At 56.1% G+C, this 56,237-nt stretch overlaps 2 protein-coding genes and 1 long non-coding RNA gene across 11 annotated transcripts in view; 2 read left to right on the plus strand and 1 right to left on the minus strand.

Moving 5' to 3' along the window:
• The window catches only part of LOC147572222 (SLAM family member 9-like), an 8,881-nt gene extending 7,733 nt beyond the window's left edge, over nt 1-1,148 (plus strand). For all 5 annotated transcript variants that reach the window (XM_086694544.1, XM_086694545.1, XM_086694547.1 and 2 more), the window contains one exon: nt 1-1,148. This exon is cut by the window's left edge and continues 635 nt beyond it. The gene's annotated coding sequence lies outside the window, so the exon portion shown is untranslated.
• A 32,372-nt stretch (nt 1,149-33,520) lies between these two features.
• On the plus strand, nt 33,521-36,018 carry LOC147572223 (uncharacterized). Its single transcript, XR_015245752.1, has 2 exons — nt 33,521-34,252; nt 34,396-36,018. It is a non-coding gene; the product is annotated as an uncharacterized LOC147572223 (long non-coding RNA).
• Nucleotides 36,019-44,535: 8,517 nt separating this feature from the next.
• LOC147572224 (SLAM family member 9-like) lies at nt 44,536-55,620 on the minus strand. 5 transcript variants are annotated; one of them, XR_015246324.1, is made up of 6 exons: nt 55,361-55,620; nt 50,316-50,708; nt 49,654-49,950; nt 48,212-48,350; nt 47,927-48,012; nt 44,536-47,670 (listed from the first exon to the last, which is right to left on the minus strand). XR_015246324.1 is itself a non-coding variant. In XM_086694441.1 (5 exons), exons 1-5 carry the CDS (start codon nt 55,431-55,433, stop codon nt 47,589-47,591), a joined length of 912 nt encoding a protein of 303 aa, XP_086550567.1. In that variant the 5' UTR covers nt 55,434-55,620; the 3' UTR covers nt 44,536-47,588. The 5 variants fall into 5 exon arrangements, 4 of the variants coding, with proteins under 4 accessions (XP_086550567.1, XP_086550566.1, XP_086550565.1 ...); XM_086694441.1 differs by lacking the exon at nt 47,927-48,012 and having other exon boundaries at nt 49,654-49,883; nt 50,321-50,708; XM_086694440.1 differs by lacking the exon at nt 48,212-48,350 and having other exon boundaries at nt 55,361-55,619.
• Between the last annotated feature and the right edge of the window lie 617 nt (nt 55,621-56,237).

Here is a 56,237-nt window from a genome sequence, read left to right on the forward strand (position 1 = left end):
ACTTTGCAGACGAGGAGCAGGAGGCCAGAAAGGCTGAGTCTTAAGGCCGCACAGCGGGGAGCCCAAGCCGCACCGTAGCCAGGGCCTGTGTCCAGGCGACGTCTGGTTCCCGATATCTGGGAAACCTCCTCCCTTCTGTGCGGACGTGCTGGCACCTGGCAGGGCTCCTGTTTCTCAGGAGAAAAGCAGAAGTTTCTAGCTCCTACTAGTTAGCTGTCAACTGACTAGTTATTAAAACCTGCCTCTGTCCCACAAGGCCACAAGGGCACTGTACACACCCCAATCCTGATGGGGCTCCCTGGCACCGGGGACAACCCCCTCTCAATCCCCTTGTGCGCAACCACATGCCCCGCCTGCCCCCGCACACCTGCTCAGGGCCTCCGTGACCGCCCCCGGCCTGGAGCACAAACTGTTACGTGTCTGTTCCATCCTGCTGGTACAATGGCCCGTCAGTCCCCTCCCCGTTGGCCTCTATCCTGCCCTCTTGGCAAACTAGCTTACTAGTCTGGGGAATTTTCTGTAGATTCCTGGGATTTTCTACATAGACAAACATAAGTAATGTCTGTGATCAAGACAGCTTTTCTTTTCCCCTTTCCAATCTATATCTCACTTTATGTCTTTCTCTTGCCTTAGTGCATCTGATGAGACTTTCCCTAGATGCTGCAGAGGAGCGGTGAGCACAAGCACCGTTGGCTCGTTCCCAACATTAAGGGAAAGCATCCAGTTTTCCGCCTTCAACAGTGATGTTCGCTGTCGGCTTTTCTGTCAGTAGGTTTTATTACATGACTCAGTTTCATTTTCTCTACCTTCGTTCTTCTTATTTCCTCTCTTCCACTTGCTTTGCATTTGTTTCGCTCTTATTTGTATAGATTTGTAAGAGAAATGCTTAAATTATAAATTTGGAGCATTTCTCCTTTGGTAAACTATGCTTTGAATCATGTTCATTTCCTTATAAGCACCTTGTTCGCGTCTTTTCCCACGTTTTGATGTCTTGTATGTTCATTTCCGCTCGCTTCAAATGTTGAGACATTTCCCTTCAGGCACCCTCTTTGACCTTTGGCTATGGAGACTTGTTTCGTTTCCTCCGTACGTGTTTGGAAATTTCCCGTCATCTTTCTGTTATTAAATTCTACCCGAGGTCTGTCCCAGTCCGAGAAAACACATTATTTCAGGACGCGAAAAATCGCTGACGTTTGTGTTCTGGCCCAGGATGGGACACTGCCTTGGGAGCTGAGAGGGCTCTGCAGGCCGCTGGTGGGGCCGAGTGTTCCTCAGACATCAGCCGGGTCAGGCTGGTTCGTGGTCGTGTTCAGCGTCGCGTGTCCTTGCTGACTGTCCGCCTCTCGCCGCGCTGCCGGGACGGGAGTGCTGGGCCCTCTGGCTGCGATGGTGGACGCACCTGTTCCTCCTTTCAGTTCTGCCATTTTGCCACATGTATTTGGTGCCATGGCACCACGTGCCCTCTTCAGGTGGGCACACGTCGGGGGTTCTCGTCACGTCTTGCTGAACCGACCTTCCGTCATTGTCCACTATTCTCCTTTGCCCCTGGTAACTTCCCGGGCTCTGAAGTCTTCTTTCTCTGATTTTATTTAGCCTTTCTGCGTTTCTTTGGATTCGTGTTTGTGCGATCTGGTGGTTCATTTTATACGTCACCCGGCTGGGCCACAGTGCCGAGAATTGTGGTCAAGTATCATTCTCGATGTTTCCGTGAGGACATGTGGGATGAGATAAACTGAAAAGGATAAACTCTGAGTAGAGCAGGCTGCCCTCCACAACGTGGGTGAGCCGCATCTCATCGGGTGAAGGCCTGGAAGCTGCCAAGTCTGACCTCCCCTGAGGAGGAAAGATTTCTGCAGCAGACGGTCAGGGGACGAGACCTCCAGCACTGGCTCTTCCCTGTGTGTCCAGGCTGATGACATTTGGCCTGAACCTCAACAGCAGATCTTCCCTTGTCTCAGCCTGGTTCCCCTCCCTGCAGACTCCAGGCCCGCTAGCCTCTCTAAGAATGTGAGCCAAACCTGTACAATGAATCTCTCTAGACTTGCAAGCATCCCTTTAACTCTGCTTCCCTGGAGAACCCGGAGGGACGCCACGGCATGTCTGTTCCTATCCTTTGACTGTGAACCCAGCTCTGTCGAGCCAGACGGGAAGTGTGGTCGCAGAGGGAGCTGACCCCCAGCCGTGTGTGCAGCTGCCCGTCCGCCTCTGGCCGAGGCACCCCCTGGCCACGCCCTGTCTGTCCTGCTCCTACCCCGTCCCGGCGCCCACACTGAAGGCCCCACACAAATCTCTCTCCCCGCTGCGCACTCGGGCCTTTGGTTCTCCCGGCGGCTGATTTTCCTGAGGTCGTCTCCCTCGCCCTCTTTTCTCCCTGCTTTTCTCCACTCCGACTGACCGTCCCAGCGAGAGTCACGGTTCCCTTGTCCCAGGCGTCCACCCAGCCTGAGGGGACTCCCGGGGGACCTTCTGTCCCGGCGGGACCTCGGCCGCTGCGTGAAAACCGTGCCCCGGAACTGGAGGAAGAGGGCGGAGGGGTGAGGGGAGGGAGCCTCGAGGTCACGAGGGGACGGTCCCCCCCGCCTGCTCCTGCTCAGCTGTGGGACAAGGAGAACGGAGGTGATGGTGTTGCTCCTGCTTGCGGGAGAGGATGTTCCTGTGCTGAGTGTTTTAGAAAACGCTGCTGAAAACGGTCAAAGGGGCGGCAGCGAGAGGGGGAGGCAGATGAACAGGAACGAACGTGGAGCCGGGAGCTGGGGTCCGGCTCTACCCGCCTGCCTGAAGCCACAGGCCGCCGAGGAAGGCTGGAGGACACTAGAGGTGCAGAGGCCCTGAGAAGGCGTTGGACACGTGGCCTCCGGGGGGTGCGGCTCCGACCGTCCAGTTACAGGGCTGCAGGGCGGGAAGTGAGTGGCTCCATGATCCAGGAGGCGAAATCCGGGTGGATGAGCCCTGGGATGCTCAGTTGACCTCATTCCCTCCTCCCGCGTCCCCATCCAGGGTGGAGGGGACAGGGCCCCGGTCCTGGCCGGGGCCGCCCAGTGCCAGGGTCCTGGCGCCTCGACTCCCTCTGCCCTCTCCCCCCTTCCCACCTTCCACATGGGCTTTAATGGGATAGACCGGATGGTGGGTCCCAGTCAACTCTCCCCCGGGAGCGTCTCTAGGAGCCTAAAGTTCCTACCTCCCTTACTTCTTCTGCAAACAGCGACCAGATCGAGCTTGGGTGCGGATCTGTCTCCTGGGTGTGCCCCCCTTCCACACCGGTCCCTGCGCGGCTGGCAAATGCTGCTTGTGCGTGGGGACGTCCTTAGCTTCCGCGTTGTTTGTCCCCCCCCCCCCCCCCCCCCGCACCATAGGCGATCGGAAGGCAGAAGCCTCACCTCGCCCTCTGCCACATCCCCCGTCCTTCCTACCGAGGTGCGTCGCAGAAGCAGTTGAATACCTGCGGCTGGAAGGTGGCGAACATTTGCCCTGAGAGAATCTGTCCCTCGTCTGGGCTTGTCCGGGAGCCCCCCAGCCCCGACGTCAGCTCCCTCAAAGTTGAGTGTCGTTGTCCCTGCGGACAAGCTACTCAGAGCTGCCCGCTCGGCTCTGCAAAGGGCACCCGCCGGGGTCTCCTAGGAGCAGACCTGCTCGGGGTGCATCCGGCCGTGGGAACGCGGCTTCTGCTGCTGGGACCAAGTCTCAGTCCATCTGCCGTCATGCGGACCCACCACGGGCATCCGGCCTGTGACACGAGCAAGTGAGAAGGACGTAGCGGGTACCCTGGAGCCCTGGGCCGCAGCAAAGCACCAGGACGTGGACCGTAAGTCTCCTGAAAATCAAGGTTCCTCACATTCTGTTACAGGTTCTAGGGGTCCAGTCACTTAGGGAACATCGGCACATCCCTGAAAGTTATTTAAATGTCTCGCGATTTTCATTCTTCTGTATTATTTTCTCTGTTTACCGAATTTTATAGAATCAACATGGATTATTCTCTTCTGAGCAAACCCATGGGGCATCTGGGGGGCTCAGTGGTTAAGCATCTGATTGTTGGTTTTGGATGAAATCATGTTCTTACCATTAGTGGGATTGTGCCCCTCATTGGGCTCTGCAGTCGTCTCTCTGTTTCTTTGTTCCCCTCCCCTCACTCATGAGTGTACTTTCTCTCTTTCAAAAGAAATTAATAAAGCTAAAAAAAAAAAAAAAAAAGAAAACAAGGAAGCAACCCTTATTTTTCAACTCTGTATGTCTGTAGCTCTTCAGGCAAGGAGAAACCAGCAAGGAGGTCTGGGATTCAGAGGCAGAAGGGACCTTGGGGGACTGGGCGCCAGGCCTTGGGTCAGGGCGGTGGTGGGGAGGAGAGGAGGGAGTGATGGGGTTGCTGGGACAGCAGGGGCAGAGCAGGAGAGGAGCAGATGTGACCCAGGGCCCAACAGTGGGGACTCCATGTGTTAGCTGGTTTCCCGCCCAGACCCCGATGTTCCAGATCTGCCTCCTCCTGGGTGGCTGGGGGTGGGGGGGACAGAACAGAGGGGTGGCTCCCGGGTGGGTGTAGCCAGGGGCCAGGAGGCAGGTGTGAGGGAGGCAGGTGGGGGGTGGGGGCTTCCTGGCGTCAACATGCTGATTTTTCCAGAGTCTTGAAGGGTTGAGGGAGAGGGATGGGGGGCTTGGCCCTTTCTGGGATGCCCTCAAATTCCCCAGGGCAGGGAAACCACCACCAAATGTCTAACTGGAAAGGCAGTTATTTGCCCTGCTTTAATGATCTCAGTGGCTGAGATCATCAGGCACTCAGAGTCTCCTTTTCCAGTGTCCTGTGTTTTCTGTGGATCTTTCTCTACAATCTGAGGGTCCCCTTTGCACCCCTCCCCATCCCTTAGCCTGGTTGCCTCTGCAGCAACCAGGCTGAGGACGGCATGTGTGAGCGAGGGGCCAGGACGGCCCCCCGTTAGCCCAGCATTAGGGACAGCCAAGCTGTGGCTCTGTCTTCAGGGGTGGGGTGGGCAGGGTAAGGGGGGGCCTTCCCTTCTTATCGTCCGGTGACCTGTACGTGTGGTTACAAACTGTTTCCAGGCTCTTGCGGGGGAAGGGGCTGGGCTGCAGATATGGCCTTCCTGAGACCCAGACTTGGTAGCCTGGCCCCCGCCCTTGGCCCCAAAGTCCCCCGGGGTGGAGAGAGGGGCTGAGCTCTGCAGTCAGACCCCCTGGGTCCCCAAGTCTGGTTCTGCCACCTTTGGCCCTAAGATTTGGGACACATTGTCCCAGATCCCGGAACACCGGCTGTCCCTTCCTGAGCTTTGTTTTGCCTCACCCGTCGAATGGAGAGAATGACACCTAAGCCAGATGTTACTTGGGACATCAAATGACCCAGTGCAGCTTCCGAGCAGGGCCTGACACGGGGACCCAGCTCCCTCGTGTGTGTGGAGTGACATGTCGTTTCCTTATTGACAGTTTTTCTCATGATCCAGCAGTTTACGAATAGAGAAGGGGTTCCCGTGGGGCCTGAGGGGTTGAGGTGACCCAGGGACGGCGCCCGTTCCTACGCACCCCCCGCCTCTGTCCTCCGTGCACGCAAAGGGCAGGGCTGCGTGGAGCGAGCAGAAACGGGTCAGGTGCACGAGCAGGAAGGACGGTCGTCCTCACAGGTGCAGACACATGCAAATAAGATTCTGCTCGCCCTGTTTGCCTAGCAAAGGAGCACAGTCGGGTCTGTTTTGTTGACAGTCCTGAGTGCGGGGACAGGCGTGGGCAGGTAGGCTCGCTGCCCGAGGCAGCTGGGGACTCAGAGCTTCCTGGCTGTTCCTGGGACGCCTCAAAGACGCTGAACCCTTCCCAGCGCTTGCACTCTTCCTAGTCTGCCTGTGGGGTTTGGGCTCCAGGAAGAGGACTTTGTGCAGAAGGAGTTTGAGCAGAGACATTCATTTTGTGGTACTCACAGCAGCCACGGCCCCGGAGCCAAACTAGGGGGTCAGTTACCGACGGGCCCGCGCTGGGTGTGCAGGGCTGCTGGGTGATGGGGCGCCAGGACCTGGTCTGAGGGAGAGACAGGAATAACACAGGCCGACCGCACCCGGGCTGTAACATCCGTGGTGTGGTCCAGCCTCACCCACTATGTGCCCCCGTGGCCTGCAGGGACAGCGAGGCGGGAAGGCCAAGGCCATGCTAGATCCCGCCCAGCACGGGGTACTGAGACTGGGTCCAGATCCTGCATAGACAGCAGCCCCACTAAGCAGACACCCTGACAGCCTGCTCCTTGCCCTGCCCTCATGGCACCTGCCCGCTGAGCTGGCCGTCTCCCAGCATGCACTTGGGAGTATACCTTCAACTGGGTAGATTTCAGCAATATTTGAGGAAACCCACAGAAACACGCTAATTTTTCTTGGATATTGATGATTGAAGCCTGATTCATATTCCTTCACCCACTGAAAATAGTTGATACCAAACATTCAGATAAACCAAATAAATGCCTAAAAAAAATAAATGCCTAAGTAAAAAGCAAATAAATGCCTAAAAAAAAAAAACCATAAGTTTTCTAAATACCTGTCTGTTTCCTAATACTTTGTAAAAGACATTCCATTTAATTTTATATTTAAATTATCTGTTAATTAATCACCTATTTTAAAGAAGGTACTTAAGGGGCGCCTGGGTGGCTCAGTCGGTTGAGCGGCCGACTTCGGCTCAGGTCGTGATCTCATGGTTTGTGAGTTCAAGCCCATGTCAGGCTCTGTGCTGACAGCTCGGAGCCTGGAGCCTGCCTTGGATCTTGTGTCTCCCTCTCTCTCTGCCCCTCCCCTGCTCCTGCTCTCTCTCTCTCTCAAGAATAAACATGAAAAAAAATTGATGATAAAAAGAAGCTACTTAAAAGTATCATCTTCCTCAGACACATGATCAGTGGGTGTTGGGAGGGGCTACAGATTTGTATTTTTAATAATCCCATGATCAGGGGTTGGCAGAATATAGCCATTGGTCAGATCTAGCACATGTCTGTTTTTATAAATAAAGTTTTATTGGAACACAGCCACATCGCTTCATTTACGTGCTGTATTTGGCTGCTTTCTCCCTATAGTGGCCAAGATGTGCAGTTGGGACAGAGACCATATGGTGAATGACTCCTAACAGATTTCCTATGGGTTTGCCTGCCCTTTCCCGGATGACGCTGTAGACGCTATAAATCCAGGTAACTGTGCAGGTTACTATGGGGATTAAAGAGGCTAATGGAAAGCCCTTGGAGCTGTGCCTGCAAACATATACCTGGTCGATAAATAAATGCTATTTTTTTCTTTTCATCGGCTCAGGGAGTAAATTACACTAAGTTTCCTAATTATACTATCCTTGTGTTCCTATAATAAATTCATGATCGTGATCGATGGTGTGATTTTATTTGCTAATATTTAATTTAGGAATTTTAAGTTCTCTGTGTATAACCGACTTTAATCCATGGATTAACGTGTGTTTGTCTTGTTTTGGTTTTTGGATTCTCCTTGTCTCATATCAGCATTAGAGCTGAGCTATACTTCTGTGATCTGGAACCTCTCTGCCTGTTTCTAAGCTGGAACGCTGTATATAGCACGGGCTTTTTATTTTCTTTGGCCATTTGCTAGAGCGCATCCCCGAAACCTCGTGCCCTTCACGCCTTTTATGAGGACGGATCTTGGCAACCTGTCTAATCTCTTCTAAGTCGGTGGGTATAACCAGGTTTCCTCCTTCGTCTTAACGGAAGTTTGACCAGTTCACTTGCCTAGAAAGGCATTATGTCACTTACATTTAAAAATTTTTAATGTGTAGTCACACATCGTGTTTCCTCATAAATTTTAATGTTTCTTGTCTGTATTTATGCCTTGATCTTCATTCCTAATGACAATTAGGTATAACTTCAACTTTGTGGCCAGACATCAGTATTCTGCTTTGGGTTGGTCTTTTAGGAAAATCAACTTTTGATTTTGCTCATTAAATCTCCTTCGCTATTGTCATCTGTGCTAGGACTCGGTCTGCCGGCAGCTAGCATACAACTTGGCCTTCGAAGGCTTAAGTAGGTGCGGGTTATTTTCTCCTGTAACAGGAAGTCAGGCGATGGCGGTTGCTGGTGTCCGGCCAGCTGCTCAGCACGTCCCCGGGCACCCAGGCTCGCCCATCTTTCTGCTTCCCCATCCTTGGCACTGGGGCTTTGTCCTCCGGCTAGTTGACTCATGGTCCCAGACAGCTGTTGCTGCAGACACAGCGCCACGGGGAGTGTGGCAAACCAGAAGGATGAAGGCCACGGTCTCTTTTGTCCTGAGTTCTGTCCTTCCAGGAATAAAGACCTTCCTCCCATCCAGCCGATCGCCCTGCTTTCATGGTCAGCACCAAGGCAGCTGTTAGAAGGTCCGGGAAGCTCTCTGGGTTGTGCAGCTGGTGAGCGAGGACAGTGAGGGCCCTGCGGCTGTGTGTGGAGGGAGACACTACCCCCCCGCCCCCCCGCCCCAGCCGGCCAGTGGCCGTCAGTGTCCGTGGTGCCCTTTGCTCTGCTCTTCCTGCCGTGTCACCAGAGCGAAAGAATCCACTGCGGTGAGAGTACGCTTGCTGATTCACGCTTGGATCTCCCAGGGTGTTGTGGTTTGGATTTTTTGTTTAGCCTGAGAACATTCCCACATTTCCAGGCCCTGTTGTTGGGCGCACAGGAATTTAAAGAATCTCCAGTCAGCTTGCTTAATGCTTTCCATCTTACAGATCGTTTGGTCTGCAGTGACCCCGTCACACCTGTGATGATTTTGCTGATGTTTCCCTTCTGTACGGTTTTCCATTTCTTTCTTTTCAATCCTCCTGTGTCATTAGGCAATACAAGGAGCCTCACGTGGCTGCATGTTCGGAATCGGCGTCTTGGGTTTTTACGAGGGGGTGTCATGCACCCCGACTTCTTCCATGAATGGACCTACTCCCGACAGTTAACGTTCTTTATTGACCACCCTCTGGATTTTTTTCTTGCCTTTTGTTGGATTGAGAGAGTTTCCTTTGGTCCAAAGGTCTCTAGTATTTGGAATTTGTACCACCTTGTATTTGTTTTTTTTTTCTGAATGGACACGAAACGTACGTTTTTACTTCAACATTTAAGGTTAACCGGTATTTCTTTTTCTGAACAGAACTTTAACGTGTTTCCCGCCGTATTCTCGACTCCTGTGGTGTTCCTTGTACACGTGAGGATAGATATAATTATTCTCTTACGTATCATCGTCATGTGTAGATGTCATTATAGAATTACCATATACATCAGGATTACTGAAATAACCAGACAAAACTGAGCTCGGAAGGGCTTCGGCCACGCGCGCCTGGGCTGGGAGTCAGAGCCCCTTGGCCCTGGTGGTAGGATCCTTCTCCAGGCCTGTAGGTGGGGACCTCCCACAGCTGCCTCACTTGGTGATGGTGTTGATGACCTTGTGTGTCCTCCCGTGCTGAATCGCAGCTTCTCCTTGGTCCCCTCCTACCCCAGAGCCCATCCCCCAAACCCAGATTGTCATCCACTCATTATCCAGCCGGGCAGGCTGGTGCAATGTCAGCCTGGAGTGAGGGACTCCAATGGCCACAGAGAACGGGACAGATGGGACAGTGATCTGGTTGAACCAGGGTCTCCTCGGGGGAGCTGAGCAGAGAGGGCTCTGGGGCCAGCCTGCAGTTCCAGGAATCTAAGCCTGAGCCTGCTTCTGAGCCAGCTGAGGGGCCACGACCTCACCTGTAGTGTCAGCAACCCCGTCAACGAGGAGGATGCACCTGACCCTGCCTAGCATCTGTCCGTGGAGGGGTGAGGGGGTCTGGGGTCCGCCGGGAAGGGCCGGCAGAGAGGGGAGGTGCGTGCCTGCGGGGGACTCAGGGAATGTTCGGGACAGAGGAGCAGTGTTAAGGTGCTCTCTGGGGAGCAATCCAGAGGCACGTGCGTGTCCACACCCTCTCTCCTGTCTGCACACCTGCCGGTCCAGAACGTGGACGGTACCTGGAGACCGCCGTGACCTCCAGGAACTGCCCGTGGGGCTGGCACGTGGGCACCCCCTTCCCAGCATCGGGGAGCCTGGGAGGCTGACCTATCAGCAGAATCCAGGCAAGGGAGGGGAGAACTTGAAGAGGAAAGACTGAGGACCCTGGGGGCACCCCGCCCCAGCCCTGGAAATGCCAGTCCCCGGAACCAGGATGGTGTGGATACTCACAGCCCGTTCACTCTGATAAATGCCCATTTGTTTTGCCCCGTGTGCTAGACATGACCTTCCTGAGGATGGTTACCACATCTGAAGTCATAAACCACCGTTCAACCCTCCTCTGAGCCGCGTGAGCACCTGTGGTCACTGCAGGCAGTTACCCTGTTTTCCCTTCAGCTTCAGGTGTCCCCTTGGCTCTGTAGAAAGGGACTATGTCTGCAGTGCAGGGTAGGTAAGGGGGGAGGCTTACAAAAGAGCCCAGGTCCTGATCTCATGAAATACCAAATCCCCTACTTCACCTATACCCCCCCCCGAGCTAGTACAAGGGTGTAAAGAAGGAGGTTACTAATCAGTGTGTCTGTCCTGCCCCAGAGGTGTCCTCCCAAGCTCTGCCTGCTCCCTGGGGCTCTCCTCCGAGCCGTCTCCTGCTTGCCATTTCCCGGCTCAGCCACCCAGCCTTCGGCCCCTACACACGCACCGACAGGACCGCTCAGGACAGTGGGGGGCATCACCACAGCCTGGCTGTGAGACTCTGGGCAGAGTGACTTAATTTCCGGGGCCTTCTCTGCGTGTAATTACGTCCACTTCATCGGGTCGTCGCTAAGGTGTCCGCAGAGCACGGGGCACTCAGGAGAGGAGAGGAGCTTTATGTTTCCCCTTAAACATAAAGCTGCACGCCCGCTGCTGAAATTCAGGCAAATACAAAGTGCCCGGTTCAAGTACGAAGGAGAGACAGATCTGAGCGGTCGACGCGGGACCCGGGGAGGCGTCCCAGAGACGGGGACACTTGAGTTGGGCCTTGGAGCATGAGCAGGTTTGTTGTGCCAGGGCGGGAACGAGGCCCCGCACAGCGAGCCCAGCGCCCTGAAGCCAGCCGGCCCCGCGGCCTTCCCCCCTCTCCCTCCCAGCCGGCGTCTCCCCGAAGTCTGACGGCAGGAAAGAGGGGTGGGTGGGCGAGACGAGTGGCAGGAGCCTGTTGGGGCTGCGGCAAGGATGTGTACTTGGGATACCTTCTCCACCCGACCCCAGCCTGGGACCCCGGTTCTCCTTGAGCAGAGGGCTTCGGGGGGACGTCCTTCCCACGGTTCTGATGGTGAGCCCGGCAGGGGGTGTGCATCTGGGTGAGGAAGTGAGGCAGGTGCAGTCGGGGAAAGGTAGGCGCTAGGGAGAGCCCGAGGGGAGCTTTGGGGAGGGCAGTGGGTGGGGGGGACCCCGGGAGGGACATACCGACCTCTCCTGTGGGTCGTGGGGTAGGAGGCGGGATCCAGCGGTGCTGACGGTCAGGGCTGTGTGCCCAGAAAGGAAGGGTGCTGGATGGGGGGATCAGAGCCCATGGAATGTGGCTGCCCTGTCCTGGGGCTGAGGGCCCCCCCCCACCCGATCCCACACGCCCTCACTGCCCCCGTGCTGTGTGCAGGTGGGTCCACTCTGTGCCACAATGCTGTTCCCCAGGCCCTTTCCGCAGACCACCCTGCTCTTCGACTGGTGGCACCAACAGCCAGCACCCTCCCCGTGGAGATCAGCCTCCTGAGACACCCTAAGGTGGGTCCGGGGAAATCAAACCAGGTCAACCGATTTGTGGTCAGAGACCATGAGCGACGGCAAAGCCAGGGTACCCTACTCCTGGTCAGGCTCTGGTCCCATCCTTGCTTTGAACGGTGCGGTTGTCGTGTCTGGACCTGAGGGCAAAGGCTGGAAACCACCCGGCTCGTATGCACACAATCCCGTCAGGGCCTTGGCCCCACCAAGGAGGAGGGACGTGGAGGCTGGAGAGGGAGGGGGACGTCTCCACGAGGTGTGTGACTGACCCGAGGGCACACGACTTGGCAGGGGAAGGGGTGGGAGAGAGCCTAGGTCTCCCTGGAAGCGCTCGCCGCCCACAGGCCCCAACTCAAGCCGTCGGGGGAGGCAGGAGTGTGACTGGGTGTTCGGTAGGACCTGTCACCCACAGAAGAACCTGTGCCCTCACTTGATGTGGTGGCCGATGGCCTGATGACCCAGGAAGGCCTGGAGATGGGAGTGAGTGGCCCAGGGAGGGCAGGGCACCTTTCCGGGAGCATGGGTCTCTACCCGAGTCACATCAGAGACCCCCTGGGGGCTCGCTGGTGCCCCTCCCAGAACTTGTCTCAGTGGGTCTAGGGCAGACCTGAGGCCTCGCATTTCTAACATGTTCCCCAGTGACGGCCCCATCCTTCGAGAACCATGAACTAAAATCGAGCAGCGAGGAAGTAGCCCCACTGTCCAGACTCCCAGGGGCAGCCAGTGGCCGCGACCTCTGACTGCACGGAAGGGCGGCAGGTCTGGATCATTGACCCACAAGACGTTGGGACCTTGGAAGTCCCCTGGTCCAGTCCCAGCAGATCATGGTGGGGAAAGTGGGCTCCAGAAGGAACACTAAGAAGGACTTAGGCAGAAAAGCACGGCGGCACCAGGCGGGACGGGGTCTCCTTGCCCCCAGTTGAGTGCGCTGTGCACTGTCCCCAGCTGTCTCAGCACCTGCCTCGCTGTGACTTTCCAACTCAGCCCCTCTGAGTCATGTCCCCCTCTGACCTGGGCCACACAGGCCTCGAAGCAGTTCCTCAAGACCCAAGTCCCCATACCCACCCTGGAGAAGCACAGGAGGGGGAAGAGGGGGGAAACAAAGAACAAAGAGGGCGACCTCTGACCCAGATGCCCAGCCCTGCCCCCTCAGTGTCTGCCCTCGGGGAGCTCCCAGCCGTGGAGAATGTCTTCCCTCCCAGGACGCAAGCATAGTAGAGGTAGGGTGGCCTGAAGGAGCAACATCGGGAGGGGTGGGCGTGAGGCTCTCGGGCCCACTTCTCCATCAGCCTTCGAAAAAACTGCTTCCTGGGGTTCAGTGGCCTCTTTCCCAAAGTGCAGATTACAAGAAGAAGGCCTAACATTTATCTGATGCTTGGCAGTTTTTCAGAGCACTTTTGCGATGAGAGCAGCTAAGGCGAGTTACAAACTTGTTCAACTAATACTTCTTGTTTAATCTTAAAAAGATTTTTTTTTTAATGCTTATTTATTTTTGAGAGAGAGAAAGAGAGACAGACAGACAGAGCGTGAGTGGAGGAGGGGCAGAAAGCAAGGGAGACACAGAACCTGAAGCAGGATCCAGGCTCCGAGCTGTCTGCCCAGAGCCCCACGCGGGGCTCGAACCCATGAACAGCGAGATGATGACCTGGGCCGAAGGCGGGCACTCAACCGACTGAGCCCCCAGGCGCCCCTGTCCCACTAATACCTAGTGAGGGTCTACTGCGTTCCCAGCATTGTTCTGATCTGGGACACCGAGGTCGACAAAACAACAAGAACCTTGGCCTCAGAGAAGACACATTCTAGGTTGGGGGAGGGGAGAATGGGGCGCACTCCGGGAAATACTCCGGAAGTACTTCCGGCAGGAAGGGGATGGGTGTGATTTTCGCCAAGGCAGTCAGGGAAGGAGACCCCAAGAGACATGAGAGAGTGAGCAAAGCGAGGGGTGCTGGGGGCGAGGAGAGGGGTAGCATCTGGGTAGAGGGCAGAGCCTGTGCAAAGATCGTGCGGTGTTCAAGAGGGGCCCGCACTGAGTTGTGTTGTGAGGTTCCCGGGAACTTCCTGGTCAAGGACAAGAAGCACGGGGAAGAGGGGTAGCTTGATGACCTCTGTGCCCGATTCTTTGGAGTTGACCAAGAGCGCCCCTAAACTCTGCTTGAACCACGGAATGACGTGGAGGAGGGCGGCTGCCATCCCCTTAGCCCTGATCGCACCCCCACCGTCTACACTGTCTACGGGAAGAGCCAAGAGCCCCAGGAGGGGCGCCTAGGTTACGAAGACATGGGGCAGTGAGGGGCCTTGGCAAGATCTGCCTCATCCTAAACTCCACCCCGAGCCCCCGAAGTCCCTTCTTAGGTGGAGCTAGGACAAGACCTCGCGTCTTTCCGACGCACCCCCAGGGACAGCAAAGCAATACAGTGTGTCCCTGGGCTCCTCACCAGGGTTTTCTCACTTCGCAGGTTGTATGAGAAGCGAATTCTTCGGCAGGCAGTCTGCTTTCTGACCTCTGAGTCACTCACACCCGTGAGGGAGCACCTGTCATCAGGCAGGACCTGCTGAGGCATGTCTGGGAACAGTGATGCTTTCCCGGAATCGGGAGGGCCTCGGAGGGGGGACCGTCAGGATGTCACTGCACAGCCTGGACAGGAGGAGGGGTGGCCCTGGATGATGGAAAATCAAGAGCTGCAGAGATAAGGTTCAGGGTCAGCAGAGGGAGGCAGGGAAAGGAAAGGAAACAGAGGGGTTTGAGCTCCTTCACCCGCCAGGCTTCACTATAAACAGAGGAAATATCGCATCTCAAGATCCACCAAAATTTGAGTAATTTATCAATTCTTTTATGTTTATGACCTAATGTAGGTAAACGGCAAGAAAGTCAAAGGCACGTCTTGTTGAAATTATATTACATAATTTTGGCCGCCATTGCAAATAGGACCTTGTTCCTGTTGTGTCGTCTAATTAGTTTCAAGATAATACACACAGGGGCGCCCAGGGGGGCTCAGTCGGTTATGCGTCGACTCTTGGTTCCAGCTCAGGTCAAGATCTCGAGGTTCGTGGGTTCGAGCCCCGTGTCGGGCTCTGCACCAACAGCGTGGAGCCTGCTTGGGATCCTCTGTCTCCCCCTGTCTCCGCCCCTGCCCCAGTTGCTGTCCCTCAACATAAATAAATAAACGTTACAAAAATAATACGTACATAACACATATTGTCACATCGTGAAATTTCTCTACTGTTTGTAACAGTTTTTTATTTGATCCCTTTATATTTCTGGGTAAATAACCATAGTGTCAACAAATAATGATAATTTTTCTTCCTTCTTTCCAATTTTTATGCCCCGCTCCTCTCCTGTGTCACACTGTGTGGGCAAATAGCTCCCAGACTGTGTAATCCTAGCGATTCTGGAGGACGACCTCGTTTGCCTCCTCAGTGTGGGTGCTTCTAGGGTTTCCCTGTTTTTTTTTTTTTTTCAACGTTTATTTATTTTTGGGACAGAGAGAGACAGAGCATGAACGGGGGAGGGGCAGAGAGAGAGGGAGACACAGAATCGGAAACAGGCTCCAGGCTCTGAGCCATCAGCCCAGAGCCTGACGCGGGGCTCGAACTCACGGACCGCGAGATCGTGACCTGGCTGAAGTCGGACGCTTAACCGACTGCGCCACCCAGGCGCCCCTCCCTGGTTTTTTTTTTAATGTTTATTTATTTTGGAGACAGAGAGAGACAGAGCATGAGCGGGGGAGGGTCAGAGAGAGGGAGACACAGAATCTGAAACAGGTTCCAGGCTCTGAGCTGTCAGCCCAGAGCCCGATGCGGGGCTCGAACTCATGGACCGCGAGATCACGAACTGAGCTGAAGTCAGACGCTTAACCGACTGAGCCACCCAGGCGCCCCTAGGGTTTCCCTGTTAAATGTGATGTTTACGGTTAAGGCATAGAAGGCATTTTAAAAGTACGTTCTTATTGCCATTTTAAGAGTTTTACCATGAATACCATGTTAAAGTTTATTCTTTCCCTTTTATCATCTGCGGTGAGATCATCTGGTCTTCCCCCGGTTTCCTCTATGAATAACAAACACATGAATAGATTTCCTCATATTGAACCAGTCCTGTGTTATCGGAATCAACCCCAGTGGATGTATTATTCTCTTAATGTGCTATTGTTTGATAACAGTTTTATTGGGACTTCTGAATCCTTATTCGTAAATAAAATTCTCCTGTATGTTTTTAACGTTTACTTACTTATTTTGAGAGAAAGAGAGAGCACACAACGTGTGTGTGCAGGGAAGAGACAGAGAGAGAGGGAGAGAGAATCCTAAGCAGGCTCTGCACTGTCATTGCAGAGCCCGATGGGGGCGGGGAGGGGGGGTGCTCCATCCCACAAACCGTGAGATCATGACCTGAGCTGAAATCAAGAGTCTGATGCTTAACCGACCAAGCCACTCAGGCACCCCAAGGTTTAAATTATTTGATTATAAGCTACTTAGAGATACATAAACACACAACTACGTAAAAATGGCTTGTGCTTATGGCTTTTATACTATAAGCCACAAAACATACATAAAGTAAATAAGAACGAGGCAACAAGACAGCAAGGAATGGTTATTCAAGTCTACGATTTAAAAAAAAAAAATTTTTTTTTTCAACGTTTATTTATTTTTGGGACAGAGAGAGACAGAGCATGAACGGGGGAGGGGCAGAGAGAGAGGGAGACACAGAATCGGAAACAGGCTCCAGGCTCCGAGCCATCAGCCTGGAGCCCAACGCGGGGCTTGAACTCACGGACCGCGAGATCGTGACCTGGCTGAAGTCGGACGCTTAACCGACTGCGCCACCCAGGCGCCCCTCAAGTCTACGATTTTAACCTAACATGATGGCTGTTTTCGTTCGGCTAAAATGAAATCATTAATGTGAGGATCGTGGGGGAAAATGTAGCTTCCCAGCCAGGTCTAGATTTAATGTTGAAAACTTTCTAACGAACCATGGTAGTTCATCTAGGTTTGTTGCAGAAGGCTTGACCGATTCATTTACCGGTTCAAGCCGATCGGTCTCCACCTTGACCGAAACTCTGCCAGCTGGCAGCTGATAGATGCGCAAGATCGTTGTACACACTTGGAAAACAAGTCGACACGGTTGCTGAGAGCGCCGCTCTGGACGCGCCTATCTACTTACTACCGGAATTGTAGAGCAAGAAAGTTCCTCGCTGAGGATTTGCTACCCTGGCGGGCATCGATTATCCTTGTGCTCGTGGACTTTTGTGAGCTGTGGCCACAAAGACAGAATCCCATACCGCCGCCACATCTGTAAGCCAAATCTGCCCCCGCCAGCCACAGACCTGGGACTTCCGGGTTGGGCACACTCGGTGGGGAGGGGGTGTGGGCAGAAGTGGGCCAGGGTGCCGGGCACCAGCTCAGTGAGTGACCAGGACACCAAAATGATCGAATCCATCTTTTTCCAGAAACTTCTTCCTTTCATCTATGTATAAAGCTTAAAGCAATTCAAATTGGACGGAAGAGTTTAAAGCTTTTGAAGATTTCTGTGGTGTCCTTTGACAGGTTTCCACGATTTCTTCGGCAACGTTCAGTTTCTCTGCCCAGCTCCCTGCCGGAAGAAGGAGACGTCGGTGCCCGAGGTGGCCTGGGTTGGTGTTCCCTGACCTGGGGGACGGAGGGGGACGCCGAGGGCAGGGAGGACATCTGGAATCCGAGCCCTGAGTCTGCTCCCTAGCGTTCTCCCAGGCTCTTAATCCATCAACTCAAACTGTCATAGTCTTTATCAGTAATGACAGAAATGGATATTTTGTAAGTTTAGCAAATGCAGTAAGTTGCCCGCTCAGGGATTGGCTCGTCTACGAAACGGATTCTTCTGTCAAGTGTCTTTCGGCAAACAGGTTCTAGATGGATTGACCTGTGGGCAAGTTGCTGTGAACTTTACAGCTGATGGGCAGGAAATGTGGCTTTGGGGCCAAGCTGCCCGTGTGAAACCCGCGTGCACCTCCCGGCGGTCTGGAAGCAAGCCCTGGGCTTCCGCGGACCTCAGTCCCCTCGGCCGTAAAAGCGGAGTCATCAGAGGCCTTTCCTCGCGGCCTTGTGGCAAGAGTCACCGTATTAACACCCTCGCGGCGCTCAGGGAGCGCTGGCCTCGCATGGGCCCGGTAAGTGCCACCATTGGCACTCTGCCCGGCCCCGTCCGGTGGCCCTTTCCCCGCCTGTCCCCTCTAGGTGAACCGCGCACGTGGTCGTCCCCTTCAGGACCACGCTCCGCTCCCCGCCCTCATCGTGTTCTCCTGTAAGACGCTTTCACCCTGACGTGAACACGGCCCTGGAAATGCTTTTCCTCTAAGGTACAGGACCCGGCACGTGCACACATTCCTGTCCCGACTCTCATCGGGGGAAAGCACGAAACCTAAACATTCTGACAGCACCTGCCAGCCCCCGAGACTGCAAATCCAGTTTGAGATTTACCCTTCCAGGGGCAACAGACCCAGACAGGAACATGCCACACGGCTGGCCCAGCCTGATGCGGAGGAGGGAGAAGGGTCACGTGGGGCCTCGTGGGCAGGGACACCCTGCCCAGTGGAGACCGTTTCTCTGTGGCTTTCACAGACCCCAGAGCTGGAGCAGAAAGTCCTCTCACCGCTGCTGGGTGCTCCCACTCGCCTCGGACCCCGCAGGCAGCGGGCAGACGCCCGTCAAACACAAGCCATCCTGTCTGGTTCCCTGACCCCTGTGCCAAGGGCTCAGTGTCCAGAAGGCAACGTCCTGAGGAATCCAAATACACGTTTGCGAAGGAAAACAGCAACACCGAAAGGTAGGAAAGCAGAAAAAGGAAGAAAAAGAAAAACCCTGACCGGAGACCTCCACACATGTTTGGTCTTCCCAAACGCAGGAAAGACATAAGCGTTTGCAAAAGACCCGAGCAAGTCAGGGATGAAAGGTGGACTCAGACGTCAGAGTGTGATGGGGAGGGGCAGGGCTAAGAAGATAATCAGGGAGAAAAGGGATTCTTCTGCAGAATTTAAAAATGCAAAGAACAGGGGCGCCCGGGTTGAGATTCTGACTCTTGATTTCGGCTCAGATCATGATCCCAGGGTGGTGGGATCGAACCCATGTTGGGCTTTGTGCTGAGCGTGGAGACTGCTTAAGATTCTCTCTCTTTCCCTCCGCCCCTCTCCCCTGTTCATGCTCTCTCTATCTCTCTCTCTTTCTCTCTCTGTCAAAAAAAAAAAAACAACACAGCAAACCCTTAAAAAATGCAAAAGAACAGAATCAACACTACAGGAAACCAAATAGTGACGTGGGGACAGGGTGAGCAGAAGAGAAAAGTTAGAAGAACAGCGTGAAATCACAGTAGAGACTGAACATAGAAAACTCGGTCCCCGGAGAAGGGATAGAAGGAACGTCCCCAAACCATTGTTCTTGCTAACAGAGCCCCCCTCGGCTCAGCGGTCAAGGACAGATGGCTGTGCCCCTGTCACCACGGTGGGCATGTGACCCTATTCTGGCCAGTGGTGCATAAGAGGAGGTCACATGGGGTTTCTGAGGATGACCTCCATCCCGATAAGAAGAAGGAGGGGAGAGGGGTCCCTGCTGTCGTGGCTCCCCGGCTCCTGCCCCTGAACCTCTGTGTGAGAAGGGGGGGCTGGAAACCGACGGAGCCACACCCGAGCAGAGGTCAGGAGATGGCCGAGGCTGACCCGGAGCCCCGGTGTCGCCGAGCGCTGATCCAAACCCAGTGCGGTTTACCTCTCGGCCTAGAAATTACCAGGGAGCCGCGAGGGTGTCACAGCCGCGGGAAGGGGCAGGTGCTCACAGGCCGAGTGACGGGGGCTGACTGTGGAGCCGTTGGCCCGTTTGTTTCTACTTGCCAGTGACAGGGGGCAAAGGAGTGGCTGGAGATTTGGTTGCACATGGGGGTTGGGACGAGGTTTTGGGTTTCTTGTTCAAGATGTTCATAAACTGTGTAAACGCATGCATCTCCTGTCCTTCCCCAGAACCTTAAAACTACAGTAAGTCTATTTTAAGGGTATAAATCACAGCAGAGAGGGACGGGGAGACACCTGACCAGCAGACCAGAGATGCCTGGAGTCTCAGAGAGAAGGAAGAGGGCTGCCTGGGCCGGCAGAGCCCGACCCCTGACCGGTTACACGAGGATCTCTGGGGTAGTGCCCAGGGAAGGGTTAATGACCCCTCGCGGTGCGCCCATTACGCAGCCAGGGCCGAGAGCACCCTCCTGGAATACACACGCAGCACAGCTTGGAGCCGTCCGCCTGGAGGAACCAGCAGGGACTCTGGGCTCAGGCCAGCGAGGAACAGGAGGGCTTCTCGGGGGACACAGGGGCAGGGCCGGGAGGTCTGTGCTTGGAAGGGCCCGGGCCCACTGCCCACTCCAGTGATGGAGCCTGGAAGCCAAGAAAACCCCCCAAATGCCCTGCAGAGAACTCCAGCAGCCTCCTGGTTGTGGCACTCAGGGCTTCCCCAGCCGAGAGCCACCTCCCTGCCTGCACCCTAGGGTGGAGCCTGAGGACTCACAGGGCTGCCTGGCTCCTTTTTACATAAGAGGAAAACCAGGGGTCACCACACACGTGAGAAAGGCAGGCAATGAGGATCCAAGTATCCTCTGCAACCGCTGGCCAGTGGCCCCAGGGGGTGCATCAGGGTGTTAAATCCCTGCAGCCCAGCGGGGTCCCATTCCATGAGGCCTCAGCCTGAAAACTCCAGAAACAGCCCGAGAAGCGTTATCTAGAGACACAGAAGGAACCACAAGACAACTGAAACCAGAAACAAGACATGTGGTTGCCTCTGGGAAGATGGATTGGGGCCAGCAGGACCCTGAGGGTTGTAAGTACGCGTTTGCTGTCCCGTGCATGGTGTGGTGCACTGTATATTTACGCTCTCGTATAGCTGCTACGTTTGATCACACACATGCTAGAAAGAAATCCGACCAGCCTGAATGTGCACCTGACTCACTTGGCCACCTTCTTCAAAAGCAGATCTGGTTCGGGAGTTCTGGAAGCCGGGGATCACAGGACGTAGGACAGAGTAATGTGGGGACAGTAGAGTCACTGGCAAGGGCAGGGTGTGGGGACGGAAGGCAAGGACGCCCTATCCAGTGGAGGGAGGCTGACCTTTGGGGACCCTGGGCAGGAGGGCAGCCCACTGAGCCTGGGGCCTCAGTGTGAGGGTCTGCAGGACCACCGATGCTGGTAATTGTGAGATGCTAGAAAATACATGTGTCGTCTCTGCCCTGGGTTCCCTTGGAGTTTCCTGGGTGAGAGGAGTGTCTTTTGTCCTAACGAAGTGGCTCTGGGAGGGCTCCTGGGTGGGGGCTGGTCACATCAGAAAGACAGAGCCCTGATTAGAAGCTGCTAATCTGTTTCTCCAGAGAGGGGAGAGGGGTTGGAAATGGACGTAATGATCCATCGTGCCTGCGTTGAGGAAGTCTCCATACAATCCTAGAGGTATGGGGTTCTAGAGCTGCCAGGTGGGTGAATAGTCGGAGGAGTGGGGGGAGGGGCCGCCTGGACAGGGCATGAGGCCCTGCACCCCTTCCCCCTCACCTCACCCCACACATCTCTTCTGGTACCCTGTATCGTTGCCTTTAGTAAGCTGGTGAACAGTAATTATTTTCTCAGTCTTGTGAGCTGTTCTAGCAAATTAATTGAACCCAAAGAAGGAGTCACGGGAACTTCTAATTTATAAGTGATCAGTCAGAAACACCGGAAACACCCTAGATGTTTGCTGGCCTCTGGAGTGGGGGGCGGTCTGGTGGGAGCGAGCCCTTGCTGACAAGGGAGCATAAGGCAAGCTGAGGGCCAAACACAATCTAGCCCCCTCCTTATAGGTATCCATACCACCCGCCCCCCCACCCCAAGTGGGATGTGTGTTTACCCACACCCCCCAGGTGGGATGCGTGACATTCCTCAGGCTCTCCTAGCCACCCAAGGACAAAGGAAAGGACAGAAAATAAACCTCTAACTGGTAGAGATCACAGTCCTGCAGGAAGTGAGTCTCTATCACTTTGCAAATGTCTTCGTAAATTACAAGAAAAAGGCAATCCCATCAACGGCCTAATCTCCAGAAACCTATAGACTCAGTTTCCTGGAGCCTCAACGTCACCCTCCCCTGCACAGTGATGTGGGAACAAAGGCAGAAAGAAATGGCAGGTGAGATTAAATTTCCTTCTGACCTGCAGCCCATCGACAAATACTTGTGGCAATGCAGAGCGTAACATTTCTCCAGGAAGCCCCTACTGTCGTAATATTAATGCCTCACTAGAGGGAAAACAACCTTAGCCTGACCACAGCAAGGCCCCTGGCATCATAAGAGTCCTCTTTAGCAGATGAAAGTCCTTCTGGAGGCTTCCCTTTGGCCTTTTCCTCCCCCAACTCCATAGTACGTAACCACTCAGTCCTCACAACCCCAGGGCAGCCCTTCCTACCCATAGGCCCTGTCCCTGTGCTTTACTAAAATCACCTTAAAAAAATTTTTTTTTTACATTTATTTACTTTTGAGAGACAGAGAGAGACAGAGCACGAGTGGGGGAGGGGCAGAGAGAGAAGGAGACACAGAATCCGAAGCAGGCTCCAGGCTCCGAGCTGTCAGCACAGAGCCTGACGCGGGGCTCGAACTTACGGACCGTGAGATCGTGACCTGAGCCGAAGTCGGACACTCAACCGACGGAGCCACCCAGGTGCCCCAATAAAATCCCTTTTTGCACCAAAGATGTCTCAAGAATTCTTTGTTGGCCCTCAGCTCCGACCCTCCCCCGCCATTTCCCAAACCTCATCATTACCCTGTGGGATCTGACACTCTGTCCATGTAGGTAGTGTCATAACTGAACTGAACTATAGGACAGACACCCGGGGTCACAGCACAGTGCTTGGTGCGGGAGAGACACCTGTCCCCCCACGCCTGGTGTCAGAGTGCTGTGAGTGGGGGGGCAGCAGGGAGGTGAGGGCTAGGCAGAGACACATGGAGAGAGAGAAAGAGAGAGAGAGAGAGAGAGAGAGAGAGACAGAGAGACAGACAGACATGCCTGCCCAGTCATGCAGAGCAGTCGAGCTGAGAAGCAGTAGTTAGTGAGGAAGTGACTCAAGGCTGCAACCACCCATCACTCACAAATGCCACAGGATGTCCTGCTCAGGGCACACCCAGGGCCTGTATCCCACACAGGTTCCTGGGGCTGGAACCACACTGAAGCCACTTGGGTGGCCTCTGTCCTGCAGCTCTGGGCTCCCTCTGTCTCCTCCTGTGGTCCCAGGGATGAGGGAGCGTAAGGCCAGCTGAGACCCGTAAAACCCCTTGCAAACCCTCCTTCCCTCCTTGGGTGGGATGCGGGTGACATTGCTCAGGCAGTCCCCACTGCCCGAGAACAAAGGAGAAGGGAAAAACAATGGCTAACGATCGAGAACACAGTCCTGCGGGACAGGAGTCTCCATCAGTTTGCTACTGTTTTAAATATTTACAAGAAGGCTTTTTTTTTTTTTTTTTTTTTTTTTCATTTCGTTGTCTGATTGCTGAGTCTGGGACTTCCAACAGTAGGTTAAACAACAGCGGTGAGAGTGGACATCCCTGTCGTGTTCCTGATCTCAGGGGGAACGCTCTCGGCTTTCCCCATGGAGGATATTAGCTGTGAGCTTTTCATGTATGGCTTTTATGATGTTTAAGTATATTCCTTCCAATCCTGACTGTCTTGAAGGTTTTTATTCAGAAAGGATGTTGAATTTTGTCAAATGCTTTTTCTGCATCCGTTGACAGGATCGTATGGTTCTTATCTTTTCTTTTACTAATGTGGCGTATCACATCGATTGATTTGCGAATGTTGAACCAGCCCTGCAGCCCAGGAATGAATCCCACGTGATCATGGCGAATAATTCTTTCTTTATGCTATTGAATTCAATTTGCTAGTATCTTGTTGAGAATTTTTGCATCCATGTTCATCAGGGATATTGGCCCGTAATTCTCCTTTCTCGTGGGGACTCTGTCTGGTTTGGGAATCAAGGTAATGCTGGCTTCCTAGAATGAGTCTGGAAGTTTTCCTTCCATTTCTATTTTTTGGAGCAGCTTGAGAAGGATAGGTATTGACTATGCTTTAGATAGCTGGTAGAATTCCCCAGGGAAGCCATCTGGCCCAGGATGTTTATTTGTTGGGAGATTTTTGATAACTGATTCCATTTCTTCACTAGTTATGGGTCTGTTCAAAATTTCTATTTCTTCCCGTTTGGGTTTTGATAGTGTGTGGGTGTCTAGGAATTTGTCCATTTCTTCCAGTTTGTGGCATATAATTTTTCATAGTATTCTCTGATAACTGTTTGTATTTCTGAGGGATCGGTTGTGATAAACCAATTTTCATTTGCGATTTTATCTATTTGGGTCCTCCCTTTTCTTTTTAAAAAAGAATTTTTTTTTAACGTTTATTTATTTTTGAGACAGACAGAGACACAGCATGAACGGGGGAGGGGCAGAGAGAGAGGGAGACACAGAATCAGAAGCAGGCTCCAGGCTCTGAGCCATCAGCCCAGAGCCCGACACGGGGCTCGAACTTACGGACCGTGAGATCGTGACCTGAGCTGAAGTCGGACGCTTAACCGACTGAGCCACCCAGGCGCCCCCTCCCTTTTCTTTTTGAGAAGCCTGGCTAGAGGTTTATCAATTTTGTTTATTTTTTCAAAAAACCAGCTCTTAGTTTCATTGATCTGTTCCACTGTTGTTTGTTTTTTGTTTGTTTGTTTTTTGCACTGTTGGTGGGAATGCAAACTGGTGCAGCCGCTCTGGAAAACAGTGTGGAGTTTCCTCAAAAAATTAAAAATAGAACTACCCTACGACCCACCAATAGGAATTTATCCTGCTAGGAATTGACCCAAGGGATACAGGAGTGCTGATGCACAGGGGCACTTGTACCCCAATGTTTATAGCAGCACTCTCAACAATAGCCAAATTATGGAAAGAGCCCAAATGTCCATCAACCGAGGAATGGATAAAGAAGATGTGGTTTATATATACAACGGGATAATACTTGGCAATGAGAAAGAATTAAATCCTGCCATTTGCAGCAACGTGGATGGAACTGGAGGGTATTATGCTGAGTGAAATAAGTCAGCCAGAAAAAGACAGATACCATATGTTTTCACTCCTATGTGGATATTGAGAAACTTAACAGAAGACCATGGGGGAGGGGAAAGGGAAAAAAATACTAGTGTGTGTAACACTGTATATTAGCCGATTTGACAATAAATTATATATAAAAAAATAAGGTTGATTTTGTCTGATGTAAAAAAAATTATAAAGTTTTCTACGCTCTTTCAGAAAAAACAATATTTACAAGAAAAAAGGCGATCTCCAGAAATCTATAGACTCCATTTCCTGGAGCCCTAACAGCACCCGCCCCTCCGCCGTGCTGTGGGGAACAAAGGCAGGAAGAAAATGTAGATAAAATTAAATTTATAACCTGCAGCCCGTTGATAAATACTTGAGGCAAATACAGAGTAGAACGTTTCTCCAGGAACCCTCCTGTCCTAAGGTTAATGTCTTACCAGAGGGAAAACAACCTTCGCTTGACAACAGCAGGACTCTGGTATCTTACGAGTCCTCTTTAGCTCAGCAAAGTCCTTCCGGAGGGGCGCCTGGGTGGCTCAGTCCGTTACGCGTCCGACTTCGGCTCAGGTCATGATCTCGCTGGCCCTGAGGTCGAGCCCTGCGTGGGGGTCTGTGCTGACAGCTCGGAGCCTGGAGCTGCTTTGGACACAGATGTCTCCCTCCTCCATGCAGGCTCCGTCTCTGTCTCTCTCTCAAAACTAAATAAAACATTAAAGGTTAAAAAAAAAAAGTCCTTCTGGAAACCTCCCCCTCCCTTTTTATTTACCTCCTCCAACACCTAAGTATATAATTAATCACTCCTCAGGACCCCAGTGCAGCTCTTTCTGCCCGGGCTCCTGGGGCTCTGGTCCTTCTAGCCCCAAGTCCCTCCAGACCTTGAGAAGCCACAGTGGGGGAGAGGGGAGGCCAGGCCTGCCCCAGGCCAGCCTCTCTCTTTTCTCACACCCCCAGCCAGAGGAAACAGGCCTGTGGCTGCAAGTCAGAAGCCTCTGAGGTCCACAGAGGCCCTTTGCCGACCACAGCCGCCCCCCTGCACAGCCTGCGTCACAAACGGGCCACAAACGGGCCACAAACGGGCCACGAACGGGCCAGTGCCTCCAGGGCGGCCCAGACCCGCAAGGTTGCTGACCTCAGAAGCCCAGGCTGGTCTCCCCACAGGGCCCCGGGGACCCTGAGAGACGGTGAGCTGGAGGAGCCCCGAGGAAACCGCCCTCCTTCCACCCGGGGCTTGAAGGCCGTTCTCCCAGGCCACTTTCCTCCTTGCTCTCAACCACCCATCAGCCATTCCGGCGACATCTCCTCACAACCCAGAGAAGCCCACCGGTGCCCACTCCCCATGCAGGAGACCCACACGGGACACCAGCCCTTCCTGCCCTGCTTCCTTTGTCACAGGATTCTGGTGGGTCTGGGCTGGGCGGGTTCTCGGCATCTCTCTTCGCGGGGCGGGGAAGGGCAGACCATGACACCCCTTCAGGCCTCTGCCCACCCCAGGGGCGCAGGCCCCATCACAGGGTCCCTCAGGGAGAGGGTGGGCTCTATGGATCCCTACCCGCAGCCCCTGAGAACATGCCCGTGGATCTTTGAGCCCCCTCCATGGGGACACAGAGGGGACAAGAGACCCAGATGGAGAGTTAACTGGGAAATAGCTCCCCACTCGGAGGGGTCCGTCCCGGTCCCTTACACCTGAGAGGGACCCCCCGCAGCCCCGTTGCCCACCTGCCCCCACCCCCTGGGCTAAGCCCGTCCCTCCCACTCGGGTTGAATATCTGCTCACCCCTCCATAAGCAGCTCAAATGACCCCAGCAGCCTGCCCCAGTGCTCTTGCCCTCCCCCTTCTGGGGGGATCCCCAGGTTGGTGGCAGGAGATCATGACCCTGAGCTGGAGAATGCGCCCTGGGCAACATGGCTTCTGTGCTGACCCGCGGGCTTCGGGCTGGAAACCCTCCTGGACCGGGGCCACAGTCAGCTGCTGGGAGAGCGGCTTTAGGACCAGACCCAGTGAGAATCTCATCTTTTTCACTCATTCCCTGCATGTCCGGGGACAAATGGCTCCATGGACCTGAGCCAGTGAGCTCTCAACACGGAGGGATTTGGAGACGCTCCAGGGGTCACTGGGTTAATCTCCGGGACTGTGTGGGGCCAGTGAGGTCATCAATGCTCCAGAAAGCCTCCAATTGTATCCAGAATGCCCGTCTCCAGGAGAAACCTCCTGCGTCCGGAATGTGTTGGCTTTACTCCTGAGCAGATTCCCAGCAGCTGCCCATCCAGACTCTACATTTTTCCTTTTTCCCACCCTGTACTTCCCTCTGCCTCCACTTTCCAGGTTCATGGTCCTTGCCTCGGTTTCTTTGAAGAAATGTCCCAAGAGCCTCCGTATTCCTCTGCCTCTGAAAGTCGGATTAAACCTGTCCCACGTGCTTGTGTGAAATCACCGGCTGAACCTGCAGCAGCCCCGTCCCGTCCGGGAGGGTCCTGGTGAAGAATCGGGCTGGGACCCAGAGCGGGGCTCCCCTGGGAGAACCTGGTCCCGTTCCTGGAAGGGATCCTGAGCAAGCCTCCCGGGAGGGGAGCCGTGTGGACCGCAGACACAGCTGTGTCCCTGGGGACCCGGGGGAAGGGGCCCGGACTCGCTGGGGGAAGGGGTGGTAGGAGGAGGCTGGGAAGCAGGTCGGTTCCACAGACGGAGCAGACAGAGTGGGGACGTCCCGCCTCCTGGGGAGCCCGGCCCTCGTCATGCTGGGGCGGGGGGCGGGGGGCGGGGCACAGGCCTCGAGCGTGCCCCGCGTGCAGGGCCCTGTGCAGGGGGCTCCGCGCCTTCTCCAGGACCCCCTGTGGCTCCGCGGCTCTCTCCTCCCCACCTGCTCTACAGAGGTGCCGGCACCCGCACCAGGACTCGCGGGAAGAAGGTCGGGATCGAGTGGGAGGGGCCGCAGGTGACAGACCACAGGCTCTGTGACCGGCCTTGTGTGCACCCCCAGAACAGGCCAACTCGGCCATCCCGTTCCTGCTGCCTATGGAGGTGGTCCAACTGGAGACAGGCGGCAAGGGCTCACGTCTGGGGACGGGGACTTTGGGATTCGTGAGGCCACAGGGAGACTCCTGGGGGCCGGGGCGTCCCTGTCCTGACCCCTGCTGCTTATGTGGAGTGTTTCCTTAATTCATTCACCTATAGGTTTATGCTGTGATCTCTCTGTATTATTCCCACAACTGGGAAGGTCTTTTTTAATTAAATTAAATTAAATTAATTAATTTAATTTAATTTAATTTTTTTATTCTTTTTTTTTTTTAAAGGGAGGGTCTTTTTTTTTTTTTTTTTAACGTTTTTATTTATTTTTTTTGGGACAGAGAGAGACAGAGCATGAACGGGGGAGGGGCAGAGAGAGAGGGAGACACAGAATCGGAAACAGGCTCCAGGCTCCGAGCCATCAGCCCAGAGCCCGACGCGGGGCTCGAACTCACGGACCGCGAGATCGTGACCTGGCTGAAGTCGGACGCTTAACCGACTGCGCCACCCAGGCGCCCCAAAGGGAGGGTCTTTAACAGAGAACACTGTGGCAACTTTTGAGCATAAATTGTTCCCAATATTTTTGGTTTTTCCGCCTTGGGATTTATTCACAGATGTGAGTGACGAGGCACATGCTGGGAACAATTCACACTTCTCCCTACTCACCGCACTTGTGTGTCTAGAACACCAGCAACTTGGAACATGAGCCCCAGGTTTCTGAGCTGCTTGTATTTTCTCTTTTCTGATTTTCTACACTCATCCCTGAACATGATCCACTGGAAAATCCCGTCATATTTGGGTGGTGAGATCACTACATTTTGCGGAGAGAGGGTCCCTGAGGGAGAAACTACTAAGGACTCAGGGGGGCCTGGGGGAACCGGAGGGGCCACGGCCCCCTTCTTCCAGAGCCTGTGAGGACCTGCTGTCCCTGCGGACGAGGAGCCGTGCACGTCCTTCCGTTTGGGGCCACTTGTCCTGCTCCACAGCAGCGGCTCCTGTGCCACCGGGACCCGGAGCCAGCCCCTCCCTACCCCCCCCCCACCCGGGGCAGGAGCAGGTGCACGGGGTGGGGGGCAACGGTGCAAATATAAACGTCACGCAGGGGGAGTAAGCAGAGGGATGGGGGAGACAGCATACAGGCAGGGGTGCGGAAAGGGGGTGAGAGCTGAGTTTGGCTCCGGGGTGGGAGGGGCGGAAAGGTCCAGGGACTCACAGAGAGTCCCTGGGAAGGAGAAGCCTCGTCATTGGGGGGGGGGGGGGGGGGGGTGCTAGATTGGAGAGACGGGAAGGGACCCCCAAGGCCTGGTGCCCGGCTCAGCGCGGAGCTTTGTCCTGAAAGTGGCGTCTCCCAGGCAGGCGACGAGCGGACGCTGGCGTAGCAGGAGCCCATAGCACCTCTGCTCCAAAAGACAGGAGTGAGAATTCCGCGCCCCTCGTGCCGGGAAACCCGGACGAGAGCATTGCCGCCGTTCCCGCTGGAGTCGGACCCTGAACAGGTCAGCAGGGACCCGTCTGCTGCGTCTCCCCCATTTCTCTGACCTCGTGCCCCACCCCCACTCTGAGGAGCCTCCCGCAGAACTCACCCTCCCCGCTCGCACCCGGAGTCCCCGATGCAGGTAACCCGGGTGCCTGCGTGTGGACACGCTGAGCCACAGCGGCCTGGCCGGGCCGGGCCGGGCTCTCCCTCCAGCCCCTTCTCTCTGTCCCCACAGGGCAGCTCCGCTCCTGTCTGGTGACCCCTGTTTGGTCTCAGCGGCAGGACCACGTGCAGGCACCGACCGCGAGCTGTTCAGGGTGGACCGTCTGCCCCCAACCGGACCCTCCCACGGTGGACTCGGTCCTTCCACGCCTGCTCCTGAGCTCCTACTGGGTGCACAGACCCCTGCCGGAAGCCCCCAGCCCGGGCTCCGCCCCCCTCACTGTACTGGGAGGAGAAAGGCAGTGGGCGGTGCCCACAACACAGAGGGGGAGGGGCTCTGGAGAAAAGAGCAGGTGCGGGGGGGGGGGGGGGGGGCTCAGGGCCTGGGAGTGTGGTTTCGAGGTCACACCAGGAGGTCGGAGCGGCCTCCCCACGACGCCTCTGAGAGGAGACCAGAGGAGGTGAGGAGTGACCGTGGACATCTGGGGAGCTGCTCCCCGGGCAGAGGTGACAGCCCGTGTCATGGCCTCAGGCGGGACCTGGGCTGTTGTGCTCCAGGAGCCAGAGGTCAGGTGCCCAGAGCATACGTGAGCCCAGACAGGACAGTTGGGAGATTGGGATCAGACAGGTATCAGGGAGCCAGATCGGGTGCATCCTGACCTAGAATCCTGGCATCCCAGGGCCAGAAGGGCCTCGGAGCTGCCCCATAACCCACCACCCGCTGGACGGCTGAGGAACCAGGCAACAGGAGGGACGCGCGCCCCGAGGCACCCGGAGAGAACTTGTCCCCTGAACGCCTTGCTCAGACCCGGGTCTGGCCGGAGCTGACCTGGCCTGGCCCGGTGCAGGGCTGTGCCGTCCACCTTCAGGGTCCAGGAGAGACCTGCTCCCTGGGCCCTGCAGGCGGGGCTGGGAGACCGGGCCGCGCGCGGCCGCCGCTGCAGCTCCTTCCGCCAGGGGGCGCTGCCGGCACAGCTTTGCCCGCAGGCCCTGCACCTGCTGAGGCTGAGACTCAGGGGCGCCCCTGGCCCGCGCCCTGACCCTGACCCTGACCCTGACCCTGACCGCAGCCCAGCCGGTGCGCAGGGCCCTTCCCAGCCTCGCTGCCCGGGTCTCCGTGTCTGCCTCCGGTTGGGCCCCTGGAAGAGGCCTGAGGGCAGCCAGCCTGGTTTGCAGGGCGGAGCGGGGAGGGGGATGAGGAAGGGCGGCCCCAGGGCGGCCTGGGCAGGTGCAGGGTGCACAGTCAGCTTGTCCCCCGCGCTCCCTGGGGCTGGCCCTTGTCGGTTCCTCTTGTGTTTGCCGCTGCGGGTTCCCCGGGGGCTCATTGGGAGCCAGGGAACAGGGCAGGGGGCCTGGGGGTGAGGTCAGAGCAGAGTGCAGGGAAGAGTGGGGTGACAGGCGGCCCTTAACCTGCCAGAACCACTGGGAAAGGTGCCATGGCCCCACCCCCACTCACAGGGCTTGTCCCTCTCAAAGACAACAGCCCAAGAAGGGGAAACTGAGGCACCAGAGGACAGGGCCGGCTGCCAGGTGCCCTCCTCTCCTGCCCCTCATTCCTGGGTGTCCTGGATGAGAGGCGTGTGGAGGACACCCCTCCGGCCCTGCTCTGTGGACACACTGGGTTTCCAGGGGGGGGGTTCGGGGGGGGATTGCTGCTGCCACACCCCCCTGATCAAGGCTGTAGGTCCGGGCCACACCCGCCTGCACACACCTGCTGGGAGAGCCGAGGCGGCCCACACCTCGTCCACCTCACTGCTGGACAGCTGACGACAGGGACGGGCAGGACAGGGCGATGCAGGCGGAGGTCAGCACGGGGTGTCTCCCACCCGTGACCCCAGCGCCTCCTCTCTCTCCTGCCCCCACCCGGCCTGGCTCTCTGGGCCTTGAGGCCTCCCCTGCAGATCTGAACTTTTGTGTGTCTTACTAGCTGGCCCGAGGCTACGAATAAGGCATCTCTCAGGCTGACTGTGCCCTGTGTGCAGAACAACCCGTGTCCCTGGACCTGAGGTCCCAGAGCTGGGGGTGGGGTGCCCTCAGGGTCCTCAGTCTTTCCTCTTTAAATTCTTCCTTCCTCTGCCTGGATTCTGCTGCTAGGTCAGCCCCCCAGGCCCCCCGATGCTGGGAAGGGGGCGCCCACGGGCCGGCCCCACAGGTTGGTCCCGGGGACGAGGCGGTACCAGGTTCTGGTCCAGGTTCTGGTCTTACCAGTTTGCAGACAGGAACGAGAGTATGGACACCACATTAACAACACAGGGAAACACTATGTGTGACTACACGTTAATCCATTTTAAAATGTAAGTCAAATACTGCCTTTCTAGGAAATCGTACTGGCAAAACTCTTTTAAGAAGGGGCAGGAATCCTGGGGAAACCCACTGACTTATAAGAAGTTAGAAAGTTGGCTTCCGGGCACCCCTCGCACAGCCACCCTCAGGGCTCTCTGAGAATGGTGCCTAATGCTGGGGTCACACTCTGTGTGGCACCACGGTGGTGTGGTCTGGGGACAAGGGAGCCGGTGTGGATGTCTCCGTATCTCCAGGAAAAAACCCAGCAGGACTCCCTGGACGGCTCCCTGTCCCCATGGGGTCCCTGACCCTAACCAGGAAGCCACAGTGACCATTGGGTGGCAAAGAGGAGAGAATCAGGCTGGGGGAAGACCCTAGTGGAGCGGCTGTCTCCCCGTTGAGAAATACTCATGTCATCATTTCCCCGAGGCCCGGGTAGGAAGGAGGCACAGCTCAGAGAGAAGAGCATTATTTCAAATAGTGGCCGTGTTTCCAGCCCCCAACTGGAGGTCGGAAGACTTTGCATGGGGTGGGGGCGGACAGTGAGCGCCACAGAGGGTCCCCCGCTTTGTGCGTCCCAGAGGGGACGGCATCTCGGGGCTACTGGGACCCTGTGTGCACTTAGTAGCTCTGAACTCAGGCTTCTTACCTGGCCTCCCCGAGCCTCGGTTCCTCACAGGCAGAAGCAGGGTAGGGTGACCCAGACTTGGTAGCCTGGCCTCCGCACTTGGCCCCAAAGTCCCCCGGGGTGGAGAGAGGGGCTGAGCTCTGCAGTCAGACCCCCTGGGTCCCCAAGTCTGGTTCTGCCACCTTTGGCCCTAAGATTTGGGGCACATTGTCCCAGATCCCGGAACACCGGCTGTCCCTTCCTGAGCTTTGTTTTGCCTCACCCGTCGAATGGAGAGAATGACACCTAAGCCAGATGTTACTTGGGACATCAAATGACCCAGTGCAGCTTCCGAGCAGGGCCTGACACGGGGACCCAGCTCCCTCGTGTGTGTGGAGTGACATGTCGTTTCCTTATTGACAGTTTTTCTCATGATCCAGCAGTTTACGAATAGAGAAGGGGTTCCCGTGGGGCCTGAGGGGTTGAGGTGACCCAGGGACGGCGCCCGTTCCTACGCACCCCCCGCCTCTGTCCTCCGTGCACGCAAAGGGCAGGGCTGCGTGGAGTGAGCAGAAACGGGTCAGGTGCACGAGCAGGAAGGACGGTCGTCCTCACAGGTGCAGACACATGCAAATAAGATTCTGCTCGCCCTGTTTGCCTAGCAAAGGAGCACAGTCGGGTCTGTTTTGTTGACAGTCCTGAGTGCAGGGACACCCAGCACACTTGCTCCACTCCTGCCCAGCCCCCGGCCCTCCCTGTGCCCATCCCCCCCACCCCCTGCCCCTATTGCCCTGGCTGTCCCCGCCCTGCCATCGCTTCCTACCCCCCACCCCACCCCCCACTTTGAATCTGTTGCCACCAACTGGTGGCACCAACTGGCCTCCCCCCACCTGCTGAGCTACAGGCGTATGGATTTGAAAAATAAGTTTTTGTTTTTCTGATGAGAATAATCCATGTTGATTATTTAAAATTTGGAAAAACAGGGGCGCCTGGGTGGCGCAGTCGGTTGAGCGTCCGACTTCAGCCAGGTCATGATCTCGCGGTCCGGGAGTTCGAGCCCCGCGTCGGGCTCTGGGCTGATGGCTCGGAGCCTGGAGCCTGTTTCCGATTCTGTGTCTCCCTCTCTCTCTGCCCCTCCCCCGTTCATGCTCTGTCTCTCTCTGTCCAAAAATAAATAAATGTTAAAAAAATAAAATAAAATAAAATTTGGAAAAACATAGAAACTGACACAGAAGAACGAAAACCACTTGTTATCATGCCTCCCAGAGCCAATCTTTGTTGAGTCATAATGGACACACAGTGTGGTGACTGTATGCACGTTGTGAAAATGTCACCACACCAGGACAGTTAGCACCTCCACACCTCGCGTCATGGTGGTGCCGTGACACGCAGGGTCCGCCCTCTCAGTGCCCTTCTGGTCTGTAGCACAGTGGCATTTTCTTTTTCTTAATGTCGGCTATTATTTTTTTTTTTTTAATGTTTTTAACGTTTGTTTATTTTTGAGACAGGGAGCATGAACGGGGGAGGGGCAGAGAGACAGGGAGACACAGAATCAGAAGCAGGCTCCAGGCTCCAAGCTGTCAGCACAGAGCCTGACGTGGGACTCGAACTCACGGACTGTGAGATCGTGATCTGAGCTGAAGTTGGACTGAGCCAACTGAGCCACCCAGGCGCCCCGGCTATTATTTTTTTTAAGTTTGTTTATTTTGAGAGGGAGAGACAGCACGAGCAGGGGAGGGGCAGAGAGAGAGGGAGGGAGAGAGAGAAGCCCAAGCAGGCTCCTCCCTGTCATCGTAGAGCTGGATACGGGGCGAGGACCCACAGACCGTGAGATCGTGACCCGAGCCGAGGTCGGACGCCCAACCGACTGAGTCACCCAGGCGTCCCTATAACGCGGCGGTATTAATTTCAGTCACCAGGCTGTGCCTTAGATCCCGGGACTTACTCATTTCAGCCCTGCAAGTGTGAGCTGCCTCCCCACCCCAGCCCGTGCTGCTGGCAACCACGCTCTAGTCTAGGGCTGGGCGTTCCGCTTTTAGTCTTGCTTTTTTAAAAAGTTTTTATTTAAATTCCGGTTGATTAACACACAGTGTATTGTTGGTTTCAGGTGTGCAATGTGGCGATTCAACGTTTCCTTACGTGGCCCCGGTGCTGATCACGGGTGAGTGTAACAGGTGTGGATCCACACGTAAGTGAGCGCATCGAGTCTGTCTTTCTCTCTGTCGCACTTAGTTCGCCTAACACATGGCCCTCGACGTCCGTCCGTGTGGTCATGAAACGGCCACCTCCTTCTTTTTGTGGCTGACTAGGACTCCCTGTGGTGTGTATGCCCCGTGATCTGCCCATCCCGCTCTGGACCCTGGGGTGCGCGCGCGTCTTGGCCGTTGCGACTATGCCGCCGTGAATGTGGGGAGGGGGCAGAGTCTCCGAAATCTGGATTCCAGTGCCCTCAGGTAAATAGCCAGGCGTGACACTGTGGGGTCGTACGGCATTTCTATGTTTTAGTTTTTGGGGAAACTCCACAGTGTTTTCCACAGTGGCTGTGCCAGTTTGCCCCTCGTGTCTTCGCCCGTTGCCCCTTGTGTCTTTGATTCCAGCTACGCTACCGGGCGGGAGGTGATTTCGTGGTTTTGATTTGCGTTTCCCTGAGGAAATGCATGTTGAGCTGGGCCGTCTGGACGTCCCCTCAGAACAGTTCTCCTCAGGGCCTCTGCCCATTATTTAGTCATAGGCATTCACATACAGTTCCTCTCGGTATATTTTCCTGTACATTTTAAAATAAAATGAAAACAAAAAAGCTAGCCTTTTAGATAAAGTACTGGTCTCCAAAGTGTGTTATATGAGATGATCCAGTGAGGGATGCAAAGAAAATACAAGAATGTCTATTTATACTTTCATTTTGATCAGGGGAAAAAAACCCCACTTCGAGCATGTAATAGAATTTCACTGGCACCCTGGCCTGATCTGTCTGTTACCCAGTGACAGCAAACAGCCCCGGGAGGAGCCCTCCCACCCACTGGCTGGACTCCAGATTCTTGCTGTCTGGGGGGCACGGATATCACTGACCGAACCAGCACAAAAAGGTGGCGTTGCCGAGAAAGATCCCCTCCCAGGATTCATGGCTTGAAGACAGCACACTTAAGTGAAGAAGAAGAAAAACCAGAGCTGGCTTGTCCCACGCCTGGCATGAGCTCTCCATCTGCACACTATGATGCAAAACAGACCACCAACTGAATCGGACAAGGAGCTCATCACAGATTCAGACTTGTTTAGATCTCCAGGATGAGATCTCTCTGACTAGCCCCCAAATGTATTTCTAACAGACCCGGATGTTTGTTGTGACGTTGCCTTAAAATAGACGAGGAATGTAAACAGTCTAAGCTTCCCTACCTTCCCTAGGCCTGAATCCTTGAATTCAAAAATCCAAACTTGCACAATATTCAAGAAGACGGAAGTATGGCTGTGCGCCTACTCCCGTCATACGTCTCTTCTAAACCCATTCTGAGCCTTGAGGGATTAGCTAATGTTGTACGAAACCATCACAAACTGTAAGATCTTAACATATTGTTTGTTTCCTGGGTATGGATATCTTATATTTTCCAGGTTGTAATTTTTGGTGTGTGCTTTAAAATGTGCAATTCCCAAATTGACAAATATATCGTGAGATTGTCTGCTTAAAATCTTTTAACATACGTTTTGCAATCTTGCCATAAAATTGATGAACCACCAACATAGACTTTATTTCTTTGCCTCTCTACCTCCTAAAGATTTGGAAGGTTAACATCCCATTTTCAATTTTTTAAAAATTTGTTTTATTTACGTTGAGAGAGAGAGAGAGAGAGAGAGCAAGAGGGGGAGGGGTAGAGAGAGAGAGTCCTCAGCAGGTTCTGTGCCGTCAGCGCAGAGCTCGACGTGGGGCTCGATCTCACCGACCTCGAGATCATGACCTGATCAGAAATCAAGGGTCTGATGCCTAACTGACTGATGCTCTGGGCGCCCTTCCTAGTTTAATTTTAATTTTACTAGTGGTGTCCTGTAAATACTAAATAAGGAATTTACATCTACTCTGTCTCTCGTTATTGACGCTACGAACAGACCTCTATTTCTGTTCCTGGGTTTCGTGAGAACGAATCCCATTTTGTTTCTCCTACTTCTCCTACAGTTTTTGCTGATGTAACTTGGGGTTTTACACAGTTTATACTTCTTGAGTCTTGTGTACTTTGTGTCTTCCTTTCCAGACATTTAGAAATATTAGAATTACACGTCTGGTTCCCTAGCAGCCGGGGAGGCACGTGCTGAACTAGACCCAAGTTTAGTTTCGCTATGAGACAGAGGTTGAGGGTCGGGATCTTGCGTGCTGAGCTGGGGGTCGGACGCAGAAAGCCTCAGGAAAGTGGGAGCTAGGGGTGTTTAGGCTGCTAACGTTATTCTAAAGCAATGTTACAACCAATATCTGTGTCTTTTAGAAAGATAGTAGTGCCCCCTCACCCACGGGAGATGCGTCCCGAGACCCCCGGTGATGCCTGAGGCCACAGAGTCCCAAACCCCATGGAGACTGTAGTCGCTCCTGTGCACACACACCTGTGATGAAGGTTGATTTACAAGTCAGGCACAGAGATTAATGATACTAATTAACGAAAACAGGACAATCATAACCTTGCACTATCATAAAAGCTACGTGTATGTGCTTTCTCTCTCAAAATATCTCACTGTCCTGCACTCACTCTCCTCCTTCCGAGGATGGTGTCAGATGATAAAATGCCCGTGTGACGAGGGGAAGGGAGGCGAAGGACGCAGGCGTTGTGATATGGCGTTAGGCTACGGCTGTCACAGGGAGAGTCATCTGCCTCCCGACTGTGATGACAGCAGAGAGTGAAACCACGAACAAGGGGGCCTACTATACTCTCCGTATTCTGGACTCTCTCTACTGTACTCTCGTGGGCTGCCGTGAGAGAGATCTAATCGTGGTGACCTAAACAAATGATGGGGTTGTTTTTCTCTGGTGTTCAGAAAAAGCCTGTAGGCAAGCAGGTCAGGGCAGGAGTGGTGACTCTGCGAAGCATCGAGGTCCCAGGCTACTTGTATTTTTCTGTTCCTCGGTGTGTGGCTTCTGTCCTCAAGGTCGCAAAATGGCTGCTCTAACTCTAGCCATCTTGTTGCAAGTTCCAGACGCCACAAAGAAGAAAAGAGGGGGAGGGTGAGAAGGCTTTTCCTCGAGCTCCCCCCACGGAATTCCTGTATTTCATCAGCCCTCCCTTGTCGTACAAAGGTCTGGGAAGTGTCAGTTTCCAACAGTGTATGTGAGTTCCCTTTTTTCCACAGCCTTGTCAACACTGAACATGATTATCCTGACTGTCAATTTGATATATGGAAGTGGTATTCTCTTCCACTTCTTTTTTTGTTTAAGTTTATTTATTTATTTTGAGAGACAGAGAGCATGCACATGAGTGGGGGATAGGGAGAGAGAGAGAGAGAGAGAGAGACAGAGAGAGAGAGAAAGAGGGAGACAATCCCAGGAAGGCGCCACACTATCAGCACAGAGCCTGGCTTGGGGTTTGAACTCACGAACCGTGAGCTCATGACCCGAGCCCGGAATCAGCAGTCGGACGATCAACCGACTGAGCCCCCCAGGTGCCCCTCTCTTTCACTTCTTATTTCGGTGATGATCTGTGAATTTGAGCATGTTTTTGAAAGTCAGCTTGCTGTCTCTGGCAAAAAGGAATTTGTGCAGGGAAAAGCCTCCTCTCTTCTCCACCATCCATACCCCCCCTCGCCCCCCATCCCAACTGGCCACACAAGACTTGACTTGTAGAGGGTGTTCAGGCCTGGGGACGTATGACAAGTGGACTGAGGCAAGGCGGACAGGTTCTGTGACAAAGCCTCTGAGGGAGAAACCGAGATTCTTCTGGACAGAGTCAAATTCAAACTAAGGAGAAAAGACCAAGGGCGATGCTTGCTGGGCGGAGTCACGAACTCTGGATGAGGAGAGACAGAGAAGTGGTTGTTTACGAGGCTCTGGGAAATTTGATTCCATTCCCATATGTGGTTCCTGAGGAGCCGGTCTGTCTGGGGTCGTGTCCCCAGCGGGGAGGAGCGGCCATGGAGGGAGGAGGGAGGACGTCAGCTCAGTCCCCGCTGAAGGCTTGGCTGATCCACGCTGCTGCAGGGTCATCCAGCCTGCAGGGGAGGGGGGGATGGTAAGCAGGCGCCTTTTGAGCTCCTCTCCAACATAAAAGCCCTCGCACCCCGATGAATGACACGTGTGTCACTGAAAAACCAATGCCTGGAGTTTATCTCCTCCAGCGCCTCTTGGAACGTCATCTTTAATGTAACTTGATTGAACTTGGCCTGAATCCCTCTTTCACAGCCCGCGACGACCACAGGCCATCAGACCGGTAATGTTTGAGGTCCGCAGCCTCGCTGTCCTGCCCATGGCTTCTCCGCTGCGGACCCCAGGTACGCGCGTTGCACAGGTGCCCCGTGTGCACCCTGCAGAAGTGCTCGCCTGGGCTAATCCACCGGCTGGTGCGGTGACCCCAGCGGCATCTGGAGGCCGCGGCAGGGCAGGGGGGGAGGGGGGCTGCCCGCGTGCCTGACCGCCTCGGTGCCAGGGCGACCGCTCCCGACAAGTGGCCCCCCTCACGGGCGGTCCAGCCTCCGCACTCTGACTGCTTGTCTCCTCCTCCGGCCGGTCAGCCTTCTTCAACCTCTGCAGTCCTGGTGGACGCCATTCTGTCCGTCCCATCACGTCATCGTGGAGGAGTCCTATAGGTCCTCGCACATTCCGTCTCCCGAGGGGGGAGAGGGGACGACCGACCACCATGTTCGCCTGTGACACGGGGCTGCCCTGTGCTGTGGGATCTCGCACTCTGTCCTCTCTCCAAGGGCGGTGCAGAACTCTTCTCTGGGCACCTGCCACGGTCCTGTAACTTTGTGGTCCCTTATGGCTCTGGCCCTGAGGGGCACCGGCTTGTCAAATACGGCTTTATCTGTCCAACCCAGCCCGGCGGGGTCTCCCTGTACCCACAGGAGGGGCTGGGGGTTCAAGCTGTGATGTGTGCAACTGTCGTTTGATCCAACCCAGCAGCTCCCGGGCCTTAGAGCCGGTCGCTCACACGGCCTGCCTGCGGAAGGTCAGGGCCACCCCTGGGATCACAGCCCGTGCACTGGCAGAGGGCGCCCTTTGGTAGATGCTCTTCCCCTTTCAGGGGGAGAAGAGTTTATCGACGAAGGTCTTTTACCGGTCGGTCTGAAACTACCCCTCACTCGGACACCCCGTTTCCTGGCTTGGATTCCTGGACTCCCAGGTGGGGTCTGCTTCCGGTGTCGGTGTTAATAACACCCTGTTTTGCCTTGACTCAAAACAAGCCATTAGGGACTTTCCGCCTTCCCGGCTGCAGGCAGGGCTCGGGTTGTCCGAATCTACTCCACACACCCCACGACTCCCAGGCGCTGAGAGCAGTGCTCCGTCCCGTGACAGCTCCCTGCCCCAGCCCGCGTGCACGGAGATGAGTGAGCGGCCATTGTATGGGACGGCGCCCCTTACACAGTGGGTCTGAGGCCCCTTCCGGGCCCGGAGGTGGACGCTGTCCGTCCTTCCCTCAGAAGGCTGCTCCGCACAAATGTAACTTCAGGGGCTCAACGTACCCGCGGTGCCCCCTCCCCGCCCCGGTCCCTGAACCCCACCGATGTCCCCACCCAACCCAGCCATCGACGAATTACCACCAACCTTTCTTCCTCTTCAAACAGCTGCCCCGAGAACAGTAATTTGGAGGCCCGTCTGGTGAGGTCCGGGACTCCTCCGTCAGACTCCCTTGCAGATTCTGTAAGAGGCCCTACCCTCACCCCAGCCAGATCACATCCATCATCCCCCAAGATCTTATTTTCTTAAGGGAAAAGTGCAGAACTTCCAGAAGTGATTCTATGTGGTCTAGAGGCAAGATGTTATTAAATGCTGAGTACATGTGGTATAGGATTTGGCATCTACTTCTCCTTGCTCATATTATATATGCCTCAATTCTGATCTTTGAATGTCTGCCTCCTCCCTGGTCTATCTTTCTTTTTTCTTTGCAGCTTAAAATTATAGTAAAATATATATAACATAATATTATTTTAACCATTCATAGGTATACAACCCAGTGGCATTAAATACATTCACAATGTTGTGTAACCTTCAATATCATTTATACCCCAAACCTTTTAATGATTTGTAACAAAAAGTCTGTGCCCATTAAATGATGACTCCCCCCCCCCCAAAAAAAAAAAGCTACGTGACTTTTTGTCAGTCTCCAGTAAGCAAATCCCTCTGACCTCTGCATGTGTGGAGGCCTCTCCTGCCCTGTGGTTGATGTGTGGTCAGAAACCTAACAACTTTTGTGGCGCCTGGGTGGCTCAGTCGGTTAAACGGCCGACTTCGGCTCAGGTCATGATCTCGCGGTTCGTGGGTTCGAGCCCCGCGTCGGGCTCTGTGCTGACAGCTCAGAGCCTGGAGCCTGATTCAGATTCTGTGTGTCAATCTCTCTCTCTGACCCTCCCCCGTTCATGCTCTGTCTCTCTCTTTCTCAAAAATAAATAAACGTTAAAAAAAAATTTAAAAAGAAACCTAACAACTTGCAACCCAGACATGGGGGTGCCTGGGCGGCTCGGTCGGCTAAGTGCCTGACTCTTGATTTCAGCTCAGGGCCCGGTCTCACTGTTCGTGGGTTCGAGCCCCGCGTCCGGCTCAGTGCCGACAGCACAGGGCTTGCTTGGGATTCTTTCTCTGCCCCTATCCCGCTCACGCTCTCAATCTCTCTAAAGAAATAAATAAACTTAAAAAAAAAAATTAACCGAGACACGGTCTCTCATACGGACCTTGCAGTCTTTCTCTAACCCGCCCCCCTCTCCTCCGAACCACACTGTGGTGTGCCTTCGGTCGTTGGCACGGCCCCGTATCTGCTGCTCATGGGACCAGGTGTCCCCTGGCCTGGGGGCGGCTCCCCCCAGTGGCCGTCAGTCTTCAGGAGACTCTGTTCCATCAGGGGAAGCAGGTGGGAGGCCCCCAGCAGCGCAGGGCTGGCCACAGGCCTCCTTCCCCTCCCAGGGATGTCTCTGATTTCGGAAGGAGTCGTGGCTCCGAGGGGTCAACACCACTGTCTGGCCGACAGCTTCGTAAGTGACTTGTTGCTTCATAAGTGACCTGACGCTCAACACAGCAAGCTCCAAGTGTGCTCAGAGGACCGGACTTCACGGCAGAGTGGAGCTTGCTGTGTTGAGCGTTTAACCATGTGGGGACACAGGCCGCGTGGATCTGCGTTTGTCCTCTGCCCTGGCTCCACCAACAGACCCGGTCTGAGCAGCAGGGCAGGCACATCGGGGCTGCAAGGGTCCTGCTGGAGCCTGCTCTCGTGTGCAAGCTCCACTCGCAATGTGACCAGATGCGCCCGCTGGTGTGGTCTCGTGGTTCAGAAAACACGCGGCTGAGGGCCGTCATCGGGTTACATGGTCATTTGGTGTGGCCCATGGTCTGGCGCTAAGTGCCTGCTCGAGTCCGATACCCTCTCCGTGGGAGGAGAGGTGCTTTCCACGGAAATAGTGGTTCTCTTACCCCAGAGGAACCTCTGAGTTTTCTTCTGTCAAGAAGGGTCGGGTCTCAAGATCACGTCAAAGCCCCGTGGCTCCAACACCACAGGGCCGATGGCAGGGCCACATACATTGTAGCCCCAGCCGGAGAACCTTCTCTTGTCTTCCAAGTGGGGGTGATGTGTGAGTGGAGTGACGTTGCACACCCGTTGTGACACGCTCGTCAGAGTCACAAACCCTTGGAAAGCCTGGTGTCTCCTTCCCTATGAAGGGGCAAAAAGTGACAGTTTGCTTTCGCCTGGAGGGATGTGCTGATGTTCCCTAAGTGACTGGACCCCTAGAACCTGTAACAGAATGTGAGGAACCTTGGTTTTCAGGAGACTTACGGTCCACGTCCTGGTGCTTTGCTGCGGCCCAGGGCTCCAGGGTACCCGCTACGTCCTTCTCACTTGCTTGCATCACAGGCCGGATGCCCGTGGTGGGTCCGCATGACGGCAGATGGACTGAGACTTGGCCCCAGCAGCAGAAGCCGCGTTCCCACGGCCGGATGCACCCCGAGCAGGTCTGCTCCTAGGAGAAGGGGGGCACACCCAGGAGAGAGATCCGCACCCAAGCTCGATCTGGTCGCTGTTTGCAGAAGAAATAAGGGAGGCAGGAACTTTAGGCTCCTAGAGACGCTCCCGGGGGAGAGTTGACCGGGACCCACCATCCGGTCTATCCCATTAAAGCCCATGTGGAAGGTGGGAAGGGGGGAGAGGGCAGAGGGAGTCGAGGCGCCAGGACCCTGGCACTGGGCGGCCCCGGCCAGGACCGGGGCCCTGTCCCCTCCACCCTGGATGGGGACGCGGGAGGAGGGAATGAGGTCAACTGAGCATCCCAGGGCTCATCCACCCGGATTTCGCCTCCTGCATCATGGAGCCACTCACTTCCCGCCCTGCAGCCCTGTAACTGGACGGTCGGAGCCGCACCCCCCGGAGGCCACGTGTCCAACGCCTTCTCAGGGCCTCTGCACCTCTAGTGTCCTCCAGCCTTCCTCGGCGGCCTGTGGCTTCAGGCAGGCGGGTAGAGCCGGACCCCGGCTCCCGGCTCCACGTTCGTTCCTGTTCGTCTGCCTCCCCCTCTCGCTGCCGCCCCTTTGACCGTTTTCAGCAGTGTTTTCTAAAACACTCAGCACAGGAACATCCTCTCCCGCAAGCAGGAGCAACACCATCGCCTCCGTTCTCCTTGTCCCACAGCTGAGCAGGAGCAGGCGGGGGGGACCGTCCCCTCGTGACCTCGAGGCTCCCTCCCCTCACCCCTCCGCCCTCTTCCTCCAGTTCCGGGGCACGGTTTTCACGGAGCGGCCGAGGTCCCGCCGGGACAGAAGGTCCCCCGGGAGTCCACTCAGGCTGGGTGGACGCCTGGGACAAGGGAACCGTGACTCTCGCTGGGACGGTCAGTCGGAGTGGGAGAAAAGCAGGGAGAAAAGAGGGCGAGGGAGACGATCTCAGGAAAATCAGCCGCCGGGAGAACCAAAGGCCCGAGTGCGCAGCGGGGAGAGAGATTTGTGTGGGGCCTTCAGTGTGGGCGCCGGGACGGGGTAGGAGCAGGACAGGCAGGGCGTGGCCAGGGGGCGCCTCGGCCGGGGGCGGACGGGCAGCTGCACACACGGCTGGGGGTCAGCTCCCTCTGCGACCACACTTCCCGTCTGGCTCGACAGAGCTGGGTTCACAGTCAAAGGATAGGAACAGACATGCCGTGGCGTCCCTCCGGGTTCTCCAGGGAAGCAGAGTTAAAGGGATGCTTGCAAGTCTAGAGAGAGTCATTGTACAGGTTTGGCTCACATTCTTAGAGAGGCTGGCGGGCCTGGAGTCTGCAGGGAGGGGAACCAGGCTGAGACAAGGGAAGATCTGCTGTTGAGGTTCAGGCCAAATGTCATCAGCCTGGACACACAGGGAAGAGCCAGCCAGTGCTGGAGGTCTCGTCCCCTGACCGTCTGCTGCAGAAATCTTTCCTCCTCAGGGGAGGTCAGACTTGGCAGCTTCCAGGCCTTCACCCGATGAGATGCGGCTCACCCACGTTGTGGAGGGCAGCCTGCTCTACTCAGAGTTTATCCTTTTCAGTTTATCTCATCCCACATGTCCTCACGGAAACATCGAGAATGATACTTGACCGCAATTCTCGGCACTGTGGCCCAGCCGGGTGACGTATAAAATGAACCACCAGATCGCACAAACACGAATCCAAAGAAACGCAGAAAGGCTAAATAAAATCAGAGAAAGAAGACTTCAGAGCCCGGGAAGTTACCAGGGGCAAAGGAGAAGAGTGGACAATGACGGAAGGTCGGTTCAGCAAGACGTGACGAGAACCCCCGACGTGTGCCCACCTGAAGAGGGCACGTGGTGCCATGGCACCAAATACACGTGGCAAAATGGCAGAACTGAAAGGAGGAACAGGTGCGTCCACCATCGCAGCCAGAGGGCCCAGCACTCCCGTCCCGGCAGCGCGGCGAGAGGCGGACAGTCAGCAAGGACACGCGACGCTGAACACGACCACGAACCAGCCTGACCTGGCTGATGTCTGAGGAACACTCGGCCCCACCAGCGGCCTGCAGAGCCCTCTCAGCTCCCAAGGCAGTGTCCCATCCTGGGCCAGAACACAAACGTCAGCGATTTTTCGCGTCCTGAAATAATGTGTCTTCTCGGACTGGGACAGACCTCGGGTAGAATTTAATAACAGAAAGATGACGGGAAATTTCCAAACACGTACGGAGGAAACGAAACAAGTCTCCATAGCCAAAGGTCAAAGAGGGTGCCTGAAGGGAAATGTCTCAACATTTGAAGCGAGCGGAAATGAACATACAAGACATCAAAACGTGGGAAAAGACGCGAACAAGGTGCTTATAAGGAAATGAACATGATTCAAAGCATAGTTTACCAAAGGAGAAATGCTCCAAATTTATAATTTAAGCATTTCTCTTACAAATCTATACAAATAAGAGCGAAACAAATGCAAAGCAAGTGGAAGAGAGGAAATAAGAAGAACGAAGGTAGAGAAAATGAAACTGAGTCATGTAATAAAACCTACTGACAGAAAAGCCGACAGCGAACATCACTGTTGAAGGCGGAAAACTGGATGCTTTCCCTTAATGTTGGGAACGAGCCAACGGTGCTTGTGCTCACCGCTCCTCTGCAGCATCTAGGGAAAGTCTCATCAGATGCACTAAGGCAAGAGAGAGACATAAAGTGAGATATAGATTGGAAAGGGGAAAAGAAAAGCTGTCTTGATCACAGACATTACTTATGTTTGTCTACGTAGAGAATCCCAGGAATCTACAGAAAATTCCCCAGACTAGTAAGCGAGTTTGCCAAGAGGGCAGGATAGAGGCCAACGGGGAGGGGACTGACGGGCCATTGTACCAGCAGGATGGAACAGACACGTAACAGTTTGTGCTCCAGGCCGGGGGCGGTCACGGAGGCCCTGAGCAGGTGTGCGGGGGCAGGTGGGGCATGTGGTCGCGCACAAGGGGATTAAGGGGGGGTGGTCCCCGGTGCCAGGGAGCCCCATCAGGATTGGGGTGGTACCCTGGTCCTGTGTACCTCATGCCCCTCCCTGTCTGGTCTACACTGAAAATAAGAATCATTTCAGACTTCAGGTCGGGGCTCCTCTCTCCCTGACTGTGTGCAGTGAGGTTAATCATACCAGCCACCTGCTAGAGTTCATGCAGCCCAGCGTCCAGGAGATGCTTTCACCTGCTCCCTGCCCACCAGCAGGGGTGAGGTTTCAGGACCCCGGGGGGGTGGGGGGTGGGAAGAGGCTTGTTTCACAACATTTACTGCAAGGTTCAGACACAGCCCGGCTCTGCCCCCTCTCCGGATGCGGATACCGTTCTCAGATACTTAGAATCGTCCTTTCAGTTGCAATCTGGATGTTTCTGGAAGCCTTAGTTCTGAGGCACACGCAGCTGCTTGGCTGGAGGCTGGTGTGTGCGTGCTCCCTTGCAGAGGCTGAGGTTTTAGGGGCGATTAGCTCGTCTGCTTTCCTCTGATCTCGGGGCATCCACCTGCTTCCGGTGGAGCCTCAGGCTGAGCTGGGGAGACGGACAGGCAGGGACACTTGAGACCCACTTCTGTCCTGCTTGGATTACTAATTCTGGCAAATAGCAGGCCACTCTGTACGCATGGGGGAGAAGAGGTGGAGATGGAAGGAGAGAGTTTGTGTCACCAAGAGGTGACCTGAGGCTCAGGTAGGCGCCCAGCCTCTCCTCCGAACGGAAAACGCACATTCATGGCCTGAAAACACTTTCCCTCCTGTGGGGGCCGAGCTCCTGCTCTGTCTTGCCCGGCCCCTGGATTACAAGAAGGGAAGCTGGGCTGTGAGGGCAGGGAGAGAGGGCGGGGAGGACACAGCGCAGGGGTGAAGAGGGGGAGCCGAACCCACAGCCCCAACAGGCGGGAAGGAGAGCCGAAAAGCACGTGTGCCAACCCAGGGACCAGTCCTGTGTCCTCTTGAGTAAGTGGCAGAAACCGCTAAGGCTTCAGCGTCTCCGGCTTTCCTCTTACAAGTGCGACAACAAAATAAACTTGTTGCACCCGAGGCGCTTGGCACAGGCCTGGGGCTTCAGAGGCACCGGATCTGGGCCCCTGAGCAGGAAGGAAGGAGTCCAGGGTGTGGCCCATTTCCTGAGAAGGGGCACCTGCTGTGGGTGGAGGTGGCAGCTGACGCGTGGGGTTCACCCCTGGGCTCTAGGGGTCCCGTGAGGTGGGGCCCAGGTGCGGGATCAGCCGTTCAGTAGGCGGAGCCCCAGCCAGGGTGCAGGCTGCAGGGAGGGAGCCAGCAGGGTCAGGGGGACGGACCAGAGGAGGGGTGCCTCAGACGGGGCCTCACGTGTAGGGAAAGGTCCTTCTTAGACACGAGGAGCTCAGTGTCCCCCGTGGGGACAGGAGAGGGAGGGAGGCAGAGGTCAGTAAGTGGTCAGGGAAAAGTTAACTGGCAGAACGAGAACTCACTCAACTTCTGCTTTTTCCTGAGAAATAGGAGCCCTGCCAGGTGCCAGCACGACCGGTCAGAAGGGAGGAGGTTTCCCAGGACTCGGGAAACCAGACGACGGCTGGGACCCAGGACCTGGCTGCGGTGCAGCTCGGGCTCCCCGCTGTGCGGCCTTGACACTCAGCCTTTCTGGCCTCCTGCTCCTCATCTGCAAAGTGGGCACCAGGACACCCAGCTCACACAGCGTCTGCGAGGGCCCAGTGAGTGACGAACGAAGAGGGTGACGAGATCAGTGCGCATCACAGAGCCGGGACTCAGCGAGCCCTGGCTGTGCGACTTTGTATTCTCTTTACACAGCTCTCAAGCACAGACTGAGCCGGCTGGTGGTGAACCGGTCGAGGCTAGAAGTTGAGACTTCATGTCGATGGGTCCCAGAGGCAGAGGGTCCGGACAGGATGACGGACGGGGCACAGACGTGGGGAGAGTGGGCTCCGTTGACGGTTGCCAAAGGGGCTGAGGCTGAGCAGAACCGGACCACAGCTTTGGACTCGTTTAACGACGAAGGTCCCCCTCGATCTGCCGCGATGTGTGTCTTCTGCTCAACTTGGGCACAATGTGTCCGCATAGAGATTCACGGAGGTTGGACGAATCCGGTCCCTGCTGAGAGCAGTCAGAGGGGGAGGGGGCAGGACCAGGGCCACAGGCATCACGCGCACAACAGAGGTGTCAGGGGGGAGGCTGGATTCCCTGCTTCTTCCAGTTAAATCACCCTCAAGCCCTGGCCTGGGTGGCGGACCTCACTGTAGACTGTCGTGAGCGGTGTCTCCTGTTCGAGATGTGGTTCCCCCGAACCCTGGAACGCAGACAGAGGGTTCCTGCCACAGCTGAGGGACAGAGAGGCCCCAGAGGGACCCACACAGATGCGATGCCGCTCACCTGACCTCCCCCCAAAGCGCCCAGCACTGCACGGACCCCGTGTTAACTCTGCACTGTCTGGAGAGAGATACAGAGCAACGAGGCCAGAAACTGCTGATCCCTGGGTTTGACAAACTCACACCCAGGCACAGGGACATGGGGGAACCCAGGCTGACCGCCTCGCCCGGCCTTACCTGGTCCCTGCTCTCCCTGGAAGTCTGCTGGCTCAGCTCTGCATACTGGACGCCATCATCATGGTCCCTGTGCTCTTCCTGGGACCCTGCACGAGAGTCCCACCGATGCAGCTTGAATCTGAGCCTTGGAAACCTGTACCCTCCCCCAGCATGCCCCCCTCGGTCACGCCCACACCCACCAGCCTTCTACAGGGACATCCCTGAGCAGCAAGACGCAGGGGGAAGGGAGCTGAGGGTCAGCGGGGGGCGGGGGGAGGTACGTGGGCACGGGAAGGACAAGTGCACCTGCCTCTCCCAGGCTCCAAGCTCTGCTTCCTCCTACGCGAGCACAGAAGGTACAGTCCAGCTCCGAGGATCAGCAGCACGACCACAAGAGCCCCCAGGATAGCTGGCAGGTGGGCAGACCCGTCCGGCCCATGTGGACCTGTTTGCCTCCCACACAGACAGTGAAGAAGGATGAGACAAGAGACAACGTCACATGCCCGTTGCCAGGCACGTGGACACGTGTGAAGGGACCCCGTCTCGGCTGGAGAGGGGGGAACACGGCAGGTCCTGTCACTCAACCAGCACCAGGCCCCTGCTTGGGGCCGGGGTGCTGAGAGGGACAGGACAAGGTCCAGGCAGGGAAGGGCTGGGAAAAGGCCGAAGGCAGCCAGCCAGGGCCATGGCGGTGCACTAGAGGTTCACAGCCGGTACACGGGTCTCCAGGGAGGGCTTCCCGGAGGAGGGGAGGGCCGAACTGAGTTGAGGGAGGAGCCAGAGGGAGGAGGGTGAGCGGGAGGCAAGAGCATCCTCCAGAGAGCTAGGGGTCACTGAGGGACAAGCTTCCCCGGGGACTGAGGGATGCTGAGGCAGCAGGGGGACGATGCGGCACACAGGGAAGCCGGTCGCTGCTCACTCTGGGACACGCTGACGGTGAGCAAGTCAGGTGGGGAGGCCGAGGTGGGACAGGAAGGCAAAGCAGAAGCAGCCGCGGCCCCCCCTCCGGTGCCCTTGGCCACAGCATCAGCTCTGGGTGGGAGGGCCCCTGTGCTCCCGAGAGGAGGCGAGCGGTGAGGCCGGCTCAGCGGGGGCTCCTGCAGGGCCCTGAGCAAATGCGGTGAGGAGCCCTGCTCGAGGTCAGTGCCTGCTGGACGGGCCCCCAGCGGGGGCTCCTGTGGGCCGGCAGGGGTCACCCACGGTGGGGCAGCTGCAGGCAAGGGGTCCCTGGACGGGAGTAAGTGCGGAAGGGGAGGACTCCGGACTGGAAGGTCTGGGGGAAGAAGGAGCAGCCTGGCCTGAGGCTGAAACCTGGGGAGCCCAGGACACATCCGGGAATCCAGGCGAGCACTTGGGCGGGAAGCGTGTCCCCGAGACCGGAGAAGGGCACACGAGCCCCGACGCCTGAACCCTGCAGGCAGCGGCTGGCTCGGCCTCCCTCTAGTCGGTGGCACCGACCACTGACCCTCCCCCCTCGCTTGCTGGAAACCTCCCGGGACACACAAGGACTGAAGCATGAGGCAGGGGTGAGGTACCCGAGGGGGCTGCCTGGACCAGCAGGGGTGAGGGGTGCAGAGGAGCAGGAGAGAGACACCGAAAGGCAGAAGCAAGCGGGATGTGCCTGCCAGCCTCCTGGACGGGTGACGGGTGGCAGGAGGTGATCTAAACATGGGGGACAGAGACCGGAACCCTCACCCAGGGTGATCTGAGCCCCGGGAGTCCCCTCCCCTCTGACAGGATGCACTCACCGTGGGCACAGACTTCCCCAAGGTCCCAGGTGGCAGTTTTCCGGTCCCCCGGGTTGCTGACCACACAGGTGATGCTGGGGCTGGGCTGGCTCAGGGGCAGCTTCAGAGCCACGGTCCAGGGGTTGGGGGCCGGTCCTGGGACCCCTCTCTGCTCCAGCTCCCTGGGGAGGCCCTTGCTCTCCCAGGACACATTCACGTCCTCTCTGGTTCCCGGGGCGTGGCACTCCAGGGTGACATTGCACCAGTCTGGTGTGATGGATGGAGTCTTGGCCAGGATCTGGGGGTGGGGCACAGGCTCTGGGGCCCGAGGGACAAGAGGACACGGGGTCACATGAGTGGGGAGCATCACGCCTCATGCTCTCTTGGGCGGAATCTCACTGTCGCCCTGGCATCCTCCCGCAAGGATGGTGAATCCACTTTACAGGTAAGAGGACTTGACCCAAATATACAGCGAGTGGCTATGAGGACGGGAGCCACTGCGTGAAGCCTCAGGCGTGATCTCAGCTCTGCCTCGACTTGTGGTGAACACACTGCGTCCAGTTTCAAGGGAGAAGCCAGAGCCTCAGGTCTGGGGTCTGGAAGGGGTCCTGCGAGGGGGCCAGGGACACTCCCAGGGACAAAAGAAAGGGTAAGTATGTATTGGGGGAGGAGCCACCACCTACCATAGACAGTGAGGTGGAAATACCGGTTCGTTTCTCTTCCTCCGGTTAAGGAGACTCGAGCCCAGTACTGCCCACTGTCCTCAAGGGTCAGGTTGTCAATCCTCAGGGTCGTGGTGTTGAGCACATGGACCCTCTTCTCGAACTTGTCCCGGAAGTTGACCCATTTTGGAACATCTTCCCCAGGAGACACGAGCAGGAGAATTAGGTAGTCAGACTTGTTTTTAACGGCCCAAGAAATCTTCTCCAGCTTGACTCCTGGAGCTAATTCTGAACTTCGGGTCACATGAAACGACACAGAACCTCCATGAGTTCCCATCACAGAAACCACGTTTCCAATATCTTCCACTTGAGATCCATGAGTTCCAGAACCGTTGACCACAGTGCTGAAGGTGCCTAGGGCATTGGAAACAGACACGGTGAGTGTTTTGTCATTGAGAATAAGGAGAAAACCCTAGAACCCATGGCGCTCATGAAATCCGCCCAGTAGACTCCATTGACCCCGGGAGGCGGGACCGAGCAAGAATTGGAGTCGTGCTGGAATCAGGTCCTGGTCCTCGTGGGGCGTCCCCTTGAACCCGGTCCTGACCTGCTCTCCCGCAGTGTCCTCGCCGCCTAACTCTGAGAGTCTGGACGTGACGACATCACGGATCGAGAGCCCCGAGCACATCTGGGCCGATGCCAAGTGCCCAGCGTAGGAGGCAGCTTACACCGGGGCTGCCCACATGCTGTGGGAGCCCCGGCCCTGGGGTGGGGGCCGCGCCCTGTGACTTGCTCTGGAGCAGAGTGGCCCAAGGTCAGGCTCAGGGAGGCTGTGCTACGGGAACCCTCACTCCAGTCGCGCAGGGGCTGAGACAAGGGGAGATTCTGAGACTGAGAGGGGTCCTGTCACACAAGGTAGAGGCATCACGGCCTGGTGGCTGCACCCCTCGGGGCCACAGCAGGGAAGGCACACAGGGGAATCGCCCGTGGGGGTTTCTCTCCCTCCAGAAGTGGCGTGATCTCTGCTCATGGGTTTGGCCACCTAGTCACAGGGCCCTGGCTACCTACCCAGAACTGGAAAACGTGGGAGAAGATATGATGGGTAGGTGAGCTCTGCTGTGCCTGCCACGAAGACCACGCTTCCCCAGCTGGTCCCCGAGACACCCTCAATGTCCTTCCTCAGTCACCTCTTGCAGACCGTGACCAGAAGGCAAGGGCCTCCGCGCCGCCCCTCCAGACCCCAAAATGCCCCATGCGGCACAGCCCAGGGGACCTGATACCCTGGGTCCTTCTGGAGACTGGGATAGGAAAGAAGGGGACGGGCAAAGAACGACCTTGTCCTGAAAGGAAGACCCATGTGTCCCCTGCAGCAGGGCAGGACCGCCTGGGGGACCGCTGCCTGCCAGGGCCCCAGATGCCTCTCCAGGTCCGTGAGCTGTCCTCACGCGGGGCCTGCCCCCTCGCTGTGCTCACATCGTTCCTCGCTCTCCCAGGAAGCAGAAAACCCAGAGAAGGGCTCAGGCCAGTATTGCTTCTGGAAGATTCCAGATCCTTCTACGCAATGATGTCCTCACTAACTCCCTCATTCCGACAGCAGGCGGCTGCATCCCGCCTGATGCTGCCCGGCCGGGACGGCAGGTCCCTGTCCCCACGTGCCAGCTGCTGCGTCCCATTGCGGTTTGGATCTGCTTGTGCCCTTGGGTTGTTGTGTCCCATTACTTTAGAGGAGCCGCCGCACCTGTCGTAAGAGAATCAGCCTGTTTTCTAACACAGATAACGTAAGTCTTCTCCAACGTGCACGTCACCTCTGTCTGTGGACTCTGGTCCTGCTCTCAGCCTCAAGAAGCTGGATGTATCCGTTACCTGTAAGGCTTATTGGTTTTACGTCTTGCAGAAAAACATCGGCTCCCCAGCCAAAGTGTGCTTTGAACTCGGTCTGGATGCCTCCTAGAACTTTTGCGGTTGCAGTGTTGGTGTGTGAATGTGACCAGAAGGGACTGTGCTTGGGTCTCAGACCAGCAGGTCCCTTGCAGCAGGGCGGTGAGGACCGGGGCAGGGTCCGGGAGGTGGGAGTCCTCCGCTCTCTGCAGCCTGTGGCCTCAGGCAGTCATGTAAGCTCCCTGCCTTCTCCTTGAGTCTCTGATGCAGAGACAATGGCCGTGCTCCCCTCAGGGAACCATTGCCAGGGTGTCAGAAGGCGAGAGCTTTCCCTTAGGCGTGAGCTGTTCCCATCAGGACGATGCTTGCTCCTGGCAAGCCCAACTGGGGTCCGCCCTGAACTTCCCAGGTCCCGGATGGAGCCCTGTGCTCCCCACCAGCTGCCCTCTCGGGGTCTCCTCCCGGGATCAGGGACGGGCTCCCGGGAGACAGACACCCATGGTGCCGCCCCACAGGCGGCCACGGGAGCCAAAGTCCCCCCGGGCCTTCCGCTCAGAGCCATGAAGCTCTCAGAGCCATGTCCACGGCAGCTGGTTTCCATGGTCCCTGTCAAGTCCACGCAGCAGGAAACTGAGCACACCTGTGCAGGGGGGGCAGCGTCCTAGAGACGAGGGAGGGCCAGGTACTGTGGCTCCACATGGTGTGGCATCTCCCCATTTCTCTCCACCGGGCTTCCTCGTGGCTCTAACATATTGTGTGTTCATCACAGCTAGCCTACGGATGGTGCAGTTGGTCGAAGCAGAAGGTAGGTGTGGGTCCCCCCCTCAGGCTCCCTCAGGAGTCAGATGCCCAGGGCGTGTATATTTGTTCAGGCAGCTGCAAACACCATCAACCGGAGCGAACGCAGCATATGTTGGTAATTGCACTTTGAGTTTCCTGATGGCCGGGACCAGTGTGCCTTCGATCCTTCCAATCCTTCTCTGACTGGGCTGTGAGCACCTGCTGGCTCCCTCAGGAATGAATGGACCCAATGAAGTGTCCGGGGAGACCCAAAGGTCAGGGCTGAGCTGATGTGGAAATAGGCAAAGTTGGCTGCAACTTCCATGAAATTCGGAGAAACAGCCCTTGTTGCAACCGGGGTGGGGGTGGGGACGGTGCACTGGGCTCCCGGAGGGACTGCGATTCAGCCTCCACTGTGGTACCTCCCCGAGGGCTGTTCGCCAGCAATTCTGAGCCAACAATGACTGTCTCGGTGCCCCTAGCATTGGTGAGAGGGGCTCAGCACCAGGGAAGTGGAGAGAAGGGAGGTGGCATTTTGTGCTGACCACAGGCGGGCCCTGCACGGGCCGTGGGTTAGCGGCTTCTTGTCGGTTCACCGCTGTGGCTCGTGTCCTGAGCCTGCCGTGCACACAGAGTTTGCAAACACCAGGGAAGGGGCTGCTGGCCTTCACACATGGTCTAGAAGACCCTGCTCAGGAATGGAGACAGAGAGAGCAGAGGGTCAAGGATTGTGAGCTGAGCTTCGAAGAGACGATATCCTTCCGGCCTGGGAGGCTGACACACTGACGGCGGAAAGCCTAGGCTCCTGGTTTTGAAGGGTCCTCAGCTGTTCATCCCTGTCAGCACCCGGGACTAGGACAGGATGGAGACAGAGAGCACAGGCCTTGGAGAAGCCAAAGGAGAGTCCTGTCCAGATGGGGGCACCCAGGCTCAGGATGTCATAGTGGGGAGGGCCTTGAGGGGACCTTTCACAGAGGAAGGGGCTCCGTCAGGGGTGAACTTACCCCGGGTCATGAAAGGCAGAGACAGACCTGGAGCCGGCTTCGCTCTCCCCCAGCCCAGGGCTTCCCCTGCAGGGAGCTGCCTGCACCTCTCCCCCTGCCCTACCCTGCCCTGCGCAGGGGCTCACTCTCGGCGGCTCCCAGCAGTCCTGGGCTCTCACGCCCCAGCTATTCTCCTGGGAAAGGGCACCCAGGTACCTGTCCGCCTGTGGCAGGGCAAGACCTCGGGCACCTGCTGGCAAGGAGGGAACCAGGGAGGGAGGAGGCTCAGCCCTCAGGCTGCAGGGGAGGGCCTGCCCCCCAGGCTGGATGGTGAGCCTGGGCTTCAGGAGGCTGGAAGCCGACTCAAGCTGGGAGGAAGGCAGTGAGAGCTCTCAGATCAGCAGAAGGTGCTAATCCCAGAGAGGAAGGACAGAAGGACAGAAAGACAGACGGCCAGGGACACAGGTGGCTGTGATCCAGAGAGCCAGGCTTTATTTAAAGAAGATAAAATTTAACATTCAACGGTGAACATAAAATTTTCCATTTCCTCCCTTCCTTCCTCCTTCCTCCTTCTTTCTACCTTTTTTCTTCCTTTCTTTCCTACATAATTTTCCAATCCAGATGTTTACGGAGAAACTCTATGTAATTTCACATATTTCTCCAGTCAATTGAATTGAAAGAAAGAGAAAGCCTACGTTTTTTTATTGACAAAATTATTTGGATAACAGGGATGTCAAAGCCTTATAAGCCAAGCTCATGTCTAATGAGAAACGCCCTGTTTACAGATGCCCCGGAGTCGGGAATTTCCTAGAACCCCGGTACCCCCCTTCCCCGGACAGGCCAGGGCACTCAAGCAAAACATTGCAGGAAATGAAATTCCCAGGAATCCATGGCTCTCCAGACCTCGGTCTTGTCCTTTGTTTTTATTTCGTCTGTTACACGAAGGCAGATGGTCTCGGGGGAAGTGCTAACAGGAGTATCTGGGTTTCTTCAGGACAGTCTTTCTTTCAGTTCCCTTTTGGGGACCTGCTACTTCCCTTCCCGTTACCGCGTTCACCCTGTCCCGGGGCCCTGATTATCAGCGCCCTCTGTTCCATCCACACCCTTCCAGCAAGTGGGCGCAGACACCCTCAAATTCCGGAGGCCGCCCTCCCTTCCTGGTTCCTTGTGTCCGTGCCCTCCTCTCGCCCGAGAAGTGGGACCAGCTCCCACGGGGACCCTGGGTCGGCCCCCTGCTCCCCTCACAGCTGCAGAGGCAGCCTCTCCCCTGTGGCAGGCGGGTCCCGGCTCAGAGCCAGATGCCCCCCTCGTGCTCCCTGACACAGTTGGTATTTCGGGCTGTTCCCCACAGACATCAGACACACGGGACCCCCGCCTCCCTGCCCCGCACACCGGCCTCCCACCCGGGGAGCCCGGGCCACTCACTGAGGACGAGGCTGCTGAACCCCAGGAGCCGGGAGGCCCAGCACAGGTGGGGGTCTTCTGAGTGGGCTCCCATCACAGGCTGCCTCCTTCAGGCTTGGTCTGGGCCCAGTTGGCCGTGGAGGAAACATCCAGAAGGCAGAGGCAAGAGAAGAGGCGAGCTTCTGCTCAGAACACTCTTAGGCTCTTCCCACCCCAAGGGCGGAGCTAACTGTCTAGGACAAGCTGGCTGGTCTAGATAAGCCATTCAGATGCTTGCTCTTATCTCTGGGACCTGCAGTGACCTTCGGGGAAGGATGGTGGAATAAACATAGGAACCCCCCCTCGGTGAGGCGCTGTGTGGGAGACGCCCCGTCCTGTGGGCACGACCAGCCTGGTGATCTCACCTCCCCAGCCGGCACTGCTGGGACCCCTTACCTGTTTCCCTGGGTTCACACTCTGCCCAGGCAGCCCCGCTCCCCAGGGCCAGCCGATGGCCAGGCCCAAAGTTGCACAAACCACTGTACCAGGGACACAGTGACCCCCCTGCTTTGGGCCTGTCCTCTGTTTTAACACCATTGAACGAGTCAAATCTCCTTTCTGATTTTCTCTGCACCTAACTGTCGGGTGTCTAAGGAAGACGCTCTGAGCACAAGAACAAAGCGCTTTGTGGGAAGGGCCCACCCCCCACACCCCAGTGCAAACACGGGCATTTCCCTTTGGCCGGCACCCAGGCCCTCCGGGCACCCAGACCCGCCCTGCCCCCCCCACAAGGCAAACCCCCCTAACAGGGCAGCACCCCACCAGCGCGTCCCCCTAAGGCTCTGCCAGCCCTGGGCCGGCTCTCACACACAGGCAGGGGGCAGGGACGGGCTCCTCCGTCCACAGACTCGGCTGCCTC

Source organism: Puma concolor, chromosome E4 (genome assembly GCF_028749965.1).
Source record: "Puma concolor isolate L17-30 chromosome E4, mPumCon1.1.hap2, whole genome shotgun sequence".
Taxonomy (NCBI): domain Eukaryota; kingdom Metazoa; phylum Chordata; class Mammalia; order Carnivora; family Felidae; genus Puma; species Puma concolor.

Bases quoted from the DNA above. Each gene is read 5' to 3' on its own strand.
- LOC147572224 (XM_086694438.1), bottom strand. From the start codon at position 55,433: ATGGGAGCCCACTCAGAAGACCCCCACCTGTGCTGGGCCTCCCGGCTC. The intron at 48,351-49,653 runs GTGAGTGCATCC...GGAGGCAAACAG, and splicing joins TGGGGAAGTCTGTGCCCACG to GTCCACATGGGCCGGACGGG. The intron at 47,671-48,211 runs GTGCACTTGTCC...TCTGCGTTCCAG, and splicing joins TTGGAGCCTGGGAGAGGCAG to GGTTCGGGGGAACCACATCT.